The sequence below is a fragment of the Centroberyx affinis genome, unplaced genomic scaffold (assembly GCF_046629955.1).
Source record: "Centroberyx affinis isolate AG114_WGS23_722 - 3 ecotype Tasmania unplaced genomic scaffold, CSIRO-AGI_Caff_v1 ptg005502l_1, whole genome shotgun sequence".
In the NCBI taxonomy this organism is placed as follows: domain Eukaryota; kingdom Metazoa; phylum Chordata; class Actinopteri; order Beryciformes; family Berycidae; genus Centroberyx; species Centroberyx affinis.
Window position 1 is genome coordinate 118,358 of NW_027282760.1, and position 72,089 is coordinate 190,446.

The window sequence follows — 72,089 nt, forward strand, 5'->3', positions numbered from 1 at the left end:
GTCTTGGGTGTCAGTGGAAAGTTTAATGTCCCATGATGGTCTTTTCCACCCTGACAAGAGTAAAATGCTGCTTCAGTCAAAAACAAAATCCATATTGGTCGAACCCTAATTATTACCCTAATTAGGTGAATAAAGTTCTTGAGGTTATAGAGGAGTTCAGTTCTATGTGTCATGATCACATTTCATCTTGCAATATTGACAAATGACTTCATCAAACAGCAGCTCTCTGCAGCCAGAGGTTGACTGGCTGGTGATTATGAAGTAGTTCATTTCTAATGCTAATGTGCAGTATATGCTGATGACGCTCTTCTGTCTCTCTCTCTCTCTCTCCCTCGTCTCTCCGTATATCCAGTGTTGCTGTTGGGTATTTTCCTGTACACCCGCTGGCGGAGCTACAAGGGGCTGAAGGAGGGGGTCTACCACGTCTCGGCGCACCACGACGGCTGGGAGGACATCCGAGAGAACGTCCTCAACTACGACGAGGAGGGGGGAGGCGAGGAGGACCAGGTACAGTACACACACACACACACACACACACACACACACACACCATCACCTGTCATTAAAGGCAGTAACAAACATCAGATTTTGCACGTACGCTCATCGTTTCACTCAATGCCGTTGATTGGCCGAGCCGCCATGGCGCACACGCATTCATATACACACATACACACAAATACACATATTGTGACATGCTTCCTGACTCTCACACACACACACACACAGAAACACATTTACTAATAGAGGACTGGACTAGCACACATGCAAACACATTAACTACTAATAAGCTTCTTATTAACATGCATATTAGTAGTGTATTGGTTCATTATTAGTCAATACAAACCACTTATTAGCACCTTATTTTGCTTATTTTTTCGCTAAATAGCCTCCTACTTAGTGCTTATAGCAGTCAGTAAGGAAGTTGTTGCACATTAATTAGTCTGCTTTGCCCAATATGGGGCTTATAAGGTGCTAGTGTTACATATTATTGAGGAAAATTATTAAACAATTGAGAAAAAATCCATAATTAATAGTTAATACGTGTTCCCCAATCTAAAGTGTTACCAAGTGTTTTATTGAAATATCAAAATCAACCATTTTTATTCCTGTTCCAAAATGGGATGTCCATTATTAAACAAGTGTAACGCTTACTGCAGTCTGACAAAATATGTGCTTGCATGAAGGTAAAACTCAGTATGAGTTGATAGTTATGGAATTTTCTTACATATACAGCATCTTTACTTTTGAAATACTCAGCAATGAATGCCAGGTAGCCGTTTTTTGGGGGGTTTTTTCGGCCTAAAGTGGATACAATCAATTCAATTTGGAATGAAATCCTCCATAGTGTGTGGTTTGTGTGTGTGTGTGTGTGTGTGTGTGTGTTTGTTTGGGTGCATTTTAATTAGGCCCACGCAAAATACTTATCTCCCCTCTCCAACAGCCACTGTAACCCACAAGCGCTCAAGCGTAGAGAGGGGCCTTAAGAGCTCACATAATATCACGGCTTTGATCGAAACAAACACGAGCGTGCCTGATGGAGTGCCTCTACCTGATAACACACACACACGCACACACACGCACACACACACACACACACACACATAGAAATAGACGCGCATGAACACACAGTTGTCACACCTTGTTAATACCCCCAAAACCCTCAAGGTTCCGTCCGTGCAACTGCAGATCACGCGCAGCCATGCACATACAAACACACACACACACACACACACACACACAGTCATTATCCCCCATAATAATGCCATATAATACAGCAGATGCTCGCAGTAATATCTGATTCTCGAGAGCCTTGACAGAACGCTCTCCGGAGGAATAAAACGCCGCAACGCTCTCCACTCATCACATAATCAATTTTGCACGGCGACCTACACCTCCATATGTGTCTTTTCCTCCTCCTCCTCCTCTTCCTCCTCCTCCTCCTCCTACTCCATCCATGTGTTTTTGTTTCCGCCGCTGCCGTGGTTACGGTTTCGGTCTGAATCGCGTTAGCGCTGAAGTGATTGGCCGTTATACATAAAAATAACCGAGCGGACGTCCTTAAACCCCGCTGTGCCATTGCATATGAGAGAGACGGGCAGAGAGAGGGGGAGACGCCCTTCATCCTCCTCTTTGAATCGCACACCCACTCAAATCACCTCTCTTCTGAGCCGTGCACACACTCACACACACACACACACACACACAAACACACACACTCACACATTTCTGGTTACTTCTCTGAGACAGTAAATGGAGATAGATTGGAAGCTTAAACAGGCGGAACAGTGAAAGTAAATTTAATGGCGCGACTTGATCCTCTTTCTGCTCTCTTTCATTTTTCGGCTCGCTCTCTGTCGCCTTTCATTCTTCCCTTCCAGTCTCGTCTTTCTCGCCGCCTCTTGCTTTTCTGTCTGTTTGCTCCCCTAGAGCGTCTTTTCTGCTCTTTAACACTTTCTATACTTTTCCTCTGTTTCCTCTGTGTGTGTGTGTGTGTATTTTTGTGTGGGGATGCGGATGCATGTGTGTGTCCATATGCATGTGAATGTATGCCTGTGTGCTTGTGTTGAATGTTTGTGTCTGTGTGTGTGTATGTATGCATGTATATATTTGTGTGTGTGTGTGTGTGTGTGTGTGTGTGTGTGTGTGTGTGTGTGTGTCCAGAACGCCTACGACATGGCGGAGCTGCAGAAGTCTCTCCAGCCCAGCCCGGCCCAGTCGGTGCAGTACTGCCGCTCCAGAGCCCTGCACCACCCTCCGCCCCCCCACCTCCACCACCTCCACCACCACCATCACCACCTCCTGCACCAGGCGGCCCCGGCCCCGCCCCCGGCCCAGCCGCCGGACGCCCTCAGCCGCACTGCCAGCTCCACCACCCTGCCGCCGTCCGCCGCCTCCTCCTGCTCCACCGCCACCACCGGCGCCGCCAGCCTCCGCCGGGACGTCCCGCCCACCCGGCTGCCCGCGCAGGGTCAGGCGCGCCCGCCGCAGCTGCCGCGCCGCTCCCTGTCCTTCTCCAGTCAGGACCTGGCCCGCTACCTGTGCGAGATCATCCGCGACGCCGACCAGCACCCGGACACCGGGCCCTTCGACTCCCTGCAGGTCTTCTCCACCGAGGGCGGCGGCTCGCCCGCCGGCTCCCTCAGCTCCTTCAGCTCGGCGGGGCTGGAGGGGGGCAGCGGCGGCGAGGGCGGCGGAGGAGGAGGAGGCGGAGGAGGAGGAGGAGGCGGAGGAGGAGGAGGGGAGGGCAGGAGGGAGGAGACGCTCGGGGAGTGGGGGCCCCGCTTCGAGAAGCTGCGGGCGCTGTACGAGCGGGCCGAGGCCAGCGACCTCTGAGCCCCGGAAACTCTGAGAGCGCACGGACCGGAACCGGTCCGACGCAGAGACGGGACGCTATTAGCGGGACAGACTTGACCGATCAATTAGCAGCTGCTCGCCGGCGAACGAGACAGGAAAAACAACGGGCTGACAAAGAGAGAGAGAGAGACGCTCTGCTCTCTGTGTGTTTGCACCCCGCCCCTCGCCTTTGTTGACCGAGCGCTCGGCGCGGCGGGCGCTGTATTTACCGAGCGACGAGCCCCCGTCAGTCACCGCGGCGGCCCGACACGCAGACGAAAGCGGCCCTGAGGAAGGAGCCCGCTCCCTCTGCCGCGGACGACAACGTCGCGGGAACAGACATTATCAAACCTGTCAGTCAGGCTGGAGGCTTTCGGAGCGTCACTCACTTACCTGGGCCGCTCATCATGACGGAGCTTAGCTTCACTGTCAACAAATCAGTTACAGCCGCCGCCGCCGGAACCCCAAAAACTTCAACTGTTTCATAAGCCGCTCTGGATAAGTGTCAGCTAAATGCCTAAAATGTGAAATGCGATCATACTGGCCGGGCTTTGATCTACCTGAGCCAATCAAAGCCACTTGAGATTTTCGCTTTTATCCCGTTGTAAATAACACAGAAGGACTCGAGCCTATAGAATCCACACCGCGAGGTGGACTGAGACTGTGGGGAGGAGTGGGATTGTTCTGAGGAGCCCACACAACGCCGTCTCCCGGATCTTTCGCTATATAATGGACACACTCTGTTCTCTCTGCCTGGCTGTACACAGCTTATTTCAATGTTTATACAAAGGGGGGGAAAAAAGAAGCGCTTTGACCGTCATTGGGTTGCACTGGGTGAGGTTTTTTTTTTTTTTTTTCCTTCTTCTTCCTGTAACGCGTCCTTCGCAGCGTTCGCTAATCCCGCATCGGTCGGGCGTTTCAAGTTTCCGACACTCGCCCGGGTTTCGTTACGCCGCCGAGCTTTCTACCACTCCACACGCACCGCGCCCTCGTCCCCCGTTTGATTTCCTATTCTCCTCCGCTCCCCTCCGCCGCTCGTCTCCTCCGCACCCGGGGGAGGAGGGCGCCGCGCGGAGGAAGAAATTCAAACGGCTTTTTTTTTGTAACAAACGGAGCGGGAGCGGACGTGCGGAGGGAAATACTCGCTCTGTTGCTCTGTTCCACATCCACTCCTCTGCAGGCATACCAAACGCCGGCGACTGCGAGAGACTGTTTTAACAGACGGATCGCTTGGTAGAATACAAACTATGTCAAATGGCTTTCCAAGGTGACTAGTCGATGAATATGAGTGAAAAGAGGAGGGTGGAGGGGGTGAAAAAAAAATTAAAAAAAATACATATATCAATTTTCTGAGCTGTGCTGCCTGTGCCATAGGAGGCTCCACACACACGCACACCAACCCTTTATTTTCCCCCGCGGAACGATCGCGCACTCAGTGTGATAATTGTGGGAGAACGGAGCGACAGAAAATTGCAGGGAAATATTTTAATGCCGCAATTATTATCTAAGCTGTGTTATCTAAGCTGTGAATTGTCAGCACGGGGGCAAGTGTTCACTTGTCTGGCTTTCCTTGCCACTCAGCGAGGTTGATGGATCTTTTCTTTTCCCCGCCGCTCGGCAAAAATCACTTCCCGCTGCTCTGGAAGCGGTGAGAACAATTTGGCAGAAAAAAAAGGGAGAGAGGGAGGCGGGAGGAAAAAAAAAAAAAAAAGCCAAAACAAAACACAATGGGGGGAGAAAAAAAGCAGCAACAAAAAAGGGGATTGTGGATTCTGAAAAGCACCTGTGCTTTTCACCTCTGATGAGTGATAGATGATTACAGGGTAGAGGGTGAATCAGAGAGAGAGAGAGAGAGAGAGAGAGTAACCCAACTCAACTCGTGCCTGGCTCTGTGTTCCACCGGTGCATGGAGCTCAGTGGCTCCATGGGGAGCCTTAGAGAGGGGGGGGGGGGAGGGATGCTGCGAGCGATGGCTTTCTGGGGATACGGTTTGTTGCACAGCAAATGACAAAAATGTAAAGTCATGTGCCCCCAGCCCCACCTCCCCACCCTCCTTTCCCTGCCATCCTCCAAAAAAGGCCAGCCTGGCTTCTCCTGCATGTTCAGGAGGAGGAGGAGGAGGAGGAGGAGGAGGAGGAGGAGGAGGGGGGGGCTGCATTATGTCGGAAGAAGCAGCAGCCCCTCTCATCACGCTCCGTTTTTTTATATTCCGTTTTCCCTCTTCGCGCCGGCGGAGGCTTTTTCGGCGGAGAGCGGTTAAAGGGTAGGAGTGTGTGAAAACACATCAGGGCTCTAATCCTAATAGGAGCCGATGGCTCGCTGTCATGCCGGAAAAACCAAAGGATTGCGGGCACTTTCAAAAAAGTCGACAGAGGAAGTCGATTTCCCAGATTGCGGCTTTTCAGAAACATGGTAATTTTCTGAGAAAGGCAGAGGCGACAATGAAAAGTAAGATATTCGGCGGTCGGGGGGGGGGGGGGGGGGGTCGAGGGTGCAGGAGGCTGCGGGATGATGCCTGAAAGTAACAAAGTAACGCACAGGCATCATTAATAGACAATGGGGATTTCCTAGAGAGAGAGAGGATGCTTTTTTTATTCCTCCGTTAAAGAGAGGGGGGGGGGGGGGCCGGGGACTGAGTATGAAGACGCTTCACACGGCACGTTTCTGTCTGCGGAGCAGGAGGAGCGACGCACTTCTCACCGCCATTCATTTGTACCATAAAACAAAAAACGGCTTCTTCAGTGTTGTGTTATGGGTGCAGACATGTTGTGAACAATGTTGCGTTTTTACCTCATTTGTAAATACAGAGATGAATTAATTAAAAGTTGTCGCTTTTTTTTGTCAAGAAAAAGCACCATGGGTTCCAGATGTGCAGCAAAAAAAAGTGACCGTATCTTTTTTATCATTATCCTGATGATGAGCTTTGAACAGTTACGTGGGTGTTTTGTATTTGCTTTGATTTTTTCTTTTTCTTTTTTTTTTTCTCAATAAATTCATTTATTTGCACCGGCCGATTGTGCTGAATCACGACTGCGTTTGGAATTGAGAAACTTGAGAGTATACTTGAAAACGACATAATGAAATGAATGATGAAAGAATGTGGCCCCTCAGATGGATGAGAGAGAGAGTCAGGCAACAACATGCTTGGAAAAAAACACACAAAACAGACAAAGAAGAAGTTTTATTGATCATACTGACTTTATACAATGTTGTGTCAAAATGCTCATATCCAACTCCTGGCCTTGGCAATGATTTCAAAACAACAAGTACTCATACAGGCTTAAATATCCCACACACGTCCCTCCATCCAATATGCTTGTATTGATAAAGTTATCATTTGCTAGTTCCTATGTTTTCTTATGGTATGAAAAAAGTCCTGCTGTGGAATACTGAGCTGTACGACATGAGTTTACTGAAGAAAACAAGAGCGGCAGAGACAAATGGCAGAGAAAAACGACCAAAGGCACTAGCATACATAATATGATATTCCTCAGGTAAACAACACAATATGATTTCGACGGTGACGTTTCAGTACAGAAGTGAGCGGCGGCGACTATGTCCGGAATCTGCAATATTAGCGGCTGACCATATAGAGGTTTGTATGCAACATCGGCTCAAGTACCGAAATGATTTATGACTTGCATAAATGTGCATCCAGAGACGGTTAGTGATTTAGACCCCCTACTCAGGAGCGGCCTACGCACTGTTGGCCAATCAAATCGTACTTGGAGCCTCCTTTACAGAAAAGTCTCACAATCAATTCTGATTGCGGCGATGTGCGCCTGTATCGACATTACTCATCAAACAAGTTATTTATACCTCTTGAACTCCATTTGGAAAATAACCCAGCTCTATGTACCCAAGTTCAGACAAAGGTTTCCTCTTAGCAATGCCAGACTCAACCCTACACCACCGTCCTGTTGAGCATTCGGTCAGGAAAGGTTTATCTTTTGCTCCCCGCAGATGACTGTTGACTCGAGGCTTATGTTCACAAATAGGCTCTATTTATACAGCATTGGCTTTGATGGAAGGAGTTCACAGTGTGACTGTCGAGCCGCCTCGAGCGTGTTTGAATATGAGATGTGATCTTGTGTACGACGGGGATCTACTGCTGTGGCGCGCAAAGTAATTGCTGTTCGTTCTTTAAATAAAGCAGCAGCGTGTTTTCAAAAATGATCTTAGAATCAAACTTGAGATAGAATCTGAGTGTGTTTTCATACGAGGCCCCAGCACTAGACCCCAGCTTAACCCAAACCCCCAAAAACTGTTTGTAAATCCAAACCCTAACCCTAATTCAATTAATGCCCAAAACTGCTAAACCCAAAACCCAAATCTGTCTTGAAGCCTGACACCTAATGGTGAAAAGTAGGGTTCTGAACTGGCTGGCTGCTATTGGCTGGTCTTTGCGCCAGGTGATGTCACCACCTGTTGTACTCTATACAAGGTGACACCCACTGGCACCAAAGATCAGCCAATTCACCTGGCACCAAAGATCAGCCAATTACAGATGGCCAGTTCAAAGTTCAGTACCCAACTTTTCACCATTAGATGTCCAGGCTTCACCACAAATTTGGTTTGGGATTTAGTTACTCTTTAAGATAGAATCCAAACATATTTTTATACAAGGCCCCAGCACTAGACCTCAACCTAACCCCAACACCAAAAAACTGTCCAAAACCGCAGCTAGTGTTTTGTAAATCCAAACCCTAACCCAATTAATGCCCAAAACTGCTAAACCCCAAACCCAAATCTGTAGTGAAGACTGACACCTAAAGTAGGATTCTGAACTGGCCGTCTGCTATTGGCTGATCTTTGGTGTCAGGTGATGTCACCACCTGCTGTACTCTATAGACACCAGATGGCCAGTTCAAGTTCAGTACCCAACTTTTCACCATTAGATGTCAGATGTCAGGCTTCACCACAAATTTGCGTTTGGGATTTAGTTACTCTTTAAGATAGAATCTGAACATATTTTTATACAACGCCCCAGCACTAGACCTCAACCTAACCCAAACCCCCAAAAAACTTTGTAAATCCAAACCCTAACCCTAACCCAATTAATGCCCAAAACTGCTATTTTAACGAAGCATTGAGTTCATTGACTCTGGTTGAGTCCTGTCATGTTTGGCAATTAACGTCAAGCTTTACCCAGGATTTTCTTCCTCTTTTCCCCCTATCAATCCTCTTGTCCCATCCGTCCTCATGAAACCTAAGGGGGCTAAAAACGTAACTAATTATCCCCGGTCTGAACATGGTCTACATCGTAACCCTACGGGACCGTTTTACATCTGAGGCAATCTATCCATCTCTCTATGGAAATGTCCCAGCTAAGTTCAAGCGGTCACATTTACTTTATAAATGAGCCTTCAGTATAGTGTTGAGCTGAAGTATACATACGGGGGAAGCGTTCTTCATCTCCTTTTCATTAAGGAAACCAGACGCAGACGACGCGTCTCAAAATGAACTACTAATACCAATATGTATGGAAATTAACAATGCGGCAGGGAAAAAAAAATATATATATATATTACATTAGTACACTCTTATTAGGCAAACATAATGGAATCACTTCGCTCTCAAATAAAGCAATCAGACATCTCCTAAATTAAACATCCAATATGAAGCCGGGGAGAAAGAACAAGCGGTGCTATTCCGCGGTGATCCGGTGGGTTTGCATTACAATGAGGCCGCGGCACTTTGCTCGGCTCCGACTCGCAACTAACGAACAACAACGTTTCCGAAAGCGGCGCGGCTGTTTGTGCATGCGTGTGTGTGTGTGTGTGTGTGTGTGTGTGTGTGTGTGCGAGTGCGGATTATCAAAGACAGAGGTCCTCATTAACAAGTGTACCAATGTAGGCAGAACGAGACGAGGGGGGAAAAGATACAAGGTGAAGGTGTATGTGTGTGTGTGTGTGTGTGTGTGTGTGTGTGTGTGTGTGTGTGTGTGTGTGTGTGTGTGTGTGTGTGTGTGTGTGTGTGTGTGTGTCGTCCGTGCGTGTTTGTGTCGTCCGTGCGTAACGTCTCACTGTAGCACCGGCCAACCCATAATTACCGACACAGCTCCGGCTTTTCAATCACCCGCCTCTCCTCTATGCCTCCTCTCTTCCTCCTCCTGCGTTCCATTTGGTTAAAAAGGGAGAGAGAGAGAGAGAGAGGAAGAAGAAGGGGTGGAGATCGTCGCGAATCCGTGTTTTGATGCACTCGCGTCTCTCTTCTTCTGCTGTTTAAACATGAGCCGTTGCTGTCCTCCTCCTCCTCCTCCTCCTCCTCCTCCTCCTCTCTTTTCCAACCACAAAGCCGCGGTTTGATATGCAAGTGTTGGCCCTCTTTCTCTCTCTCTCTCTCTCGCAAAGTATTTTGGATTGTGGCGGGGAATCGTTGTCAGCCCGCTGCAATTTCCTTGCCACTTACATTATTCATGTGCGTGTTTGCGTGTGCGCTTGCATGCGTGTGTGTGTGTGTGTGTGTGTGTGTGTGTGTGTGTGCGAGGAAGGGTTGAGGCTGAGGATGATGAGAAATCGCAGAGCCGACAGCAGGAAAAACACGACGGCAATCACAACAACACTCTGTCACAAATATCACTTGGTAGCGGCTTTGACCCCGGTTTTACAGGAAAAAAAACACACATCGAACCCGCTCCACCCAGGCGAGGAATCGAATCTAATGAAATTATTTTTGATTTTCTTTTCGGGGGATATAAACGATAGCGTCTATCGCAGTGGAGCCAAATGTGCCGAACCTGGCCTGCTTGTAGTCCGGCCTGAGTGAAGCAAACTCACGGAATGTGGGATTTCCTCAAAGACGCCACAGCTAAAATACCTCCGGACATAAAAATTTACAAACGATTCAAAACTAGACTCTGTAGACCAGTGATTCTCAACCTTTTTCATATCAAGGACCCCTAATTCAGTCCACATTAGTGCCACGGACCCCCATTTGAACAGATTTTGTCTCTCGGACGCAAATCTGAGATTATTTTTATTGTTATAGATATGATTTAGTCCAGAATTCCATGACTCCATGATCTGTATTGTAGGCAAAGAGATAACAGTGAAACTATGATCAAAATAGTCATTCTTCTACATTCTCTAATTGTGTTAACTTCTTGTAAATGAAGTAATGTGGAAGTTTAACACTTCACCAATTTGCTGGGGACCCCCTGGAACCACCTCAAGGATCCCTGGTGGTCCCCGGACCCCACGTTGAGAGCCACTGCTGTAGACTACCCACTATCCATGGTCCACGGTCATTAAACCACCTGGAATCACAAAAATACGAAAGGTACTGGACAGACAGTCAAGTATTCTATTCATGTCATGAGACTACGGAAGCTACGGAAGACCAAAAATGCAAAAAATATGACAGTCGCCACTTAAAATGAAACCAAACTCTTAATTCTTGCTTGTGGTATCCTTGACTTAAAGGAACACACGCCATTTTTTGGCCTTCTCTCCAGATATTGGTCCTCACCACATCTGTCTACTCGCTCTGTGTCTCGGAGACAGGCTGCGGGACGTCCCAAAATTCAAATTTTGGATTTCCAACTCGTATAAACTACAACCGCTCTCTAAGGATAAAAAATGGCAAAGTGTTCCTTTAATATCCGACTCTGGTTAAGAGTCTAATAATACTAGTGGCTTGGGTTTGGAGATAAAACTGCAGACAGCAGAACTCCCATAGGTGCTTCCACACTCCAAGAACCGAAATCACATGCAGCCCCAAGCCTTGAACCACAGTTCATGGAGCTGAGTGTTAAAAAAATAATAGGCATGATCACAGCAGTTCACATAGAAGACAAGAGGAACAGAGTGAGAATTCAGTGTTTCCATCTCTGGAGGTTTCTCCTCTCTGGCCTCCGACTGTGTTTTGCGGTCGGAGCCCCCGGTCCCGCTAGCGGGTCGGGTCGGGGTCCGGCGAGCTCCTGGCGCTTTTCTTGCGTTTCTTCTTGAGCCGGTAGACGTGGAAGGTTTTGTTCTGGAAAGTCCTGGTGAACAGGGCGCTGTAGGCCGCCGCGTCCGTCTTGACGGCCTCGCAGAAGCGAGGGGAAGTGGCGGGAACGAGGTCGGGGTCGTTCTCTCCCGGCCCGTCCATGATCTGACGGGAAACAACGAGGACATCGTCATCGCCATCATCAACAGAGGAAGGGTAACACTAGTCTACACTCTTCAACGCGCTAATAAATAAATCATTACCACATTCATTTGGAGACATCAGTTTAACTGCCGTAAACAAGACGGTCACTGAATTGGTGGGAAATCAGCGGGATTGCTTTACGGCACAAAGGGATGATGGTTCTTTGGCTCCGCCCACTGAGGTTTAACTCAACCAATGAGATTATTTCTGCCTCCAGAGCAGCTCTGCCTCCAAGAAATGTTTGTATAATTAAACCTACAATCTGCTGTTAATTTGTAGACATTACCCACTGAGCAAAAGACGTGATTTCAACGTTGCGTCTATGCTTTAGCTCTCATCTAGCCCAGGATCATTACGGCTATGTATAGACCTATTTTAGACCAAGCGGTAAATACATTATTACAATGAATAAACAAATGTAAATCCAAGCTAAGACGTAGACATCTAATAAACTTTCACTTTTCAACCCCATTTAAACTTAATTTAGCCTAGACGGCTATGGGCCATTTAGACGTGTTTTAAATGTCTAATCAACATAAAATTGCTCAGTGGGTAATTCATGACGTTAACCTAGCAGGAGTAATGTTAGCTAACAGCAGGAACTTTCAACTTCAACTCCAGTTTGCTGGAACATAAATACAATATGGAACGCCATGCTTACATGACAGTACAGGGATTCCTTTCAACTTATCCCCAATAGGTTCCCTTCTCACTCACCTGGAGAGAACATCACACCAAACTCAAAAATTTCAGTTTTGTACCTTGCTTATTGGTAAACATACTCCATAAAATAAGACTCAAGACCTTTTCTGAATCTTTAGGGGCCACTCTTCAATTTGGCATGTATAAAACCCACTTATTTCAATACAATTTCAGCTTTTAGAATCCGCTCCCCTGTTATTTCCAGACTTTTGCACCAAAATAATACACAGTGGAGGGCGGCAGCGAGCCGCTTCTAAAACCACCTCTAAAAGTTGATATCATATTGAAATAAGAGATGCTTGGCGGGTTGGATGAATGCTGAATTGAAAGACTTGAAAAGGTGATGGATGATGTATAGACTTTTGCTGATAATGACATGGAGTTTGGCATAATGATCTCTGCACAGAGAGAAAAGCACGTACACTCAGTTCTAAGTAAGATCATAACACACATTGTTCTGACTCGCAGTAAATAATACAGAGAGACTTCAGCACTAAATTTTGTTTCATGTATTTTCAAGTAAAATAATTCTTCATTTGTGATGAGAGGCATACAACAGCAACAGTCAGAAATTATAACTATAGCCTCATATTAATTGGAGTCTGCTGACAGGTTTGAGTTGGAGTGTGAAAACGCAAAATGGGGTGAAAACAGGGAGTCCTGTACAGAGCGGCTGGGTTACTACACAGTATATGAATGGCTCAGTGTTGGGTCAGTGTTGGGTCTGGGTTTTTGTGCTTTTTTGTGCTTTAAGAATCCATCAAAACGCTCCAAATCAACTGAAAGAACTTCTTAAGAGCCAGACTTGGTCTTTGATTCTGATTTACTGATTTAGGGTTGTTTGAGTCATTACCCTTCCATATAGAACAAAGGAACCCTTGAAGAAAATATACAACGTATGCTAAACATACTCAAAATTCTTTCCCATTTGTTCATGAAAAAAAAAAAAATCTTAGGACCACCATCTCTTTCCATGAACTACACATAGCAGGTGAATCCAGGTGGAAACTCGGATTACTTTTCTGGTTTCAACTATTAAATCCACTTCAGTCATGGAGATGAAATGCAGCCGACAGGTTAAAGAGGGATTTTTAAGGATTTTTAAGCACTGAGACAAGGATTGCACAGAAGTGGGTGGAGGTGAATATCAAGAAGGCGGTCCTAATATTATACACACTCAATTTGCATTCATTTTATTTGAGTCAACCGTGCTTTTTTTTTTTATTCTCTTCATTAATAAGCCATTATCATTCATGGTAAAGCGTGAATTGTAAATAATAAAGCTTTGGGTCGCACGTGCGCACACACACACACATACACACACACACACAGGCACACCATTCCTTCACTAAAGCTGTCTGGATGTCAGATGTTATGCATGCTGTGTGGTGTTTACACAGTTACAAACACAGACACACACACACACACACACACACACACACGACCGACACGCTATTTCGCGTGTCTTACACCACATTGAGCCAGACAGACAGACTGAAGCGTGTCTTGCCTCCAGTAATCCAAATAGCCAACGCGCCATATCCAACATCAAAATCAGGAGACAGAGAGAGAGAAGTGGTGGAGGGAGGGGGGGGGGGGGGATTATGAAAGAGAGAGTGAGAGAAAGAGTGATGCGCAGATGAGAAGCGAGACTACTGATCTCGCTGGAGTCCCCAGTCTGGGAATTCTAAAGCCCAGAGACCGAGAGCTTTCGCACAGTCACAGAAGTCGGCAAAGGCCACCACACACACACACACACACACACACACACACACACACACACACACAGACACTATGAGTCATGAGTCAACACATGTCACCCACATGTCCGTTGGCCAGGTCCAGCAGGTCTCGGAGTCTGCAGCCTCGCCTGTGCCTCCGCTCGTAGCAGATGCTGTCTTCCAGGACGAGGTAGTCGGCCCCGGCGGCCCTCAGGATGCCGTGCACCTCCTCCGGGGACCGCTGAGCGTACACCTGGTACACCTGCACACACACACACACACACACACACACACACACACAGACAGAGACAGGGAAAGTCGATTTATGCAAGTTTATGTTGCTTTTTACCCGCTTGAATCACCAAAAGACATCCTCCAGCAATTACTAAGACAATTCTGTTATAAGGGGAAAACCTCTCTTCTGGAACTCCTTTATTGGCAAAAACATTCATTTTCTAAACAACACTGTTCATGCAAATGGTAATATACTCAATTATAACATGTTTACTAAAAAAAATGGGGTATATACATACGTACAATAGGGATCTAACAATTCATTCAGTTAATGGTTTGGTTTGATACACGATCCTGTGTTCGCTGCTTGATATCATCATGATATTTTGAGCAAACTCTAACAGTTATGACTGAAAAAATCCTTTTTTAATTCTGAGTGAGAACAAAAACACAAATGCAACAACAGTGTGGCTACAAGTTAAATTTATAACTTTTCAACACCTTTTTAATGGCAGTTTGTATTTAAATTTAAAACCAATTTCATCCCCATATAAGCCTGAAGAGTAAAAACAACAACAGTAAAGTATACAAAATATCTGCGAAGAGGTAGTGCAAACAGAAAGCTATGTTTTTAAGATGTCTTAAAACATATTTAAGACTCAAATACATTTAACCATGTAGCAGCAACTGGACTTTTTCATTGTGGTGGTGTTGTACATGGTGCAGTGTGTGTGAGGCTCTCTACTATCTACAGTACAGTCTTTGTCTTGTCAGTTACCTTGTTCACATTTTCCTCCTTAATTGGAAACCCAAAATGCTGCCACATAGCAGACTTAAAACCTGACAGAGTGTCCTCAGTTTCAGTCTGGCTGAGTCCCTCTTGTCTCCTACCTCGTCTACACAGTGGTGAATTCATCTGGACTCGCTGGAGGTATGATGACCCAAGCTAAAACTTTCCAACTTTGTAATCTCTAGTGTTCAAATCAATGCAGAAGAGAAGAAGAAGTCCATTCTGAATGTCATTTCTTAGATATTAGACTGCAGCTGAAATTGCAAAAATTCTTTCCAACTCACAAACCATGACATCCCTTATGTACAAGACCATAAACACACACAAATATAGTCTTTGCAACTCTAACCAGGAACAAAATGAACATTATAGTGTCAGAAACTTGTTTGGACTCCACATGTTTTTCAAAGCTGAGAAGGGAAGAGATATTTGATCATCCTATTCCATGGAAACAAATCTTTAACATGTTATATAAAGCATCTGAAAGTACACAGATCTGGTCGTTTTGGCTACAGAAAAGATGGTATACACTTGGAATACAGAAAATGTGCCTAGCTGCAGATTGTGCTATAAGGAGGAGGAGGAAATGATGCATTTAGTTTGTTACTGTCCTGTGGTGACTTCCTTCTGGCGAGCATGCTGGTTGTCGTTAAATAATATTATCCTATCCTTAAATTATTTAGCACTTCTGTGGGGAGATCTCAGCTCATAATGTCCTATTGAATACTACCATTATACTACTTGGGAAATCCTTTATTTACAAAACACAAAATCCATAACTTTTGCCATTAAGTTCCTTCTTAAACACTATTATATCTTGTGAAAAAATTATTGCCTCTAGTAAAGGTCAACAGAAAGCAAATGGAATTTATTCTGGGCTTTTTGTGTGTGTGTGTTATATTTCAATATGTGGTTATGGCAGAGGCGCATGCATTCACATGTTGAACTCGCATATGGATGCATGTAACTGTAATTTACCTTTATTCAGCCCATTTCTAAAGATATGTAGGCTACAGAAAAACAATAATTAGTGAATGGCAATATAAGAAGTGCATAAGAAGTACTATTACTATAAGAAAACACACTTAATGTGCACTAAAATCTTATGAATTAGTTTTTCATCTTGGTTGCTTTAGATACCCACTACATTTTTCAACAACTATTACGGTTTATTAATGAATTATGTCAACATAGTTCTAAAGTTGACTTCATGTTGTTGTTGTTTTTCTTTTTGTTTTTGTTGCTTCCCCATATGTTTTTGTCTTTTGTCCTGTAATGTCCTTGCCCCCACAACAACAAAAGTTTGTGTTGCTTTGAAGCTGCGGCAGACAACTTTGCACACTGGCAGCCCCAAATAGCAGCAAGTGTTCTAAGAACATCAATACCCATAAATCTTGTAAGTAAACTGCACACAGCTCGCTCATGTTTACCAACCGGCCGGTCTCTGATGCTTTATACCAAAGCAAACCGAAGAGACGAGAGAGGAACAGATCTAACGTTGGTGAGTCCAGCTTTCTCTGGACGGAGCCTCACTGCTGTTTACAGACAGATTGGATTTCACTCTTAAAGTAGCACCTGTAGCACTTGGAACCACCCAAATATGACAAATCAATCAATCAACAAACTAATTAAATGATATGATGATATCATGTCACCTATGAATCTTGTTGCTGGGACAGAGGGTTACCATTTGCACATTTCTGCATTTCTCCTTTACACAGAACAAATACTGGCTCAGGTCGGGATTTTCACTTTACCCTGAATAAATCCCGGTCCTGCTCCAGTTTTTTTACTAGGTCGAGAGGTGGGCCAGTGCCGGGGTAAGTAGCCCTCCTTTTTACTGGCATGTTATCTCCACATAGATTTTTTGTGTGTGTGTTTTTCTCTGTGTAAAGACGGCTTAAAGTTCAAAACAGGGCAAACAATGACCATAAAATTACTCCAAACAGCATAAGTGTATCAAGTGGGTCAAGTGTTCTGAAGCCAAACGACTGCACTGTGGGTCCAAAAGTCCAATATCTACCTCATTATCTCCTACATTTTCAGCACTTGTTCTACACTGGCAGCCTGCCACACAGCCACTACAGTCGCAAGCTGATGCTGACTTCATATGCTGCTGTAAATATCGGTAGAATGCACATGAACGGCCCAAAATGGTTAAATACAAATGGGGAAGTTGAATTTTATAAGATGTGACATTCTCACTCTTTGTTGAACATTTAGGTGTCACACATATACAACGACTTTTAGCTAATAAACTAAGACAAGTTGTATTAATGACTGCCAATCTCGGAAGTACGAGCTTACGAGGAGCACCTGAAGGCAGCAAGACTCTTCCGCCAGATCGCTGACACCCAACAGGCAATGCAAGAAATAAAGTTTCCTTTCTGTTGACTCGACTGTTAATAAAATGCATTTGTTGGATCGTTGCATTTGCTTTGTGTTGTTCATTGCTATTTAAATTTATTCTAGCCTATTTGAAACATGGGTCCGGTTAATGTTCTACTTGAATCCTGAATCCTGAAAAAAAAATGTCCAACGAAAACCCTGATCAGTGGATAGTCTTCTACCAAACTTCTACCTGGCTCCATGTGCAAGTGGGAAACAGAGAGAACTAGTTCTGTGTGCGGTGAAAGTGTGCATGAAATAAGAGCCAATTTTAACTTGTGTACTTTGCAACTTTTCAGTTTACTCTCAACTCCCCCGTGGAGCCTACAAATGGCTTTTTTGGAGATATTTTGACATACTCCGTTTGGACCACGAGAGGCCGAGCGACGGGAGCTCGCCGTTTCAACCGACAGCTGACTCCGGACCCAATATTATCTGTGGGTCCAAGCACTACAGGTATGTAAGAGACAAATTATATACAGGTCCAAAATCAGTTAACTTATCCTTTAACTCTCCATTTGACCATACTGACACTGGAATTTCATTTGGGCAAACGGGATGAATCTATGTCGTATGGGGTGGCACTTCAATTTTTCTTCTTTTACACCTTCATATGAACTACAGCTGTAGTTTTTCTGGACCGGACACTTTTTACTGTTTACATCTAGGCCAGCCAGTGCATTCAGCCGTGTGGATGAAGACTGATTCTATTCTTGGACTAGGCCCATTTTGCTATTGATACCCCCCCCCCCCACACACACACACACACACACACACACACACCACACCACACACACACACATAAGGACAAACTCTTCTACTGATGCTACCCAATTCATACTGGATGACTACAGCACGTGTATTAAATCTACAAGAGCAAACCGTGTTTGTCTACTAATAAATATTTTTTTAAGCGATTCCTTGCGAAGAATTGGACACATTAATAAGCGCCTTACAAATGTTTGAATATGCATTTGCACAACCTACCTCCTCAACCACACACACACACACGCACACACACACACACACACAGAGAGAGAGCCTAGAAGGTCTGTACCAGTGTCGTGGATCATTAGTGAGCTCCACACTAAGCTCCGGCCTCGCCAGCGGCTCAGCATGGCCAGCCTCCAGCTGGGAGGCAAAACAAGGGCTCTGCTACCCAAGAGACACACACACACACACACACACACACACACACACAGGATACTGAAACTGAAATTGCTGAAACTGATCCTGAAAACATAACTTTGTGAATCAATCTGATACAGACTCAACATTGGCACAGAACATTTTGACGAAATTGAAAATATTTCACACTTTTTCATATCACATCACTTTGCATTTAGAGCTTGTTTTAAGAAGCTTTTTCTTCCATTTGTGAGTGCGAGCTTCCCTTGCATCCACAGGTCAAGATCAGTACATAAACAATGAGCACGTTTACATGCGCACTGATACCCCGGTATCCAGAATAATCAGGTTATGGCAATAATTTGATTGATTCGTTTACATGCACTCTAGTAATGTGATAATGGGGAAAAGCCCGGTTTACATAGTTGGATTTCTCTCTTAAAGGAAGTGACGTAAAACTCAGCAGCAGGGCAGGAATTATACCACGGGCAAACGGCCCCAGAGTGTGGCCGTAATGCCTCTTCTAAAATGAACTATCCACACGGCCAGTTTGGCATGTCCTGTTTTCAACTGGCTGTTGTGCCCTTAAAAGAAAGTTGCGGATTCCCTCATTTAAAACTACATGCGACGCAGCAAATAAACAAACTCATGTTTCCCAGAGTCTCCGTCATCACGCTGGACATCAACAGTAACGCGAGATTTCTCCCACTCCCGCAAATATATGTGTAACGTTAACGTAAACATTAACAGCTAATTATTAATTAAACTGAGAGTGAGAGAGAGAAGCCATCGCTAACTGCTGAACTATTACTAACTGCTAAGCTAAGTAACTAACAGATCTGAAAAGCATGTAAACAACTGTGGGATTAGCGAGAAAGTCGCTAAGAGAAGGAGAGAGCTATGAGTGCTTGAGCATAACTAGTGTAAGTTTAAATGTACAGCAGGTAATTAGCCGCTGTAATGAAGAATACAGCAAATTAACCGGGTTGAGAGCAGCAAAAACGCTCTCAGTAGCAGTAGCCTGCATATGAGGCGTTTAGGGAACATCAGTAAATTGTAGCTACAGAAAATAACCTGGGTTACACTTATGTTATCGTGTGTTACTGAGCCATCTTACATATGTGCTGTATCACACTGCAGCACTTCATTTTTCTATTAGAATATTTATTTTGTTGAGGAAAAAGGACTGAAAAAAGGATTTTAATAACTGTTGGTTTTGGCCTTGATGCCCTACATTTTGTCCGCGATGCCCCAATAAATTTGTATTTATCAAAGGCCCATGTTACTCACAAAATGTTACTCAGTCTACCTTAATGGACACACACTGCATTCACTGCACTGCCTTCTGATCCCGTATTCATTCACACAATCGCTGCAGGTCATTGGCTCCCATCTAGAGCCAATCCCCCCGGTCTCTCACGCAGGATATTAGCGCGGAGCTGAATGAGACGGATGGGTAGGAGCAATATGGCTCGTAGCCCCGCTTTGCTATTTAATGGAGCTTTCACCAATCCCCCCCTTTTACTGCACAGGTACAACAGAGACGTCTCTATACAGGGAAGAAGGTGGAGTGTCTGGCAATAGAGCGATGGCTAGCTGGGACCATGGAAGGAGTTTCACTTTGTCCAAGCAAGAAAAACCATCAAGTAATGCGTTACCTCACTTGACATGGAAGGCTTTGTAGTAAAATAGTTCCATATTTAGCTCCTGGCACTAATTTTGTCGACTATTTTAGGGACTGGGACTTCGGTTCAAGACACGGTGGACTGTTTGATGCTGTTGTCACGTTGTTCCACTCCGACTGCTGCAGCCCCACTGTCACGAGCCAGACTGCTGCTCTGTCTATTCCAGTCCTCCTCCTCCTCCTCCTCCTCCTCCTCCTCCTCCTCCTCCTCCTTCTCCTTCTTCTTCTTCTTCTTCTTTTAACTATTCCAATCTGCGAGTTTACACCCTCTGGAGGCGACGGCGAGAGAGGAATTTCACCGTCGCGGAGCACATTTTAGGAGAGCGTCACAAAACATTTATACAATATTGAAATCAATGATTTCAGTAATTTGGTTGGCGTGACAACGCTGTGCCAGAGGCCGCTCCGGGCCGTGTGAAAAACTTCCTCCGTGCAGAGCGATGGTCAGACCTAATGACTCCCGCTCCCACTCAACTCCCACTGCGCTCTGTTCGTTTCCTCATGCTGCTTTGACAAACTCACATATGTGACTGTCAGCTCTCTTCTACAGCAGACACACACTGCTAATTGGCGTTAAATCTAGTATGACTGACCTGTGTAGCAGCCATTGTAACTGCGATTTATTTACTTCAAAGTCCTTTTTGTTGTGAAGTTGTGTTTCCTTTAGTTTGCCCACTGTATGTCCACCCCCCACTGTATGTGTTTGGGCGGTATAGTGTCGCCTATGGTACCTGTCTGGTCCTTTCTCGCAGCTCCCTGTCTTCGTAATGGGGGTGGTTGGTGAGGACTCTGCCTGTGGACAGCTTGATGCCGGCCAGAAGCTGCATGCTGCCTGCGAACACAGCCCGCTTGGGAGTCTTTGAGCTGAGGGGAAAAAAGACAGGGAGGGAGGGAGGGAGGGAGGGAGAGAGAGAGAGAGAGAGAGAAGGAACACTTTATTCAAAAGCCTGGGCAATGGAGGTCGAAAGCTGGAATATATGGATTCTTGAAATACGCTTGAAAAACAAGGCCAGCGCTTAAGTGTAGTAGGAATCTTGGGAGCACAAAACTCGCAGCGTGTCGACAAGAATGTTCCAGCGATGGCGTCCCTGCACGCCGCGTTCACAATGCTCATTTACTACTCGAGTGAAGTGAAGTAGGCGCACCTGCTTTGCATCGACTCACGACAAAAACAAAGCTGAACTTGTACATGCTGTGTTTGAGAGCTTAAAGCCTCGGTGAGGAGAAAGCAAGAAAAAAAAAAAAAAAAAAAAATCCACCAGTGCAAACACACTCTACATTTTGCGAAGTGAGACTGAAAAAAAAAAGTTTGGAAGGCATTAACTTGTTAGAAAAGTTTGATTGAGTTTTTTTTTTTTTTTTTTTTTCGGCACGGTTTATTTTCCCGTTTTGTCATTCAGCGCGCATACTTTTACTTTTTTTCCACAATAATTGGGACGCATCGACGCCGTTTGAATGTTTCTTTCTTTGACGCGAGGCTTCAAGGACAACGCGACGAGCCAAAAAAAAAAAAAAAAAAGTATAAAAAAAAAAAAAACCCATTCTCACTCTTCTACACAGACACGTTAAATCACAAAGAGGTGGGCGAAAGATGTGTGCGGCTGCAGCCCGGCGAACCTTGAGGGGGTTTCTGGGTGTTAACAAGGTGTGACGGCGTGTGTGTGTGTGTGTGTGTGTGTGTGTGTCGCTTATTAACCAATCCTGACCTTAGCTGGCCTCTATTAAGAAAAGGAGGCCCCTCCAGCTATGAAGACACACACACACACACACACGCTCACACACACCTCTAACCTGTGATGTCAGCCTCGGGGGCGTTTTTTTAATCTAAACTCGGAGGACGGCGCTATCGAACGCTTTGATTGGACGACGGCATTCGACACTCGGGTTTTCATATCCTACACCCGCAAAACAAAGTAGGGTCACACACACACACACACACACCAATATATCCACCAGTCAAGCCTCTCCACCCTTCAATATGATGGAGGCTCCTCCCTGGCCGCGGCCGGCAAATATATTTTTATTGGGTTTTTTTTGTTTTTTTTAGAGCAAACGGCTGATCGGAGGAATCGTTCCAGCGTGGGTGTGGGAGGATTTTACTCAACAGTCTGTGAAAACCTGCCTCATAGTGCTGCTGACCCTAAAAGAATTTCATTAGTCCGGGGTTTCAGTGGAGAGTTTTAGTGTCCCGGGATGGTTTAAATGCAGTTTCGGAGGCTTTTACACCCTGATAAGAATAGAATCAAAGGGGAAAACACTCAATATTTACACGTTTTTGGGCGTGAAAACAGTAACATTTACAGAGAAATGAGAAAATCAGCATGATATCGGAGGCTTCAACTCAAAAATAGCCTTCAAAACCCATATCAGTCAAACTACAGTCAAATACACCCACACTGTACCAGTATTATTAATGACAATCCCCTGCTCTTGTTATAGTTCAATTAGACAGGGAAACTGAGCGTGGGTACATGTGTGTGTGTGTCTGTGTGTGTGTGTGTGTGTGTGTGTGTGTGTGGGGGCGCACATGCATGCACACCTCAGTAATAAGGTGTTCCAGGGATCACTCAGCAGGGCGGCTGGACACAGAACATTAGCCGCTGGCATAATGATCGCTAGTCCCTCCAACCCCCAGCCTCACCCGTGTGTGTGTGTGTGTGTGTGTGTGTGTGTGGGCAAGCTTTGACTGTGTGTTCATGCATGTGCAAATATACGTATGTCCCGGTCGATGCACGCATGTACGCGCTCGTGTGCGGGACGTCTCGGCCTTCTGACCCGCAGCAGAAGTGGGTCATTTCCTCTCTCTCTCTCTCTCTCTCTCTCTCTCCCTCTCCCTCTCCCCCTCCCTCCCTCCCTCCCTCCCTCGGTGGAGGTGTGAGTTTAATCGCTCCCCGCATCCCGGCCAGCGTCTTCCGTCCCCCTCCAAGCTGATTTACATTTAATTTCACGTTTATATTCCGATATGTAAATGCCAGGAGGCACAGGCACGCGCCCCACTGACATTATAAAAATGGAATAATGGCATTAATAGTAGGGTATGGAGGGGCGAGGGGGGGGGGGGGACTCAAGATGGTGGCTTGATGCTGATATTGGCGTATCGGTCCTGTCTGTGTGTGTGTCTGTGTGTGCGTGTTGGTGGCATATAGGAGCAGTGAAATGCATTAGGACACCTGCTGGCCCACTTGTCATAATGCAAGAAACACATGACAGAAAGAAAAAGAGATACAGGCTTGAACACTTAGTAACATATGAATAATAAGTACCTATTGGAGGGCTTATAAGTGATTTAACACACCCTCTGGCAGCCATATTGGAGGCCACTTCAGCACTTCTTCAGCAACAATAGCTGTGAGCATCTGTTTTTGACTGGGAACTGATCATTCCTGATCCATCTGACTGATTTAGTGTTTAGATGTCAGCTAACCATAGTATCTGGTCAGCCAACATTGCACATTAGCTAAGGCAGTGGTTCTCAACGTGGGGTCCGGGGACCACCAGGGGTCCTTGAGGGCATTCCAGGGGGTCCCCAGCTTCATTATTTTGTCATTTTAGAATGATTATTTTGATCATAGTTGCACTGTTATCTCTCCACCTACAGTACAGATAGTCATGGAATTCTATACAAAATCATATCTGACAATAAAAAATATTCTCAGATTTGGGTCCAAGAGACAAAATCTCATCAAATGGGGGTCCATGGCCCTAATATGGACTAAATTAGGGGTCCTTGATATGAAAAAGGTTGAGAACCACTGAGCTAAGGTATCTAGTGAAGTGCAACTACGGGGTGGTACTTGAGTTTGTACAGAAGAGGCCTCAACCCAAAATGTGCCTATGTGCCCCATTGGCTGATATGTGTGTGGATGTATATGATTGGTTGTCTTTTATTTTTTTTTTACCTTTTAGAATTTTTTCTGCTACCCTATTTAAATGTTGTTTGTAATGTGTTTCATGATGACCCTGATGAAGGCCACAAGCCGAAACACATTGGTCCAACAGTAAAGTTGTTCTATATACTACAAGTGTTGCTGGAGTTTTGACCTTTTTAGACCTTTTTCCCTTCTCCGTGCACCTTGGAAGTAGGTGAAGTTGTGCCAGAAACCCCTACTCTGCTTCTGCAAAACACAACGCTCACAGTATAATCACAGTATGTTATCTTGAAAAAATTGTAAAAAAAACCCAAAAACATCTTTCTGTCTTAGTTTTGGATTCTTCTGGCTCTCGTGGAGCTTACACCTGCTTAGAAGGTAATGCGTCTCTGAGAAAAAATAGTTCCTATCCAAATAGAACACAACTATTGACAGAAAGCTTGTTTTTTTTTTTTTACCATTTGTACCACCTAAATTATCAGGGTCCTATGTTCCCAAGGTCCTGTGTTCCCAAGGTCCTATGTTCCCAGGGTCTTATGTTCCCCAGTTCAATATTCTGTTAACACACATTAACCCTCCTATTGTGTTCGGGTCAAATTTGACCCGTTTCAAGTAAAAATATTTCATAAATATTATCCAGTTTTTTTTATTGGAACAAGGCTTCAAAACAGCTATATAAACACAACAAAACCAATGGTTATCATTTTATTTGATTTTGAAGGTCTCTAACCCTAACCCTGGATGGCCGGTGCCTAACCTGGATAGCTCTGATAAAAAGCCCTTCTGTTCTTTGAAACAGTTGTGGTCAGGGCTCTGGGTAAATATCTACAAGCAACCAACCTAACCCCTAACCCTAGAACTGGGGAACATAGGAATGACTCTGTTTGTTCGGGTTAAAGCTGCACTAGGCAAGTCTTTTATGTGCAAATACACTGATCAGCTTACTGACATCACTTTACAAGATTACAAACAGTTACCTCTTGCTGCACCAACATGCAAAGTCGCCTCGCGCCGCTAACTGAGCCAAGACAGTTTACTGTGTCACAGTAAGTTCAACTTGGAAACAAATCTACCTTATCACACTATTCACTTTTACTGAGAACATTACTGAATTCACCTACAGCCACACCGCAACAATCTATTCTGTTTGTTATATATTTAGCCATTTCTACACACAGCTTATTTTCTGTTACTTTGTCCACCTCATCTGTACAAAGAGTTGAGGAAGACACACACACACACACACACACACACACACTCAGTATTGAAGGGAGTGGAGATGATGACAATGATTGATAAAGTGACAGAGTGAAAGTGATCGGGAGTGTTGGTTTAAATGTCACTGTGCAGCTCTATAGGTTTTCTCATAGCGTCTTCCCTGATTGAGGTGTGTAGTTCAATCAAGGATCTCTCTCTCTCTCTCTCTCTCTCTCTCTCTCTCTCTCTCTCTCGCGCTCTCTCTCTCTCTCTCTCACATACACGCAAAACGGCACTTTCCCCATTTAAGGCTGAGGCCAAATGCTGCTAATTTAGACAATTTAAAAGACGACGAGGAGCAGGCTGACAGGAAGACAATTAAGGGAGCGAGCGAGCTAGCGAGACACTAGATGTATAAAAAAAAAAAAAAAAGTTGACAACGCAGCTCAGCAGAGGGAGAAAAAAGATCTTTTGCTGAAGGATTGAAACAGAAATGAACACTGGCAAGACATTTCCCTAGGTGTAAAAAAAGAAAGGAAAAAGAAAAATTCATTTGTCTTAATTATGCAACAAAATAAATAACAAGGCGTCACGACAGAGTTCAGTGAGCATCAAAACAAAGTGTTAACCCCGCCAACAAAGCCGGGGAAATATAACTGCAAGTTACAAGACAATGTGTCCAATTATAAGAGCTGTCTTGGTTGATGGTCGAGCCTCAAAGAAAGAGAGAGAGAGAGAGAGATTGAGACAGGCAGACAAACAAAGAGTAAGAGAAACAAATCAAGTCGAGAAAACGAGAGAGATACAAAGGCAGAAAGACAAAGCATAAGAGAGACAAAACAAGTCTAAGAGAGAGATACAGAAATAGATGGAGAGAGAGAGAGAGAGAAAGAGAGAGAGAGACAGACAGATTAAGAGAGACAAATCAAGTCAGGAAAACAGAGCGAGAGAGAGACAAAGTCAGAAAGACAAAGCATAAGAGAGACAGAACAAGTCTAAGAGAGAGATACAGAAATAGATGGAGAGAGAGAGAGAGAGAAAGAGAGAGAGAGACAGACAGATTAAGAGACAAATCAAGTCAGGAAAACAGAGCGAGAGAGAGACAAAGTCAGAAAGACAAAGCATAAGAGAGACAGAGCAAGTCTAAGAGAGAGATACAGAAATAGATGGAGAGAGAGAGAGAGAGAAAGAGAGAGAGAGACAGACAGATTAAGAGAGACAAATCAAGTCAGGAAAACAGAGCGAGAGAGAGACAAAGTCAGAAAGACAAAGCATAAGAGAGACAGAACAAGTCTAAGAGAGAGATACAGAAATAGATGGAGAGAGAGAGAGAGAGAAAGAGAGAGAGAGACAGACAGATTAAGAGAGACAAATCAAGTCAGGAAAACAGAGCGAGAGAGAGAGACAAAGTCAGAAAGACAAAGCATAAGAGAGACAGAACAAGTCTAAGAGAGAGATACAGAAATAGATGGAGAGAGAGAGAGAAAGAGAGAGAGAGACAGACAGATTAAGAGACAAATCAAGTCAGGAAAACAGAGCAAGAGAGAGACAAAGTCAGAAAGACAAAGAATAAGAGAGACAAAACAAGTCTAAGAGAGAGAGACAGGCAGACAGAGTAAGAGAGACAAATCAAGTCAGGAAAACAGAGCGAGAGAGAGACAAAGACAGAAAGACAAAGCATAAGAGACACAGAACAAATCTAAGAGAGAGATACAGAAATAGATGGATGGAGAGAGAGAGATTGAGATAGACAGACAAAGAATAAGAGAGACAAAACAAGTCTAAGAGAGAGACAGAAATAGCGGGAGAGAGAGAGAGAGAGAGCAAGTGAGGTTAAAAAACAGACGGAGAGAGAGTAAGAGAGACAAATCAAGTCAGAGAGAGAGAAGTGAAAAAGACATGACAGAAACACAATAAGAAAGCAAGTCAAAGAAATGGGGAGAGAGAGAGAGAGAGAGACAGAAAGGGACAGAAAGAGAGAGGGAAAAAGAGACGGAGAAAGAATATTAGAATCACCAGTAGTCATCAATTATTTTATTGTAATAAATTACCTCAATTAATACCACACTGCTTTGGCAGCGGAGGCATGTTTCCCATCACGCCAATCAAGCCAATTTGAATTTGAAAGGAGAGCTGTGGGTGGAGGAGAGACACGGGAACAGACAGAAGGAGGGCGAGGACGGGGCGGCACACTGTGGGCCAGACAGAAATACTAGTTGCGACTTTAAAAACTGCACACTCACAACTATAACTCAGAGTTAGAGGCAGTAAAACGACCAGGCATTGCTATTGATTTATCGACCGGCCATTTAGAACAGAGTATCAGCCTACAGCCGAGCCACGGGGCCCCCACTGCTGCCGTGAAGTGGAGACTCTTGGGAGGTTTTTTTTTTTTTTTTTGGTACAGACAAATCTCTATTGGTCATTATCATATTAACCTAGACCTTAGTGTAGAACCTGGAGAATTGCGATAGTCCCTTCCTACACACACACACACTTCTGTATTACTACACTTGTGAGGGCCCTTCATTAACTACATTCATGCCATAACCGTTAACCCTAACCTTAACACATCACAGAGATACAGGCGGTGGAAAACAACAGAAACACCAAATAATATATGAATAATAAGGACTTATAGGTGATTTGATGCACCCTCTGGCGGCCATATTGGAGGTCTTCAGTGCTTTTCGGCAACAATAACAGTGAGCGGCAGATTGTGTTTCTAAATGTACAACTTGTCTGTTTCAACAGAACTGAATAGACATTGGTTCATTTCTGTACTGTTTTTGACTGGGGATAAAACTTCACAAACTTGACTTGACAAGTAACTATTAAACGAAATCCAAAAACGTCTTGTAATATATGACTGTGAATTAGAAATGTATCCAAAATCATGTATCATAACACGGACATACCTATCTAGATACTTATAAAGTTGAGAATGTCACCTTCCTGAAAAATGACTTTATCTTTCCTATTTCCTTTTGCACTGCGGCTCCAGAAATCACAAAAAAACATCTGTGCTGGTCCCTGCTGAGATTCCCAAAATCCATCCAAGTTCAGAGCAACTCAACTGGATTCCTTGAGTGATGTTTGGCCATTGAAAAGATTCGGTGCATTTGAAAAGGCACGCATCGGACGCTTCCAGTGCGTCTCTGTCTTAAACCTTACCCTAACCTAAACCTAATCCTAACCCAATCTAGCCCCTTGTAGAAGGAAGGATTGGCTAAAATATCCTCACTTTTCCTCATCTTATATCCTCGTGAGGACGTTCGAGCCTCATAAGAACGTCAGTACAGGAACACGCATGTAAAACATCCTGCGTGTTTATTTATGTGTTCGCTGTGATCTCAGCAGCGGCCCGTATCAAATCTTTTCCTCTGCACTCGCACATTCGCGCATATGCCCCATCCCTTTCAGCGAGAATTACCAGTGGAGGTATGAAGCCCCCGACAGCTCATGTAAATACGGCAGACGACCCAGAAACACTCTGTTCAGTATGCACGCACTTCTCTTTTCTCTGCCCCTCATTATGCCGCCGTTTCGGAAATCTCCCGTGATCTTTCCGAATAAACCGAGATCGCCTCGGCTGGCTATGGAGTCTGGCACAACCCCCCCCCCCCCCCCCCCCCACCCCCACTCCCCCCCCCACCCCCACTCCCCTTTAACGCTTTCATCTGGAATGTAATTAGCGCAGCAGCAAGAAGCTTAGCGCTCCGCCCCACTCTCAGCCCCAACCAAGGTAACTCTAGGCAGCCCCTAATCCTCATAGCCTAATGGGATTAGCCCCGGAGGGAAGGGAACCCGTGTCATCTTTATATACACACACACACTCTCTCTCTCTCACACACACACACACTCAAAATCCCAACCTCTCCTCTCTTGCTATCCATCCCTCTCTCTCCCTCTCTCTGCACCATCTCACTATATCTCTAATAGGATTAGACTGATATTGGCCTTTTATTAAAAATCAGGTCCTGGTCCAGTCAGTGTCGTCCACCTCTGATATGATGCATATGATGCAGTTTGTTTGATTACATATTTATCGCAGAATTGATAAGTACTACACTGGTTGTCTATGGGAAGACCTTAATCTTAACTGATTCTAATGTATGCATTAGTTTAGCAACATGGTCTAAATGCTGTTTCAGAGGTTTTTCCACTCTAAGGAGAATAAAATTCTGGGGAAACATTGAATACTACTTGCAATTTTTTGGATTTTGAAACTGTGACAGTGACAGAAAAAAGAAAAAAAAAAGTGACAGACACATACTGATGTGCAAACAGAAAAGCACACACACAGTGGCCACAGTGAGGAGCCACGCCAAATCATGGCTCCGTCTCACATCCCATCAGGCTGATGGTCTTGATAAAAAGCCCGGGCACGGAGGCCCCGAGGTGGGATAGAGCGCTGCCAACAGCTGGGGCCTCTCCAGCACACCCATGTCTTATTCATGGAGGCCCATCGGCTCTCATCAGTCATCAGCCAGACTCCCCCGCAAAACAAGCGCCAATACACATGTATACACACGCACAGACACACACCCACACACCCACACACCAATCAAGGGCATCAGGCGAAGGGAAACTTGATCTGTGGAAACAAGCTAATCAGATTTGCTTCGATTTGACATGCGCTCTGGGTGTGTGAGCGGTGCAGATGTGCGAGCGTGGGTGTGAGTGTATGTGTGAATGTGTGTGTGTGTGTGTGTGTGTGTGTCTGTGCATGTACCTGATCCAGGTCATGAGCTCCACCGTGTCTGGATCATAAAACTCTCGCAGTTCTGATACCTCCTCCATCAGCTTGGGCCAGAACTGGAGGGAGAGGGAGAGAGAGAGGGAGAGACAGAGAAAGAGAGAGAGAGAGAGAGTGAGAGAGAGGCGAATGGAGCCATTAGTGGTCGTTAGGGTTATAAAGCAAAATATCAAAGCAACTGATATATCTTAAATAACATCTAATTACTGAAGTGAAGATAACAGTGTGCATGACAAATAAACCATTTGGACTCTTCAAACAGCAACATAAATAAAAGCGAAACGATCATTTCCGCATCCCGTTATGATCCCATTGCCTGATCTCATTTTCCCCCGCAACTTCCATTTTCCACAACTGCCTTTTTTTTCACAGCGTTGCACGCGGCCTCGCACAAATTGGCTGGGCTCCGTAATGAGACCGACAATACAGTGATGAACATAAACCACCAAGCAAATGGCATACCTTGTAATACAGGCAACCAATCATCGCCAGTGGAACTGCATATCTGACAAGCCTTATCTGCAAAAATGGGAGAGAGAAAACAGCTATAATGAGATGAAAGGATATAATCATAGGGGTGAGAGACATAGACGGCGGAAGGGAGAGACAGACACGGACCCGAGAGGATGACAGACACTTTAGAGGAAGACAGATGGAGATAACAGACAGACAGAGCAGAATGCTTGGAGGTACCGTTTCTTATCTGATGCACGCTGCTGTCAAGTTATGACCACACTGACACCTAGTGGCCTCGGCAGCAAAGGTTTCACAGTCCAAAGTGGGGATTCAGACGCCCCCATTCAAATCACAGTGACAGCCCAAGTGTGTAAAGATGGTGGCGTCGTGGTTTGAGCGTCCAGTGTAACCAGTTTGGGCAGAGAGGAAGAGGAGGAGGAGGGGGGGGGGGGACGCTCTTATCCATCGAATCCCAATGAGACAGCAGGTAGAGTGAGAGATCAGTGTCTTGCTCAAAGACACTTCAGCAGGATGCATGGCTGCTGATAGACACGCATTGGTTGTCACTGGGATATAACCTATCACCCTCCGGTAACGGGACGGTCTCACTAAACGCTCGGCCGCCCTACTGCCTCGACTGGACGGGGAAAACTGAAAAGACAGTCGATCCAGCGAGCCGCCATCTTTACGCACCTGGTCCATTATTTGAAACGCATGCAGAAAACACAAAGGTAAGAGAAGCCGAGAGAAAACAACAAAAACCACAGGTAGCTGACACATTTCAAATGGCGTTAGTGACGCTTATTTACACATTATAGAGTAGATGAAGCCTTTAACAGAAGTCTAAGCAGTCACAAACTTAACTGTATGTGTGGAATCATAACATAACAAAGCTACAGAGTGCAGAGTGTTGTGTTGCTGGTACCAGATTTTTGCTGTTGCAGCGGAGAGTGTTGAGAACGAGAGTCCACAACTCCGGCCCGCACACGCCATAGGCCGCAACCGCACACATGTGACCTGTCCAGATGTATTTCATCCTGGTTAGAGAGAGAGAAAAGAGAGAGAGAGAGAGGGAGAGGGAGAGAGAGAGAAAAAAGTACTAATTTTTCAAAATGTTCCACCTGCTTAAGTTTCCACTCAATATAAATTGACTGTCTCAGTGAACTAACCTAAATGAATTTTCTGCTGATGGGTAAGTGATGGTGTGGTGTGTGTGTGTGTGTGTGTGTGTGTGTGTGTGGGGCTGAATATGCAGAAACCCACATCCTCCAATGTGGAGGCACTTAAACACACTCACTGATAAAAGGAAGGAAACAGTTTCTAGGTAAAAAATGTTGACCTTTTGTTTGGATGCTTTGGCTTTCAGATGTTTTTTCATGCCAGTAATGCATGTTGAATTGGAACAGAAACAGTGATAGAACCGAGTATTTATTGGAAGACTTACTGGAATGGTTACAGTGTGGTTAAACTTCACTCAGTGCTCTGAAACATAGCAGTACGATCAAAGTTCCCATCCACAGCACATTAATCAGAGTGCGGAACAAATGAAATGGCAAAATGCAAAAGATTAAGCAGACAGGAATAATCAGCAGAAAGAAACGAGAGAATAAAATGAGCAAGAAAAATGTTGACGAGCAGAGAGATGGAGTGATAAGAGAGAGAGAGAGAGAGAGAGAGAAGGCTGTGTCCCCTGCAGTCTGAAGAGATACCATCATTGTACGAGTGGCAGCCATGTGTGAATGTGTGTGTGTGTCTGTGTGAATGTGTGTGTGTCTGTGTGAATGTGGGTGTGTGTGTGTGTCTGTGTATGTGTGGGTGTGTGTGTGTGTGTGTGTTTGATGTGTGTACGTGTGCATGTGTGTACGTGTGCATAGTGAAGAAGAAATGCAGCCTTAAAGAAATAAATCTCAATGCTTTTTAATGCACAGGAGCAGCCTGACAGAAATGAATGCCTTTCGGCACTTTTGCCCTTTCGCTCTTCATCAGCATTTTAGAGAAAGTGCTGAAATGAAATGTGTCGCTTTTTGCACTACCTGACTCCTGCCGTGAATTAAAAGCATTCAAACTTTTTCTTTTTGTGAATGCAGTTACTGCTTTAATTTCTAACTGTAAAAGGAATGTACCATATATCACGCTGTTTCAGATTTCTCCCTGTTGCAAAGTTTTGGGATTTGAGCAATTCCAAATCCTGTGGTAATGTACTACAGACATTACCAAACATCACGTTATAATACCATACCACAAGCCTTATGGTACAGCACCACAGAATTTGGTTGTACTGTGATACCTAAATCAAATATCATAAGAATACCACAACAACATTTCCGAGTACCTCAAGGACATTTACCCAAGTAGCCTACCTCAGGAATACACACCCAAGTACCTCAGGAAAATGTACCCAAGTACCTTGGGAGAACGTACCCAAATACCTTAAGAAAATGTACCCATGTACCTCAGGAAAATGTACCCAAGTACCTCAGGAGAACGTACCCAAGTACCTTAGGAAAAATGTATCCAACTACCTCAGGAAAATGTACCCAAGTACCTCAGGAGAATGTATCCAAGTACCTCAGGAAAATGTACCCAAGTACCTCAGGAGAACGTACCCAAGTACCTCAGGAAAATGTATCCATGTACCTTGGGAGAACGTACCCAAATACCTTAAGAAAATGTACCCAAGTACCTCAGGAGAACGTACCCAAGTACCTTAAGAAAATGTATCCAAGTACCTCAGGAGAACGTACCCAAGTACCTCAGGAAAAATGTACCCAAGTACCTCAGGAGAACGTACCCAAATACCTTAAGAAAATGTATCCAAGTACCTCAGGAGAACGTACCCAAGTACCTCAGGAAAAATGTATCCAAGTACCTCAGGAGAACGTATCCAAGTACCTCAGGAAAAATGTATCCAAGTACCTCAGGAGAACGTACCCAAATACCTTAAGAAAATGTATCCAAGTACCTCAGGAGAACGTACCCAAGTACCTCAGGAAAAATGTATCCAAGTACCTTGGGAGAACGTACCCAAATACCTTAAGAAAATGTACCCAAGTACCTCAGGAGAACACACCCAAGTACCTTAAGAAAATGTATCCAAGTACCTCAGGAGAACGTACCCAAGTACCTCAGGAAAAATGCATCCAAGTACCTCAGGAGAACGTACCCAAATACCTTAAGAAAATGTATCCAAGTACCTCAGGAGAACGTACCCAAGTACCTCAGGAAAAATGTATCCAAGTACCTCAGGAGAACGTATCCAAGTACCTCAGGAGAACGTATCCAAGTACCTCAGGAGAATGTACCCAAGTACCTCAGGAAAATGTATCCAAGTACCCCAGGAGAACGTACCTAAGTACCTCAGGAAAATGTATCCAAGTACATCAGGACAGACTCCTTACAGTACTGCCAACAGACTGGTGAAGTCCTGGGCTCTGAAACCGCCACAAGTACCTACACTAGCGCTAGGATCAAATCTCCTGTATCTCCCCTACTCTATCACCTTTGCTACTTTCCCACTGTCTAAATTAATAACAAAAATGATGAAGGTGAGAACACTGCCCACTCTCCCTTAAAAAAAACACACATCATACGGTAAATTGTCCCAACAACACACACAAAACTCAGATAACCACAAGAAACAGGATCACTGTGAAGCACATAGTAACCAGACTATTGGCCATACTCAGGCTAAGATCTTACTCAAGTTAAGCTATTTGCATGAACCTTTGATACCCTGCGATTAAGTCTCCCTGTTGCTATGAATAAACCAGTTAACAGAAATATGCCCCCCCTCTCTTTGACTGAGCAATAGTAGGTTTCTTCTACTTCAGGGGAAAGGAATGGTGATCCTAAGAGTAATCTGTACGATTTTCTTGACACTCCTGACAAATAACCTGATGTTACAGGCAATTATACTTTCCACAATAATGAATCACGGGCGTCAAGGGTGCCAGGCTATAGTTGCAGCTGGAAATGCACTCAGCCCTGGAAATTTACTGATGATCCTAGCAGAGAATACCCAACAATTATGGATGAAAGCTGGGAGTCAGGACTGGCGGGAGAGGGTGGTTATGCTTCAGTTTACAGATGCAGCATGGGAAGAAAATTTTTGCCCAGGTCTAATTTGTCAAGTTGTGTGACATTGTAGAGCTTATAATGAAGCCTTGCATACCAACAGTGCTGCATACCACCTGGCATGGTGAGTGGCACTTGTCTTACAAAACCGGGACTTCTGTGGTACTAGTACAGGAACACTAGTTCATTAGTGCCACAGAAGCTCTGGTATTTTACCATAGGGATTTTTTGTAAGAGGTATGTGTGAGTGTTTGTGAGTGTGGTCTTTAAAAAAAAAAAAAGCAAACCAAATACTCTGATTAGGGCTGAACAATTTTGAAAAAATATCTAATTGTGATTATTTTGACTGATATTGCAATTGCGATACAATTTGCGATATTAGAGGGAATGATAATTTCATCAATCGCTATTCTCATTTTCATTGAAAAACGATTTTTGCGGGGATCTGTACCAAACAAAGATGTTTTCTTAAGTCTGTAGAATATGATGTGTAGGCCAGGACATCTCTGCAGCACCACAATATTTCATTTAAAATGGTATTTTGACACACATTTTGCCATTAACAAATATTGCGCCTTCTGCGATTTGAAAATTGCAGTAGGCCATATTGCGATTTCGATAAAATTTTGATTAATTGTTCAGCCCGGACTCTGATTGGACACCTGATCAAGTGGCCACTTGGCATGAACACAGAAAAGTGGTTCTTGCATTTTGTTTAAACCGAGATTTGTCATTTGGCGTCATGTATGCCTAAACATACATGATGCCAAATGACAAGGTGCTTTTGGAGGCCAGGAATGGCACCGGAAAGAATGAACGGAAGTGTTACGACCACAAATGTGTTCTAGGCATAAAAAAACATTCCATGTCCACGGACTCAAGTGGGTTTGAAAGTTAAAAAGCCTTTAACTGGCGAGCCTTCATCAGGGTATTAGACACACAATGGTTTTCAGACAGTTAATTATCAGATGTGCGTCTAATTGTGTGGAATTTTTATGTTCCAATATCATGTTTGTGATCACAAAATGTTCCTTTCTTCCTATCCTCCGAGCTGTGTTGCTAGGTGACGGTGGCTGCTGGGATGTTGCTAGCTAAGTGACTAAGGGGCCGTAGGATGGTGCTTGGTATGGAGGGCTGATCGAGGGTCAAGTGGACCATTCAAACACTTGGTGACGAGCGACCGAGATGCACTTTGATTTCAGCATCTGCTCACAAGCACACACAATCAAGCCGTCAAGTGGCAAAGTAGGTCTGAAGAGTCTGTTTATGAAATTGGGCCCATGTGACAGCTTGGGAGTGTGTGTGCATGCGAGTATCTGTGTGTGCGTGTGCCTGCATTTACGTGTGTGTGTGTGTGTGTGTGTGTGTGTGTGTGTGTGTGTGTGTGTGTGTGTGTGTGTGAGCTCACCTCATAGTGCTGAAAGCCAGGAGGCCGTAGAACAGCGTGTGCAACAGATTATAGGCCACATCTGGACGAAGAGCCATCGCTCGCCCCTCTCCTCCTCCTTTTCTCTCCTCCGCTGACCGCTTTCGGCCTGCTGAGAAACAAAAGGGAACGGAGAGATGGAAGGAAGCATGAATGCATAAAACATTGCAGCCAGACGGACGTGAAGAGAGGCAGAAGGGTAGGTGGGTGGCATTGGTATTATTCTGATTATTCAGATTTCAGTAGCTGTTCGCGCAGTCTCTCGAAAGGTTAGCGGGTGTATAATGCGAAATGGGCGGATGATGACAAATTATGTTTGCGCATGGGCCGACATGTAAAGATGCACACCCACGAGTGCTTCTGTCTGCAGGCACACACACACACACACACACACACACAAAAGAGGGCCTGAGGGCAAAGATGTACCTCTCACTATCTGGCCTCCCACCTGCATCAGACGGACACTCGCTTCGATTTGAATACAAATCCAATCTAACTCTGCCTTCTACGTGAGGTGGAGTGAATTGGATTAAATTAATTCCTGAATTGGCAAATAGCCCTTTGTTCCATGAGGTTAGTATTCCGGCACTCCGACGGCGAAGGGCGAGTCGGTATGCTAATGCGATTAGTTCGCTGTGGCCCTCACCTTGCGCCACAGGCATACAAAGCTATGAGAGGCAGCTGGTGGAATATGCTCTGTCTCGGAGCATGAATCAACGATGACTTAACTAAATCCACAGCGACGGAGGGGGGGGAGGGGGGGGACTGTCTGCCTGCCTGCTGACGGCCAGCCTGACTCGTACTCCCTCGCTGTCGGCCAAAACTCCTCCATTCATCTATGCTTCCACACCTCCTCCCATCTCACCAACTTACCCCACTGAGGATGCACCGGCACCCCTTCTTTACTGCCGAGTTTGAGGGATTCATGTTAAATTTTGGCTGCTACAAAGTACCGATCTGAAGAATAAACTCACTGGGCAAAACTTAGATTAAACGGAACTTTAATGATTCCTGTGGGGAAATTGGGTCATTTCAGCAGCAGAGAATTGGACACGGCAAAGAAAAATAGGATATAAATATGAATAGATCCATTGTTAAACATAATACAACCGATAATTTCAAGACTTCCCTCCCATCCTCCTTTGCTGCCATTCCTCCCCCCTCTTCCCGTCCTCCATACTACCTCAGGCTATGCAGAACCACCAGTGCCAGTAAGCACTACTAATTAGGCTCGGGTGATATCCAAAATTGAATATTGCGATGCTGACCCGCAAAAATATTGCAATATTCAATATTATCGTTGTTCGTTAAAAAATCTTAGTTTATTATTTTTGGCCTAAAGGCAATTAAAACTAGAAAACTGGAAAGGGAGTGTAGACTTTGACTTTTGATTTACCTTCCTCTACCTCCCCTCCCTCCTTCACCCCCTCCCACCCAGATCCTACCTCAGTGCCAGTATTCCCCCCCAGTGCCGCCAATCAGAAGATGTAGGGATGCGTTTTCTTTCCACCCTACCTTATGTTGGGCAATACCAGTGTTTTTTGCAGGTCACAATACTGTCTCCATATTTTACCAGGATATATGATTCAGTATTGTAAAAACAATATCCCAGAGATGGCTGTCGGCCATAGTGCCTTGTTTATATCATTGTAGAATGTTCAATTCCTGCTACATCATTCACAACAGAAATACTTTAAAATCCTGGATGTTTAGTGGATCAAGTCTCAAGGCATCACATAGAAATAAGGTTCACCGAACTTTACAATGTGAGAAGGAAATAGGTCAAGCAAGTTGAAATATGGGACTTCAAACGAGTAGTTTTACAACTCAAATAGCAAAACAGTCTGAAATGGTTGGGTATCGAGAACCAATGCTGACAACGTACTGGTTTCTGATTGGTTGGAACCAAACCATACCGGCAAATAACAGTAATAATCCATGGTAAATTATACAGTGATGCCATTAGCAAACACCTTGATACCTGCTTCAGGTCGAAAAGAAAAAAATCATATCTGAAGCCACAAATGTGTCAAAGGTAGTGATAACTAGTGATGGGTGGACAAGCATTATATAGGATCACTACCATACAGTCACACTCCATTACATCAGTGGAGTCGAGTACTGATAAGAGTATTGATAAGTATCGGCATCGATAAACAGTATCGATAATGGTATCAGTATCGATCCTAATGTCCTAACGATACCCAATAACTATTCCTCCAGGTTTCTGTCCAAAAAAAGGACAAGCAGGTTGACTTTTTCAGGATTAAGCTGTGTTAAATTGCTTCAGCACATACTGACGCAGTGGCTTTTGCAGAACTATTTTCCTGCGACTCTGAACTTCTGCATTTGATCGCTGTATTTCCATCCTTTGCTTATATGTTTTTTCATTGAAATCTTGCCCACAACTTCCATCCAAATCAGCTGGCTTAACGATATCAACTCGAACCAGAAGATCTGCCAAACAGCTGCAGTAGCATTTCTCTTTTTCATTTCCCCTCACCTTCCCTTCAGAGAGGCTGCTTCCAAGTTAGCTGGCACTTGCCTAACAGTGCAGTTTGCCTTCCAGCCTCAGCTACAAGTGGCACTGTCATTCACAAGTTAATAAATAACAAGCAAAATGTGGTATTTTAAAAGGAAACGGAACGCAAATAATATCCCAGTACGGAATGATACCCTGAACATTTTCAAATACCCAGGTATATGATAACATCACACCTGCCTCCCTGCCCACTCTTCCTCCCTCTATCTTTACCTCCTTCGCTCCTCGCACCACCTACCTCAGGTTCTGCAGGGCCACCGCTGCCAGCGTGCCGGTGAGCAGCAGCAGCGTGACGATGTAGGGGTACAGCAGCAGGGTGCCGGCCAGCCGCTCCAACGTGTCCAGAGGCAGCAGGCCGAAGGCCTCTTCACACAAATACAGACTGGCATCAAAATCCCTGCAGGAGGCGAGGAAAGAGGGAGCAAGAGGGAGAGAGGTGGAGAAAGGGGGGAGGTGGAACAAGAAGGAGGGAGGGAGGAAGAGAGAGAGAGGTAAATGAATGGAGGATCACAGGGCGGTCAAAGAGAGCAGTCACTAGCCAGGTTAAAGTGGAAAGTTCCGTGTTTTGTTTTCATTTGCCTCCATCTTTGGTGCCAAGCGCGCCATGCTGTCAAACCTGTCAATCAAAGAGTGTGGGCGGAGCTTGGATTTTCTGTTGATGCAGTCTGAGTTTCTCTTTTCTTTGTCTGTTCGCTGCTCATGCCAACTACCCAGTTCTTCTTCTTCTGTTTATTCCAAACAAACCAGAAACCTAAAACGCATCACTTCCTTTGCAGCAGAGGATTTTTCCCAGGAAAGAGCTATCAGACACCAGGTGTTTAGAACAGACAATGGAAAAGCTTTCATGAACTGGATATAGATTGAATCACTGTTGTGTTATAGCAATCAAAGATAGAGAGTAGCAAAACGGGCATATATTTACATGAAAATGTGGCTGATTACTACTTTAAGGATAAAGAGACAGAGACAAAGAGAGAGAACCAGATACGTCTACTATTGTACAGCAAATGTTTTCCAATCAAATAATGAATCATCTCAATATGTGGCATGCTTGTAAAAACCTGTTGTATGTGCGAGTTTTGAAAATGCACATTTTGTCCCGACAGAGTAACTGAACCGAGAATTGAAATATCGCAAAACACCACAGTCCACAAGCAGAAAATAAGTCGCACTGAGTCAGAGAAACAGAAACAGAGAGAGAGAGAGAGAGAGAGAGAGAGAGAGAGAGGCAGGGATAGCACATAGTGTAAGCATTGCATTTTCCAGAGCCTGCTGAATAATTGAAAGGCCAGTTGTGTGGCATTGGCTTGTGAGCCGTGTTATCTGCCACCCCGGAGCAGCTATCCAGTGGCTGAGCTGTTCGGCGCTCACAGTATCTGATCGATGGGAGGCCTGCTAGCATTACCCCGCCATCTATTATTCACACACACTAACACTCCAGGTGCTACAACACTGGCACTTAGTGAATAACACAGACAGGCTGGAGCGAGTCGAGAAGTGTGTACGCACGTGTGCAGTGGGGTAGTGGTGCTCTGTGTGTGTGTGTGTGTGTGTGTGTGTGTGTGTGTGTGTGTGTGTGTGTGTGTGTGTGTGTGTCCGTACCTCGTCGGCCCCAAGCCAAATTTAGACTTGATGAATTTAAAGATGTGCTCATCTGATCTGAGCTGAAGCGCTTTCTGTAAACACACACATGCACACACACACACACACACACACACACACACACACACACACACAGAACAATGAGAACAATGAGAACAATGCAGGAAACTCACATTTATGCACTTACAGAGTCTAAGACTGCATCTGCATTTGCTATACACACACACACACACACACACACACACACACACACACTGATAAGGTCATCTTGTCAGGCTAAAGATCAGCATGCTGAGATGTATAAATAAGTAAATAAACCAGGATGAGATCATATGGTAAGCTCAATAGTTTCAGAGAGGGGAAAGGGAGGAGGAGGAGGAGTAGGAGGAGGAGAAGAAGGGAAGGAGGGCAGAGGAAGAGAGGGGAAGGAGGGCAGAGGAAGGGGAGGATGAGGAGGAGGAGGGCGGAAGAAGGGGAGGAGAAGGAGGAGGATGAGAAGAAGAGAAGGAGGGCAGAGGAGGGGGAGGAAGAGAGGGGAAGGAAGGCAGAGAAAGGGGAGGAGGGGGAGGGCAGAGGAGGAGGAGGAGGAGGAGAAGGGAAGGAGGGTAGAGGAGGGGGAGGAAGAGAGGGGAAGGAGGGCAGAGGAAGGGGAGGACGAGGAGGAGGAGGGCGGAAGAAGGGGAGGAGAAGGAAAGGAGGGCAGAGAAGGGGGAGGAAGAGAGGAGAAGGAAGGCAGAGGAGGGAGGAGGAGAAGGAGGGAGGAGGAGGAGGGGGAGGAGGGGCAAGAGGAGGAGGGGGAGGCAGGGGTGAGGGGGAAGGAGGAGAGGAGAGGAAAAAAAGGGGAGGAGAGGAGAGGAGATGAGAGAGAAAAAGGGAGGAAAGGAGAGGAAAGAAAAAGGAAGGAGAGAAGAGAGAGGAGAGGAGGAGGAGGAGTACCTTGGCCAGGTAGTTGATGGTGACGGTGAGCAGGAGAACGAGGACAGTGTGGAGGAGCAGTTTGCCCAGGCGAACCACCAGACTCCCTGTCTTCAGGCCAGGCTGGACGAGCAGAGAGCAACAAGAGACGCGGATCAGATCGACGGACGAGATAGGTAATCGTCTCATCGTGTCTGGCTTTACCAGAGCGGCGTCAACACATCAAAAATACTGCCAATGCAATTTTACATTCAGAAACATCCAGAGAGCGAACACACACAGCTTCACCTGCACACACACTCTCTTTTCACTCTCTATCAATTCAATTATGTTAATGGCATAACGGTTTATCAGAAACAATATTGCCATTTTCGGGTTTACAAAATGCACGTTTCCTTATCTGGTACATAAATGCCAATATCTTTAATAATATAAAACAGTTCCAAAATTGAAAACGCAGATATGCCAATCAGGCATCTCTCTCTGCCTCCCCATTTCCCTGTTTCTCTGTAGCTCTCCATCTTTCTCTCCATCTCTCTCTCCATCTCTCTCTCTGCCTCCTTTCCACCTGGCATTAAAATGTTACCGTGATTTAGCTGGATTAGATTTACACCTGCCAGAGCATGTGTTTCCAGTATGCACACTGAAATTGTCAATGATTGCAGCACATGCCACTTACCCTCATGATTTATACTTCCTTTAAAATGGAGAGTTAACACCTCGCCTCGCTTGTTCCCCTTCTGCCAGTGCCCTAACAGTAGGGATGGGACGATATGCTTATCTCATGATATGAGTCGATACATGATATGGGCTTCGCAATTTGATACAGCCACGAAATGATGTAATAAATAAAAGTTCAATGACAGCAGTCTGACTGTGCAGAATTATCTTTATTTCTGAGACACAAAACTTTCTAGTGATGGCATTGGCTGCTAGAATGTAAACAATTTGCAAATGTCATTACAAAGTGCAAATAATATAATTTGGATGGAGAGCTTGTGAAATTGTGATGGTCAAGCGTCTCATGTGTGATTACTACAGCAGAATAAACTGTAGATAATACCACCATTCATTTTTCTGCCCCACGATACGTATTGTCACTTTTTTGTACTGCAGTATATTGAATTTCAATATATCGTCCCATCCCTACCTAATCAACAAGGGCACCGCAGACCTTGAGCTCTTTCAAGGCCTAAAAACCTTTTTTTTCAGGAAGGCTTTTCTGCTTAACTTTTGAATATTATTACTTTTTTCTGGGTTTTTTTTTTTTTTTTTAACTCTATAGCACTTTGAGATTCACTGTGAATGTAACGTGCAGTATAATAAAATGCATCATCATTATTATTAGTAGTAGTAGTAACAGCAGTAGTAGTAACAGCAGTAGTAGTAATAGCAGTAGTAGTAGTAGTAGAAGCAGTAGTAGTAGCAGTAGCAGTAGCAGTAGTAGTAGTATTAAGGGGGGGTCCTGTCTTACTGTATATATTCACTTATTATTACACCACACTTTAGGTTACAGTAGAGTTTTGTAGTGTTTTTCATGTAGGCTAGCCCACTCATATGATGGGGTGAGTGCGCCTGTTATGCTAACTACCACTCACTAACTGTCTACACAGTCTGACTGTGCTTTCACTCTCCCCTACATTTCAACTCTCAAACACTCACTTTCATTCTCTTTTATCTCTCACTCTAAGTCTCTAACACTCACTGGCATTCACTGTCATGCTATCTCTCTCTCTCTCTCTCTCTCTTTCCCACACACGCACACACACACACACACACCAACCTGGCAGTGTTTGATGAAGAGCGCAGCTACGATGAAGCTGAGGACCAGCGAGCCCAGTATCATGGAGTTACAGAACTGGAGGAGCCACACACTCAGCAGACCGCTCACTTGGACAAGGTACAGAGTGGTCACCTAGACACACACACACACACACACACACACACACACACACACACACACACACAAAGTGCATGTGAAACTTCAAAAGGATGGCTTGGTAATAAGGAATTCTATTACATTAAAATAACGATACACTTAATCATTGAATACACAAGCGTGGAGTTTAATTTAAAGTCCCCCGGTCAGTCTACATGAAGAATGAGAGCATGTGGTCTTTCATACCTGTGCAGCTGTTAAGAGGTCCACACAGTCCAGGGTGTAAATGATGAGAGCCTGGACCAGCAGGATGAACTGGTTGAACTGCCACGTTAGACAGAAGCAGAAGGTCGTCACAAACATCAACCACACCATCACCTTCTGAGGAGGGAAAGCACACACACACATACACACACACACACACACACACACACACACACACACACACACACAGGTTAGCTGGTGTGATGTGCAAAGAGGCGATAGATTATTGATTGGTTGTTCCGATGTTGGGTTTGTCAAGTCAAGGCCAATCAATGAGGTCAGGGTGGTCAGTAGCTTTGATTTTGGTTGTGTGTGTGTGTGTGTGTGTGTGTGTGTGTGTGTGTGTGTGTGTGTGGGTGTGTATGTGTGTGTCTGTACCTGCTGTATGGCGGTGAGGTGAGGCCTGAGGTAACACGTGATAGCTGCGACCTGCAGGGCCAGAAAGGGCAGAGACCAGTTCTCTCTGAGGGAGATGGTGAATTCCACACGAGTGGTATCTACCCTGGAGGGAGGGAGAGTGGATAGTCAATAAAAAAAACGGTAGAGGAAAAAAAAACAAACACAAACATTGGGATCCTTTCTGAGTGCAACTGTTTTTTTGAGTTTCAACACTCAAGGTGCTCTTCCAAAAACAAGAGCCGCCACGAAAGGAAAAAACGTGAGGTGCCCAGCAAGGCAAAAGCAACACGCAAAACACTGTGATCAGGTCTTTACACTATAAATTAAATTCATCACTCAATATTTCTCTTTTCATACCTTTATTTATCCAGGGAAAGTTAACGCTCTTTTTCAGCAATGTCCTGTTTCACATTCATACTGTTACACATATTCTCATATGGGAGCTGCCCAGTACAACCACAGTCCCCTACTGGCCACTGAGCAGCTCCAAATAGGAAGCATTTCACACTAAATGAAAGACTGGCAAACTGCTAGTCTAGGCAAACAAACTTGAAATCAAGTTAGGGATAGGGATTAACCATTTGATGACAAGGAGCATCACATAATATGCAGAGTGTCTCTGTTGGGTTTCACCTACAGAGCCTTGCACTGCTCCCATTACCATAAGATAAGACAGCAGCTTGCTTAATTCCTATTTGTATGTTCAACTCTCATTGGTTATGGCCAGTCTCTGTCAGAGATTTGTCATTGACTACCAGAGATATTCCAGTCTTGAAAGTTTGAAATGATCTTGGCAGAGACAGAGTCCTTAACAGCTCTAGGAGAGACTGAGTCCTTAACACCTCTACAAGAGAGAGACTGAGTCCTTTACCCCTCTACAAGAGACCGAGTCCTTTATCCCTCTACAAGAGACCGAGTCCTTTATCCCTCTACAAGAGACTGAGTCCTTTACCCCTCTACAAGAGACCGAGTCTTTTATCCCTCTACAAGAGACCGAGTCCTTTACCCCTCTACAAGAGACCGTGTTCCTTTATCCCTCTACAAGAGACCGAGTCCTTTACCCCTCTACAAGAGACCGAGTCCTTTATCCCTCTACAAGAGACCGAGTCCTTTACCCCTCTACAAGAGACCGAGTCCTTTACCCCTCTACAAGAGACCGAGTCCTTTACCCTTCTACAAGAGACCAAGTCCTTTAACCCTCTACAAGAGGCCGAGTCCTTTAACCCCTCACACTACAGGAAACTGAGTTCTTGACCCCTTTTATCCTACAAGAAACCGAGTCCTTTATCCTTTATCTACGAGAGACAAAGTCTTTAACACCTCTACACGAGACCGAATCTTTAACACCTCTACAAGAGAGCCAGTCCTTTACCTATCTACTAAAACAAATTCTTTACCCTTCTCACAGTACAAGATTAACCACACCAACAGTCGGCGCCAGCTCCCCTATATCAGTTCAATCTTGAAATCCAGTCAGGACATCAACATCGGGCCTAAAAATTGGCTCAAAGTCATGTGCTGAGAACCCACTGTAAAATGGGCCTACTTCCTTGAAAAGTCCTTACTTCTTGGTTTCAAAATACACACTCACATACACCGCCCCCCCCCTCGCTCTCTCATGTTCACACACACACACACACACATTACCCACCTGTTGAGTATGTACCAGATCCCGGTGAGCGCACCAGCCAGCCAGGAACCAGACAGGAGCCATGCTGTGAGGTACAAAGCGATCACATACACCGCTTGGAGCGAGAACACCGTGTAGATGTAGAAATACACTGGCTCCAGATACGCCTGGACCACACACACGCACACGCAGACACACACACACACACACACACACACACACACACACACACACATCTGTAAACTATTAGCTCATAAGGCGCTGTGAATGAACAGTCCTAGCCGTGGTTACAGTGACGGCAGCTGACTGCGGCACTCAGGGACACTGTGACATTTCAAAGTTCGGTCTGATATTTCACTTCCCGACATTCTTGTCACAGCGAGATCGCTAACAATGCTAAGTAGCTGTTTCTCAGTTAATTGATGTGCCAATACAGAAACCTTTTCCTCCGATGTGACAGGTACAAGTGTGCCGAGAGATGTCAACTAAAAAGACCAAAATGTAAAATGCCACAGCAACTCTTTAAGCAAGCGGCTGACAGATTCCCACCATGATTAGTATTCAGAGCGCCGACTTGGTGCTCGGTGAAACTGTCATTTAGCGGTGCACAATATTGACAAAAGCAAAAAAACATTATTTTTCATAATATTGGAGCGTGAGATTACTTTTCCTTTTCAGTTTCTGCACAGAACCAGAACAACTTGTTTCGAAAGGCCGCCTGAAACTCCTTTCCCTCTGTCACAAAACGTAATAATTTGGAAATTGTGGGAGTCATTACGATAAGCTTTTTTGTTGTTATTTTTTATGTGAGGCTACTGTCAATAGCTGACTGGGTGCTGTGTGTCACCTCTATGGGTAGCAGTCTGTAGAGAACACTGAGGAAGACCTCTTGGTAGATATTCATTCGCTGCAGGAGGTTAATGGTCCTCTTGGATTCTGTCAAGTTGTCGTGGATCAACTCGGAGAGTCCTGGGAACACACACACACACACACACACACTTCTTCTTAGTGATATGATTTGATTCATAATTGGCTACGTGACAACCACCGGAGAACAGCTGTGAATGCTTCTCAAAATGTAGTTAATTTACACAATGCGGTGATATTTAAAGAACAATATTAGTGTTTTTGACATGGCTGTCCTGTCTTTTTTTTTCCATGGATAAGAGATAATTCCAGACTCTTCTGCATGGTTTTAATTACTTGCTGAAAATACTGTACCCATTTTGTACTGAGAAGTCACTGCCATAGTCTGCCACAGTGTGGTTTAAAATGACCTTAAGAGACGTGTCCCTTTTTTTTTTTTTTTTTTTCCAGAATGTCACGCCACTAATACAGCATCTAAACAGGAGGATGAGGAGGTTCTTCCAAAGAGGCTGTTAATTATGGCTTATTATGCCATGTTGAAAACGCTGGTACCGTCCTCATATGAGCTCATGCAAAGCGACTGGGGGGGGTCATTATTCCGAGTCGGGCTTTGGGTGCAGTATCGTTACAATGCGCTCGGTCTGATGTGAAACAAACGGTGACATCAGAACCGCAGCAGAGAGCTGAGTCAGCGCCGCAGGCTGGGCCGTGTCATCCTCATCACCGCTGTGTTCTTCATCCCAGTGAGGCCATGGAACCTCCCACTGCCCCCCACTACTATCATTCTTTCTCTTCCTCGCTTGTGTTTGTTTTCTTATGTTTCTTCCTCCCTTCTGGTCTTTCTGCCTTCCCTCTCCTTTCTTTCGTCCACCCTTGCTCCCTTCCTCCTCTCTTCCATCTTTGATTTCTTCCTCCTTTCTTCCATCTCCCCTTCCTTTCTGCTTTCCTTCCTTTGGTCCTCCCTTCCTGTCATTCTGCCTTCCGCCTCTCTTCCACCCCCTTCCTTCCCTACTTTCTTACTTCCTTTCCCCTCCTTCTTTCCCTCTATTATTTCCTCATTCTTTTCTTCCTTTCTTCCATTTTGCATTTTCCATTTTCCCCTCCTTCTTTCCCTCTATTATTTCCTCATTCTTTTCTTCCTTTCTTCCATTTTGCCTCACTTCCATCCTTCCTTTCTTTCCTTCTACCCTCCTTTCCATCCTTTCTCCTTCCTTTCTTTCCCTCTTTCCTCTCTTCTTTCCTTCCTTTCTTCCATTTTCTTCCTATCTTTCTTCCTTACTTTCTTGTATTCTTCCATTGTCCTTTCCTTCCATTTGTTCTTTTATTTATTTCCTCCTTGCTTCCTTCGTTCGTCTTTCTTCCTTCCATCCTTGCTTCATCCTCCTTTCTTTCCTTTTCTCCCTTCCCCGCTTCTTTCCTTCTCTTTCCTTCCTTCCTTATGCCCTTTCATTGTTCCTCCTTCCTTTCCTTCCTTCTTTCCTTCCATCCTTGCTTTTTCCTTCCTTTCTTGCATTTTCTTCCTTTCTGCTTTCCTTCCTTCCCTACTTTCTTCCTTCCTTCCTGTCGTTCTGCCTTCCGCCTCTCTTCCACTCCTTTCCTTTCTTCTTTCCTTCCTTCCCTACTTTCTTACTTACTTCCCCTCCTTCTTTCCCTCTATTATTTCCTTTATTTCCTTCTCCTTTTCGTCCTTTCTTCCATTTTGCCTCACTTCCATCCTTCCTTTCTTTCCTTCTACACTCCTTTCCTTCCTTTCCGCTTCTTTACTTCCTTCCTTCCATCCCTTCATCCTTTCTCCTTCCTCCTTCTTTCCCTCCATCCTTGCTTTTTTCCTTCCTTTCTTCCATTTTCTTCCTATTTTTCTTCCTTACTTTCTTGTATTTTTCCATTGTCCTTTCCTTCCATTTGTTCTTTTATTTATTTCCTCCTCCCTTCCTTCCATCCTTGCTTCCATCCTCCTTTCTTTCCTTTCCTCCCTTCCCCGCTTCTTTCCTTCTCTTTCCTTCCTTCCTTATGCCCTTTCATTCTTCCTCCTTCCTTTCCTTCCTTCTTTCCCTCCATCCTTGCCTTTTTCCTTCCTTTCTTCCATTTCCTTCCTTCCACTGTTCCTTCCTTTCCTGCAGTTCTTTCTTTCTTCCTTACTTTCTTCCTCCCTCCCTCCCTCCCTCCCTCCCTCAAATAGTTTCCTTAATGTGTTTTAAAACAAGTGTGACAGAAGAAAGAGTGGACAGACAGAGAGGTCAGCCGGTCTCTGCACCGATTGCTCCACCGCTCAGCAACTTGCCTCAGTGGAAAATTAGACCTATTTTCAACCAGGGGGTTTTGCATGATGAAGGGAACAAAATAATTAGACTAATTTCCCACAGACCAGACGATGCGTCACGAGTGTAATTGTGATGAAGTGTCTGCTGGGGACAAAGAAACATGTTCTTTTCTCCCTGTGAGAGTGGGCAGTGACAGCCATCAGGCCATTTAGAGCTTAGATGTTCCAACCTGTCTCTTCTTGTTACTGGAGAGGATTTTTGCTGGATTGGTCGATTTTGAGATACAAGACTTTGCTTTTATAACTACTGCAGTTTCACAAAATGACAAAAAATCATCATCAAATGCACCTATGAATAGTTAATTGTATGGTGTATTTGATAGTTATGAATAGTTCCCTATATGCAAAAGCACTTAACTTGTAGATATGGCCACCACATTCGACATGCTGCAGGTATTTTAAACATTTTTTACAAATCCCTCTGCAAATGATCAACTACTTAGAATGAAATATGAAAATGCACTGACTTTTTCCACTGAGAAAAAGAGGTGTAAACTGATATGCAAATATGCATATTTTAATTTGAATATCAAAACAATAGGATTCAAACAACAAACAAAAGTTGTTTTTTTTCCCCTAATAGCAATGCACCTTCTGAAAGTCGGGAGTTGATTCATTCATCATATAATGGCATGTGTGCGAGGGTTTTAGAAGGCGCACACCAATATTTTTGGATTAAAGCTGCTGATAGTAGTTGTTATTATAGTATTAGAATTATAGTATTTTTATCTTATCCTAAATTTGACTATTTTGATGGCAAAAATTCCTCGGAATTTTATTGTTGTCAGGGTGGAAAAGCCGCTTTTAGACCATCATGGGACACTAAAACTGTTTCTACTTCTGTGGAATCCAGTCAAAATGTCCTGTCAGAATCAATTCATGTTAAGGTCTTCCCATAGACAACCAGTTTACTATCAATTATACAATGAATATGTAATCAATCTAATGGTATCATAACCATCATATCAGAGGTGGACAACACTGATTGGCCAAAAGATATATCATAATAATGCGTACCTTCCTGTATGGACGGGGCCTGCAACATTTGTTTGTAGTAGGAGTAGTACAGTCCACACTCCGTCCGAAAGGAGATCTCACGCTCAACTTCCTGAAATGGAAAGCAAATATGGGAAGACATTTATGTGAAACCCAGACATTCTGTTCTCTATAATATGGAAAACAGATATCTTGGCAAGACATGACAGAAATACAGGAATAAAAGCAGAAGCAGCGGGAGGAGCAGCTAAGACATTGGTAATCCTCTACAGTAACAATAAGACAGGTACACAGTGTGTGTGTGTGTGTGTGTGTGTGTGTGTGTGTGTGTGTGTGTGTCTTCCCAAGAGATTTCCTGTTGGCCATGCATGATTACTGTTCCACTGAGGAGTATAACAGAGAGCAAAGAGTGAACAAGCAGCGGGATATCGTAAAATAAATATTCAATCTTTCATATTCCGTTTTTTTCTTCGTTTTTTAAAGAAATCTCATTAAGCAAATACCCTGAAATGTATACAAATGCAGTCGCGTGAAAGAGCAAATCCACCCTGAAGCAACATGCACACACACACCAACTACATAAAATATTGACTTGCAGCCGTTTTTGCACAATCTACGTCCGACTAAAGCCTTACAAATCCCTTCTGTAGCCTGTAGCTCCTCCCCTTCAGCTACATCTCACCTTCACGACTAAAGTAGATTTAATGGATGAAATCACAAAGGGATCACATGAATAAGTCTCTCCCAAAGAGAGAAAATATACAGCTCTCCTTTAAGGATGTCCTTAGGAGGAAATTTGAAAAAAAACTCCACTGACAGTGAATGAGAGACTGGCATTGTGAGCGCAGTCTGTACAATCCAATCCAAGGTACTCTAAATATGGTAGTTAAGCAAGAAGCAGGCTTTTAAAAGGAATATTGATGGTATGAAAACCCTCGACAATTGAATGAGTCTTTCCAACCCAACCATAAAAGCTTCTAACCTTTGAGCAAGGCATTTAATTCTCAATTTAGACCATGTTTAAAAAAACATTAAAGATAATGGTGAGTGGCCATAAGGCGAATGAAAAGCGGTCACTTTAGAAAAGGCATTGTGCCTGGTTTCTTTTGAGGCAGAGTGAAGTGCTTTCTAAAGTTGAGAAAAGATCATTTTATAGGACGGCTTTTTTTTGTGAGCAGACCAATCACAACGAAGAAGAGGCGGGGATTCATGGTATCCAGGCAGCTGGCAGTTTACGACAACAACAACCAGGATGAACAGGGGGGAAAGTAGCGGTAGAAAAGTTGGTAGTAGTTGTTACTCTGATCATAAAGAGTCAGCATGGGAGCAGTCAATCAATCAGTAGTGTGAGTATGCCCTTAGTCAACATGGCTGGGTAATAGGGATGGGACGATTCAAAATTCAGTATATCGCGATACAAAAATGTGACCTAATAGTGAAAAGTAGGGTACTGAACTGGCCATCTGCTATTGGCTGGTCTTTGTGCCAGGTAATGTCACCACCTGTTGTACTCTATAGAAGGTGACATCACCTGGCATAAAGACCAGCCAATAGCAGATGGCCAGTTCAGGACCCTACTTTTCACCATTAGATGTCAGGCTTCACCACAGATTTGGGTGGGGTTTAGTTGCTCTAGATTGTGGTTTATAGTGGGCAGTTGATGGGTGTGAGCATTTCTGTTTGTACCATCGGAACCCCTGCAACTCATACTTCAGGCTGTTACTGTGAAAAAGAATGTGTCCCTAGTTGAAATGCCTAGTTAATTAAGGCTGCAAAATTGCAAATAAAAAAACAACAACATCCTGTCACCAAACTATTCCCTACCGTGAGTTGAGAGAACCACAGCAGATTCTCATGTATGGAGTTCACACACCAGGCCTGAGCCAGCGCCAGCAACACAGCCAATACCAGCCCTGCTGCCATGGAAACGCACCGTCGCCTAGGCCACCGGGGCAGAATGTCTGAACCGGAACAATTACCGGATCCTCCCGGCGGAGAAAGCTCCCCTGACCCCCCGGCCTGTGTGGCATTAGACCCCGCTGCCCCCCGCGCGGCGTTACTGCAGCTCCCTCCGGCCGGGGCGGCCCCTGAAAGGCCCCGGTTATGCTCTAGCTTGCTCGGCTTGACTCTCTGACGAAGCTCCATCGCCCGGCAAGAGGGAGATTATCAATAAGTTGTTGTATCCTTTGATGAGCTGAATCCAAGGAGATAAACACCATGTTCCTGGGTCATGGCGCAGCCCTGATCTAAATCCATTACAGCAATAGATGTAAATGTGATGTATTTTCCTTTCTTGAAGTGAATCCAAATGAATTAGCTTTTTAATCACTCCTAGTTCCTCGCCAAAGGAAATATGCAACAGCTTTCTCCCAAGGAATCGGCAGTTAGTTTCCTTCCCATTCCTTCTTTTGCCTGAGGCAAAACAAGCCTTGGCTTTTTAACAAGAACTCTGATAAGATAGCTAATCCTCAGTTTAAATCAAGGTCAAAGAAAACAGGGCTAATTAACAAGTGCTCATCACCCCGAAAGCTAGTTCACTTCTGAGAAAGCACCAATCCTTTTGTCCACTTCTTTTTCTGTTGTCGTTTCCTCTCTCTGGGTCTCCAGATAATTCCCATCTCTCTCTGATGTGGTGCTTGAAGAATCCGAGCTCGAGACCGGCTTTCTGCTTTTGTCTTCCGGAGCCCGAACACGGACCGCTGACCTCTGCCTCCCCTGAACACCAACAGAGACGTGGAAAACAAAAGAACGCGATCGCGGCTGTTTTACAAAGGCCTCCTGACTAGAGAGAGAGAAAACCAGCGTAAAGTTGCGAGGACCGAGCTCCAGCAAGTCTGCGGACAACAGGATGGGCTGTAGATAACTGCAGCAGCCAGAGGGAGGGAGGGAAAGGAAAGGAAAGAGACGACTAATGGTGACCTCTTGTCTATAAAAACACACACGCACAGGAAGAGAAAAAGAAGGGATGGGGGTGGAGGGGTGGGTGGGTGGGTGGTGGAGGGAGGGGGTGGAGGGGGGGGGAGCGGTTGGAATATCATTCGGAAAACGCGGGGAACATTTGTCAGAGGGTTTATGGAGCCGAAGCCCGGGAGCGCGCGTCTGAAATAAACTCTGTAAGCCGACGTGGACATGACTTCACACCTGATGAATTTAAGAGGCCGGATGAACCCAGCTGTCCACGCTGCAAAAACACAAGGAGAGGGTTGGTGGTAATGGGGCATGCAAGAGTGTGTGTGTGTGTGTGTGTGTGTGTGTGTGTGAGAGAGACAGAGAGAGAGAGAGAGAGAGAGAGAGACTGTAGGAGTGAATACGTGAGAGGCATGGCAACGATTCTACGGCTTCCAGACCCCTCTACCCTCCGCATTCTCTCGACGTCACCCCGACACATGAGTGAGGGAACCACATGTGCGATTATTAAAAGCAGCTCCTGTTCTGTAAAGCAACAGCTTTCCCCACGGACCTTCCCAGACAGAAACACCTCACACTTCCATATCATCAGTCACGCGAGGTCAGGTCAGGGACCGGCAGGACTCGCGAAATGACTTTCCGGCATGTTTCACGCCACTTTCCATCCTACTGACCTGGAGGCACTTAAGAGAGCGTGTGCGCGGATGTGAGACAAGAGAGAGGACGAGTGAAAGCGAGAGAGAGAGAGAGAAAGAGAGAGAGAGAGGGATGAGGGATTTCAAAAAAGGAAAGTAATTAAATGTATCATCTCGACCGGTTGAAAGAACAACAGCAGCGAGTTTGCCATTTGCTGCAAGGGTTCAAACAGCGTGTGTGTGTGAGTGTGTGTCATTTGGCTGTACAATGTGCCGTGTGCTGCCATGGACTCTGAAGAGAGAGACTGTGATAGCATTAACAGAAGGAAAGACTTCATAGACACACACACACACGCACACACACGCACACACACACACACACACACATGCGCGGCAATGTGCGATGATGTCAGCTACCAAACAGTGTGTTCAAGAGCCCGCTTTCTCATGTGGGAACATTTCAGGGGAGCGTTCACCGAGCCTGTTAAGTGACCCGCATTTATTATGAATGAAAGCATCTGTCTGCCTCCTCCACACGTACACACTCACTCTATCTCTCTCTCACACACACACACACACACACACACACACACATACGCACACTGCAGACACAAAGTAGAAAGCGGCATAGGATTACAAGCTGCGTCCGCACGGATTCTACTCAATTAGCTGGGTGTGCTGCTTTGATTGTCTCCCTATGACACACGCTCGCAAATTACCCTGCGTAGATTGCCTCCGTGTGGGTCGAGGCGTGTTGTGCATTTGCGCGGGCGCCAGGCGAAGCACCTGGCACCGCAAATTACCGCCAACAGATGAGACAAATTCTGGGTCTTCCATTTCGGAGGGCCTGCCCACATATCTGAGCTGTATTTGTTTTCTGTTCCTCTGTTCTCTTCTGTTCTATCCCAACACAAGAAAGAGAGTTCTTTTGGTTAGGGTAGCGGTTCTATAGAGCTGTAATGACGCAAAGAGCTCTCTGATTTGTTAAAGCTGCACCGGGCAAGATTTTGTTATGAGGTTGTTATGAGTCTAAATCACAAAGTGGTGAAGAGTCTCATCCCCACTAATCGATACCCTGTAGATTCACCCTATTGTCCCATATTAAATTGTGGTGTTGCATATGATCACTGGTGGGAAATCTTCTCCACCCATAGGAAGTGATGAGTCAAAACTTAAGAGTGAAATCCAAATTGTCTTCTAAACAGCAGTGAGCAACGTTTGATCTTTTCCTCTCTCATCTCTTTGGTTTCCTTTGATATAAAGCATCACAGACTGGCCGGCTGGTAAACAGGAGCGTGCTGTGTGCAGTTTACTGACATCACCTTAGAGGATTTCTGGGTATCGAAGTCCAATTTTTCATGCGGTTACCTCTTGCTGCCATTTGGAGACGCCAATGCGCGAAGTTAGCTAGTGCAGCTTTAAAATTTTTAAAAATGGTAAAGCTGGTGGAATGACATGATGGTTCTTAAATGAAGTTCCTATTATACTCCTGCTTTGAAACAATTCATACATTCCAGAGGTGTGTCAACTTTACTCGAGTCCCAAGTCAAGTCAAGTGCTTGTCATTAATGTCAAGTCTCACGTCAAGTCTCAAATCTAAATGTAGAACACCAAGTCAGAACAAATCAGGATCTTTTGCCAAGACTTTAAGAACCTTTTCATGTCATCATAGTACAAGTCAAAGTCAAGTCCCAAGTCACCAGAACCCAAGTCAAGTCAAGTCTCAAGTCTTCTCTTCATGCATCAAGGCAAGTCTCAAGCAATTCAGATCATCTGACACAAGTCCCCACCTCTGATACATTCTAAAAGTGTTCTTTATAGCTCCAAAAAAGGTTCTGCTATGGTGCAAGCCTAGAAAACAATTTTCTGGTACATATTGGAGCCGTTTCTGTTAAAGGAATAGTTCACCCAAAAATGAAAATTCTGTCATCATCTCCTCCCCCTCATGTCATTTGAAACACAGGTGAAGTTTGTCCATATAACACACAGGGAGGCTGCAACACAACTCCATAGCAGCCTTCTCCAAAACAGCTGAAGTCAGTGGGGACCAGTTCTTCAGAGTTCCAAAAAGACCTACAGTATATTTACACCATAACTTAGTGCAAATCTTAACTACAGCTGATTGATTTGCAACAAATAATGGTGTATAGGTCTTTCTATTCACAGTGTGATTGTTTGGCTGGTTTTGTTTTGGAACAAAGTTGTTTTGGAGAAGGCTGCTACCAAGTTGTGCTGGCAACCTCCCTGTGTGTTATATGGACTAACACATTTCACCTGTGTTTCATTTGGAATGAGGGTGAGTAGATGATGACAGAATTTTCATTTTTGGGTGAACTATTCCTTTAAGAGTGTAGACACAGGCCAGACTAAACCAGGCCGAACCTGCGCTGACTGTCTCTCTCTCTTTACCAGGTCATACATCTACTATAAAAAGGCGACTATTACCACTAAATGCAACAACGCTGGCAACAACGTTGAGTCACAGTTTTGCCCCAGTTTTGACCCTGACTGAGTGCTCTGTTATGCCACGTCAAGCAGCTATAAATCCGTGGTGTTTAATAACCTGACCTTAAATAGAGTGTAGGTGAAGCCCTAGTAGGGAGATTTGAAAATGACATCATATCTGGCAGTGCACAATGTTCTGCTGCTGTACAAGACTGGAACAGGACAGAGGATTCTGTAACAACTGGTTGCCCTGGTGCTTTAGGACTTAATGGGGCTCATTTAACAGGCCTGGCAACGTATGGAAAAACAATCATCCCATTGCAGGATGAAGTGTTTATGATGTGTTTGCAGACCGCTCTAGAAAGAAAACTGGACAGGGGGATGTGGGAGCTTGGCAGTGATGCTGGAGTAACATTTCCTCTTGAGATAACAAGCAGAAAATGGCCAAAAAAAAAAAGTGTCTCGATGGATTAATCGTTGTATAATGAACAACTTGGGAGAGATTTTCCATGTGTAAATACCCACATCTGCAATCTTGATGAATCGTACAAGCCGATGCCAAATCCTTAGATAACCTCCATATAAAAGCGTCAGACACATCATCCTGGCCATCTCTGCTCCCTTCTCAGCAAGAGCCCCATAAAAGTGTTTGGGTCCATGTGTTTTAAACATTCCCACATCCCCTCCTGGTCTGGCACAAGCTGAGAAGCAACGCTTGGTGATGAATAGCCGAATGACAAATACAGCCAGTGGTTATGTTTATAGTTTTTACAAACCTTTTAGACATTTACATGTGCACATGCTAACAATGCTCAGTGGATATATTTTTACATGGGGTTTTTCCATACACTTAAGTGTCAATACAAAATACCGTAGCCGCATAGCTTGTCACTGAATTCCCAAAGTGTAACTTGAGGTGGGAATGTGATCAACTTGGTTGCTTGGTCGCCCAGTTCTGATATTTTGTGGGTGGTCAGGATATTCCCAACAGGAAGTTTGAGCTGGTCACATGCAGTTATGAAGGAAAACAAAATCTTAGAGAACAGATTCTTGAATCCTAAAGCAAAGCATGAAACCATTCACATACAGGCATGTAGCTATGACCTTTGGAAAACTATTTTTCGTTGCTTGCAGCAACCTTGTTGGTTGCAGCTCCAATTAAGTTTAATAATGGCTAGCTATCCTGCCAGTAAACACAAACTCTCAGTATTTCACTGAGAAGTGTTAAATACCAGAACAAATCCTCCTCTATTATGGTTATGGCATGTGTTTTATGGAAATGTGTCACTGCAGTATATAGGAGTCCAAAAAATAATCGGCTGTTGAGAGCTAAGTTGGTCAACCATCATCATTGGCTGGGTTTCTTTTGGTTGCTCGGCTCTATAGATAATTAGTCAACATTAGCCGTCATTCATTTGGTTGTAGAAGATGAACAGACTTCCAGTGACCAGTTTCTCACATTGCCAGTTAAAATCCTCCTCACTGTTTTACCACCTAAGTTTTTCCAAAATTCCAAAAAGAACTACCTGACCTGGACATTTTGACAGTGAATCCCCCTCACCTTGATGTTGGAGAACCACAGGTCGTTCTCATGGAGCGTTGCCACATAGATGCAGCACAGCAGGCCTAGACCAACAGACACCGACCAGCCGACCGATGTCCAGATTATTGCCCGCCATGACCAATCACCTGCAGGAACATTAACCACTCAGTCAGTTGTTGCTGTCATGTGAAAATGTAATAACTTTGAAAATCTCCAACGTCATATGTTTGATGGTTTCCATTTTCTTCCTAGAAATGAATGCTTGCGTCAAGTCTCTACATGTTAAGGTAACTTCATGAACCTAACACCTGTGAACATTCAAAACACCTTCTGTACTTTCACATACACATGGGTATCAACTGGAGAAGAATGGAAACATTTTTAAGAGATTTGTTCAATGGATAGCACTGAAATACGGTTACTAATATTATGTTAATGACATGAATTTATTTCAATAACAGAATTTCCCCCAATTGTACACTCCGATAAATACTATTCATGTATTCTGTGAGGTCAGATAAATTCACTAAAGCACTTACATACATTGTAAATACTGTATTCATGTTAACTATTCGTAATTTGCCTGTAAAGCTATGCTAAGCTAACGTTGGTGCGCTAGCTAGCTAGGCCAAAGCCTTTTCACACGATTCAACAGTTATTAATGTGATTAAAACAACTGTTAAGTACGTTTTTGCCAGTAACCTACTTCTGGCATTATTTAGACTATGCATTTTATTTACTATTTATTCATTTAAAGACTACAAGTCATTAGCAAGCAGCATATTATTCATAGATTCACAACTGTTGTTAATCTAACCAGCGCATCAGCAACTATTAGCTACTGTGCTGAACATGTGCCCAGACTGAGAAATGCTGTGTAATCAAAAGCTCTGGCCAAGAAAATGAATAGCATAAGGACAATACATTTAAAGAGACTTGTAGTGACCAGCAGGCCTTTCAAAAACTGGTGACTTCAGTCACACAAAATGGAACCACTTGGGATGAAGTTCATCTCTTTCTGCCCAACACACTCACTTGTGTGCTTGTTTAAGATTTAGCTCCTTATATCAAATACAAACGCAGAGGTGTGTATTATCCTCCACTCATGACATCACTACACTACCAGTACTGAAATGGTAGTACACACATTCGAAAACTGTATGATTTGATTTTCCTTATAATATAGCATTATTCCGGTTCGATACACGAACCCTGTTCTTATTTTCATCGCTTGACTTTTGGGCCAAAGACATTCAGGGAGGAGAGGAGAGAAGAAGAAGACAGGAGTAATGAAGATGAGGAAGATGGAGGTGGTCACAGGTGTAAGAAGATTAAAAAAACAGGGAAACATGTTCTATGCTTGTATTAGTGGTAAAAACCAAAGTTCTTAGGGATTCAGTGTCGTGTTCAGGGGACTCTTCAGTAGGGTGGGTGCTTTCCAACCTGGGTCCCCCGGTTGAAGGACCACCCTGGGGTGCCCCACAGTCGTGCACTGAAGGGGACCGGGTTCAGTGGGCTGGAGGATGACTCACTCACCATGCAGGATCTTCTCTGAATGATGATCAGTGCAACAGTTGGACTTTTGGGGCTGAAAGTCGGGGCCGAGTGGGGCCTCTTTCCCTTTGCTGCCCTTCCTCTGGCGCAGGGCCGTCATGTTGCAACGCTGCAACTAGAGGAGGGGGGGGGGGGGGGGGGGGGTGTGTTACACTCATGTCAGGCACATATGACTAACCTATGTGCACACAAAGCTACACACACAAACACAAGCTGTATAGCATCTGGCTGCACATACAGAGACACATATGCACACACACTTCAAATCTCCCTCACTCACACACACACACACACACACATACTGTTTCCCAGCTATATCATCATGCTGGATCATTGCTGCCTTGTCAAGTTTATCCCATTCATTCCTCTTTATAATAAATTGTTATTTGGAGTCAACAACACACACACACACACAATGCCAAAGGAGTGCAAATAAACGCCGAAGCACGCAACACACACACACACACACACACACACAGACACACACAGCGTAGGCCTATGCACGATGAGAGCTAACCCCAAACAATAACTGGCACCATGCATTATCTGTTTTCCTTCATTGTCTGCAGCATTTCATTCATTCATTCAGTGATGGACGGATGGACGGACAGGCCTGCTTTGCAGCGGCATTTCCTAGTCGCGTCGCAGCCGGAATGACATGAAACCTCAGATCCCATAAATCCGGTAATCTCGGCCGCCTCTACCGACACCGTCAACACCGAGACCACTGGCAACTACAGTCATCCTGCGAGAATTTCGGACGGATGCTACGCAAAACATCACCGCAGATCTACAAGTCCCTAATGTGATATTACGAGGAATATTATAGTGATGTCGTAGGAGGTGCAGAATACCATAAAGTACGATAAGGTCAGTGTAACTCACTATTGAGTAGCACGGACACACTACAAGCCCCTATAGTACATGTTATGATAAGGAACAGCCTATCAAATGGATTTTTGCGTTAATGCGCGCGCCCGTTGTGAACGACAGATTTTCTCTTTCTGTCTTTACTGCAACAAAGACGGATTTGACTACAGTCTACGGTACATTTTTAAGCCTCACCCTCCTCTACCGCGGCTTGTAGGATGGTCCGCCGGTCCTCCTCCTCTCTCTCTCTCTCTCTCTCTTTCTCTCTTTCTCTCTGTCTCTCTATCTCCCTCACGCTTTCCTTTCCTCTCCTCTTTTTTTCCTCCCGTTTACAAACACCGTCACTCAGCTGCGTAAAGGTAGACAGAGTTAACTAGGACAATACCGGAAAAAAGAGATTCTGCCTTCAAAATAAAAGCAAAGAAGGAACCGGAACTCTAGTTAAAGTTGTCATGACCATTGCATTTATGATGTTGAGAGGTTAGCAGGCTAACCAACTAGCTTACCTAGATAGCTATAGGCTAGTATGAGCTAGTTTGAATTTGGAAGGTTGGAGTGGTGTGACTGGATGGCAATGGAAATGACAAAAGTTTCATTGAAAAATATAACATTAGCCTACATGTAGGCCTACCCTTAAGCATTATTATACAGTCACCAAGGCATTTAGGAATGTTACATTTAACAAAAGAGGCTTTGCTGCATTCAAAATGTGTACGAATGATGCATGAGCAATATATTTCTGATCAGACTTTTATTGATTAATAATGCATTTTTGCAATCTGAGCTGACAAAAGAGTTCTTTCATGGCCCCATTAGAAGGAAATACCTTCTACCAAGATTAGAACTAGGTATATTACATTTTCTTTATTACCAAACACCAAGGAAATTAATTTTAAGATGAATAAAAGATTTAATATACTTACTTGTCAAGATGAGATTGAAACTGTAGAACATCTGTTTTATGGATGTGAGTTTTCTGATTCCTTTTGGCTTGCTCTACAGTGTTGGCTTGTCTCCAAGTATAGCACAGTACCTGGATTCAGTTAAAGATGGAGTTTTCATGTTCAACAAAAAAATGTGAAATCCTCTGTAACAATCTAATCCAGGTAAACACTTCAGTCACAAATGTAGGTTTTTCAAAACTTTATAGCCTTTAGGAATAAGGTGTGCAATTTCATTACCAGTCTAAAGTTTATAAAAAAAAAAAAAAGCAAAAATCCCTTTATATGTGTTTATATGACACATGGGATGTTTTTTTTTTAGAACAAACCCCTGATATATTGTGAATTGGTGGATGTTTTTATTATTTTTCCCTATCCTCTTTTTGTGCTTCATTTGTTTTTTTTTCAGTATTTGCTACTCACTTGTTAAAAAATATTGGTATCAATTCTATTTATTTGATTTTGGGGGGAAAGAAATGGAAGGCCAGCAAGGCCAACTAGCTACACTAAATAACACTATTTTGCCAGTTCCTACTTGCTATTGTGATTAATTGCAGCTGGCAGAAGCAGCTGGCAGACTAGTGACTAAAACATAAGTAGCCTATTGTCTATTTTTAGTGACTAGTGCCTTTTAATGGGCTGAATAGTTACTAGTCACTAAACAAGACTAGGTCAAAACCATGTATATGGTTGGACCGTGTATTAGTATGCCACGGCCGACCAATGGTGTAACTGTAGACTGTTAATAGCTATACAGAAGGATAGTCCATACATCCATACTGATCTCCGTTCCAGCGCGTCCCGTCTCCTCTCTCCTCTCCGCTGTCCTCTCCACCGCCCCCACGGCTCCCATTGACCCTCCCGATCCGAGCCCCGGTCGCTCTGGTACCCATCGGTGCCGAAAACGCCGTTCGCCGGACCGGGAACAAATTGGCACCCGGCTATCGGCACTGGCCGGCACCGTGCCCCCAGGAAAATTTCTACGATAGAAAAGGAAAAAAAACATAATTAAGGAAAAATAACCACAAAAAAAACGAAAAAGAGCTTAGAGAGAAACAGGCATGAAAAGATCAAACTACATGCAAGATACAGTTAAAAGAGAAAACGTTGCAGCATTAAAACAGAATAAACAGCTCATTTGAGAAAAAAGAAAGTTAAGTTTTCCTAAACATTTAAGAAGGATGTTAGATGCTGCTAATATTCGCAGCATGTAATGTAGCCTTTCTTATGTGCTTATTTGTGCTCATTAAGCTTTATTAAAAGTACAGTTTGCTTTCAACGTACCTCCTACTGTTTCTTACATATTTTACATATTGTAATGATGTAGTGCAGGTTAACCTCTAGTAGAATGAAGAGTATTTTCTACATCCATTAGCACAGTATAAACTTTGCAATGTTACAAAACATACACCTAGGGCTATTTAACATTATTCATCAACATTTTTTTCATTTTAGCTTAATAAAGCTGTTAAGACAAAAGCGCAAACAAAACAAAGAGTAAATTACAAATTGATTAATTGACAGGAGATAGTAACGTCTGACGTCGTCAAGGCCACAGTGATACCACAAAGTGCTGTCCCATTCCCCCTACACCATTTCGAGCCTCATGACTTCTCGCACTCAGGCTCTACAGCTGCGCACACAGGTGACGTCAATTAAGTCTGTGAGGGCTCAGGGCCCAGTCCTTAGGGGGGGCATTGGGATTGGGCCTATGTCTGCCTCCAGAGCAGCTCTGCCTCTGAGAAATGTCTCCACTGAAACTTCACTCTGCTTGACAAAAACAAAGCAAAAATAGAATAATTAACGCCAGCCTATAGGGTGTCAAAAAAGTCTGGAAAAGTTTGGAAACACATTAGAGAGGCCAATGGATTTTGCAGGTGGAAGAGATGAAAAGTCATGTTTGGAAAAGTCATAGAGGGACATTTTGAAAAGCTAAGATGCTGTGTTTCTTTGTAAAATTCAAAGTAGCCACCAATAGCACATATATATATATTTCATTTTCATTTAATTTAATTTTCATCATTCAGTTTCCTCTTTCAATATATTCTTCGTTTTCACTTCTGTCCTTGCAACACACCTGCGTCAATAAGGGTTTTATTTTGAAAGTCACAACCAGAAGTCTTACTGTTTATTGCTGCTGACTTGACACTAGTGAGTGGGTTGGATGCAACTGGAAACAATGTGGCCCCATAAAACACTAGTGGCAGGATGTGCTGCTGCTCTGCAGCATCATGAAGATGGAGGGCTGCACAGAGCAAACACGTGAATCCCCATAGACTATACATTGTCTCTTCTATGGTATAAATTCTATGGTGTTTTCATTGTTTATTAAGCTTGCAATAGCTGAGAAACAAGAGGGAAACATTTCCTTATCAGAAACAGCTGTAGTAATCCCATAATACATTTTCAGGATAGTACATAAATATGACAGCAAAATGTTACTAAATATTCCCAATAGGAATATTATAGTGATAAATATTATAGTGACACAATGGGAGATCAAATAAAAACACACCATGAATTAGACTATGATAGAGACACTAAAAACTCAATACTGAGACAGTTTAAATCTCTATAGGAATACTATAGTGATACCATATGCCAGTGGTTCCCAACGTGGGGTCTGGGGACCACCAGGCGTCCTTGACGAGGTTCGAGGGAGTCCCCAGCAAACTGATGAATTGTTAAACTTCAGCATTTACAAGAAGTTAACACACTTAGAGAATGTAGAAGAATGACTGTTTTGATCATAGTTTCACTGTTATCTCTCTACCTACAATACAGATAGTTATGGAATTCTGGACAAAATCATGTCTAACAATAAAAATGTTCTCAGATTTGGGTCAAAGAGACAAAATCTCATCAAATGGGGGTCAGTGGGCTGAATGTGGACTAAATCAGGAGTCCTTGATATGAAAAATCATATGAAGAATCACTGAATTAGACTATGATAGGGATGTAGTGAGACAGTTTAAGTCCCTATAGGAATACTATAGTGATACCATAGGAGATATAGGAGGTTAAAAAAATCCTACACATTATAAACTCATTGAGTATGATGTAATTCCCTATCCGAATGTTATAGGAACATTACAGTGATACCATAGGAGATTCAAGAATACCATTAAGGACACTATAAACATATTACATTACATGATTAAGTCCCTATAGGAATATTATAGGAATGTCACACCAACAGACTGATGTACTGTGGCCTATTGGCTGCTGACACTTCCCCCTAAATCCAATCCATCTGCTCGCCATTCTCATTTATCCCATCTTAAAACATTAGCTTGCGTATCTGATTTGAGTCTTAGCTTTTATATTTCTTTGTAAAAAAAAAAAAAAAAAAAAAACACAACTTGATGCAATAGTAAGTAATAGCAGCAGAACATGGATGAATTATAGATTAAGAGAAGTCAGTGTCCACAGCCATCTGAGAGAACAGCGGTTATTGGCATAAGAATCCACCATGCAGACAGGTCAGGAAAATCCAATGCCTGGAGTGGATGATAATGTGCTTTTAATACAAGCACACACACACACACACACACACACACACACACACACACACATTCCGTTTGATCGTTCAGTCTCATTAGCTACTTGCCACCGCACAGCCATCTCCATATTCAGAAATGACCTCTCTATTATCCAAACCCACCATGTCATTTTTTTTTTTTTTTTAATTCAGAACTTCTCTTATTGGTGTGATGGCTGAATGAATGAATGATATCAAAAAATAAATAAGCCGTTGCCTTGTATGAATGCAAACTGCGCCGGATTTTGGCGTGCGCCCCTGAGAGAACAAACAGGACAAGTGGGAGATCGCTCGGGGCATTCAGATGGAAAAGAGAGAGAGAGTGTGTGTGTGTGTGTGTGTGTGTGTGTGTGCGAGGGCCCCACATGAAAGGCCCCGAAGATTATCAAAGAGATTTAAGAAAATAAATTGGCAGGACTCCCTGTCGGAGAGAGAGGGATTATTGGAGAAGAAAAGCGTGAATGTTTAATGGTGATCCTTCCCTGGCCGTTTTTCTTTGCTTTTCTTCGATGGCCCGCCTTGTTTATCTCTTGGATTGTCTCTTCGTGGGCGCGCGCACACACACACACACACACACACACACACACACACACATACACATTTCAAATCTCCCCCTCCCTTCATTTCTCCAGCTCATGTCATCCCAGGCAAGGACGGAGCGAGGGAGAGAGAGCGAGGGAGAGAGCGCGCGCCATTAAAGATAACCCTCGTCTCTCCCAGTGCGCCCAATTGGATTCCTTAAGCCCGGCGCGCGGGGGGGGGGATCGAAGCTCCTCTTCCCTTTTTTAACTCGCCGGAACACAAAACAAGGTTTGTGGAGCAAGAGAAAGTCGGGAATGAACCGTTACGCAAGTTGAAAAAAAAGCGGGGCCCCGTGGGGTCGTGAGAGTCCCTCGAATCGATCGTCTCCTCAACAGTATCTCTCTCTCTCTCCCTCCTTTAGTTTCTTTGCCTCATTTCAAATTTTTTTTTTTTTCAATTTCACGGTGGCCCCCTTAAAAGGTTTAGGTAGAAAACTTGATCTTGTAAAGGAATGAATGCGCTCGGATGATTTTTTTTCTCCCCCGTTTCCGTGTAAAGCGAAGGGATTACAGAAGCAGACTTTTTTTTTTCTTTTCAACGGCGAGGGAGCGTGCACGTGAGCGGGTGATACTCGCTTTGCTTATCGCCACGCGGCCGGACCTTGAGTCATTGTGCCTGGTGCTAACTTATTAAAACGGCATGAATACAAAGATTTCTCTTTGCTTTGAATACAGTGGGGAGGATATATATACTACCTCAATTGATTTCTAACTTATTGCCAGGCAGGCCCATGAAAGCTCTGCTTTAACTGCACTTGAATGCCTATGTGTCCAACGGATTTAATTAAGCACAAACCTTGTAAAACAGCCTTGCGTAACAGTGAAACGAAACGAGGTGTACTTCGGCTTACTTTTCGAAGTTTTCAAGTAAACAGCAAGGCCTTGTCAACACACAAAACCCAAAACCAGACTCCCTGAAAAACCTCTTCGGTCCTGTCTGAAAGGAAAAAGCATAGAATGAGAAACCTGATTCACATTCCGAATTATAACATACAGCTAGTATACAGTGCTTATACAAGATGAAGGGTTATGGGGGAGTATTACGACACTGCAGCTGACTCCTGCGTGGTTGGAGCACATTACTTATGCCGACGTATCACAGGGCTTTTATCTATCCAATTCGTTTCTACGCGAGGAAGGCTGGGAGCGATGGGCTGCAGGATACAGCCTTGAGATAACCCCCATTACCATTCAGCCCGACCCTTTCACAGCCGTACACAGCTTCCTAGGGTTAATAAAAAAAAAAAAACACAATGCACTCTGCCCGAGGCGAAGCAGTCTATATACCACACTCTTAACACTCGTTTTCTTCCTCTAAGGGTGGGATGTTGTCGGTAAATGTGGAAGAAAATAGGTTGTCTAAAATTAAGAATCGCCGGTTCTCATCCCGGAACATCTCAGGGAACGCAGGACTAGAACTGCCTCAAATCCAGTTAGAGTGATGCATGAAGAGAAGTCTTGACATTAGACTTGACTTGGGTTCTGGTGACTTGGGACTTGACTCTGACTTGTACTTTGATGACTTGAAAAGGTTTCTAAAGTCTTGACTTGAGATCTTGTGTTTGTGTAAATGACTTAGATTGAAGGTGATGAGATTTGTTCCAGCAGACGACTGAATTTAAATTCTGTTTTCTGAATTTGTATGGAATGATTGAATTTATTGAAGTTGAAACTGATTCTAGAAATCAAACTCACGATGCTCTTACCAAGTTTTTTATCCTATTAAAACCATATTGCATTGAAAAGTCCTAGGTGGAAGCACAGGTAACGGCTACCTGCTGGGCATTGCTGCCTGTCGCACCTCGGCACCTGCAGGGTCATCAGCCGGGAGCCACCCTTCATTGATGTTTCGCTCCATTAATCCTGGAACGTCTCACGGTGGTGGAGCAACGGCAGGGACGTCTCCCTACCGCCCCCCTGCAGCTGACCCTAGGACCCTTGCCTTCCCCACGCCTTGTCCTTCTTTCTTAGCCGAAGCCAGAAGCTCGCCCTGTTCTGCCTCCTCGGCCAGCTCCCTGAGTGCCTTCTTCAGTTTGGGTCCGGTCACTCCCACACTCCTCAGGAAGCGCTGGGTGGATGTTCTGACGAAACCTCTACAGCCGACTTCCACAGGGTAGGTGACAGCTGCTTCTCTGCACTCAGCTGTCAGCTCCGAGTACTTGTCCTTTTTCCTCTCGATGGCTGCCTCCATCCCTCCCTCCCACGGGACGATGAGCTCTGCCTTCCTCGTCCGACGAAGTGGATCAGCCGCTGTGGCGTTGATGGGCGGTCTCTGGTCGCTTCCGGTCTGCGTGCCTCCAGGACCTCAGGCAGCGTCCGCAGGACCCGGTCGTGGCGCCATCCGTACCGACCCTGAGCCAGTGCTGTTTTGCAACTGGTCAGGATGTGCTGCGGGCTTTTGGGTTCAGGGCATCGCAGAGTTGGCAGTTGTCATCCGAGCCGTACCACAGGTGCAGGTTGCTGGGGCTTGGGAGAGTGTCATAAGTGGACCTAATGAGGAAGCTCAGTCTGGCTTGAGGTACCTTCCACATGTCAGTCCAGTTTATGGCCCTCTTGACTACTCACTCCCAGGTTGTCCAGCTTCCTTGCTGCCACTGGCTGGGCGCTCTGATCTTATTAGATATTTAGTTTTCTTTAAGATATTAAATTGATGCTGGACTCTTGATTTGTTCTGACTTGAGTTAGTTACTTGGGTGACTGGCTGTTCTACATTTACACTTGAGACTTGACATTAATAACATGGACTCAACTTGGACTTGACATGGTAATATACATTTAGCCTTGGGTCTTGACTTTAGACTTGAGGCCGACTTGGGACTCGAGCAAAGTTGACTTGGTCACACCTCTGGAAAAGGATACAGTGGCCATAAAGTGCAGACTTTCACTGTATCTCAGCTTTAATTTGAGGGAATTGTCTATATTGGCAGGACAGGTGGAGAACTACAGCTCTGTTTTTCTTTTTTGTGTGTGCATGCATCCATCTCCTCTCTTCAGGGTGCCAAAATGTTAAGACAGATTCAGATTTCTTTTTCAAAACATTTTTTTTTTCTACTTCCCAGTCAAACATTTTGACTTCTACCGTTTCAAAAGCCCTCTCTCGTCTCATAAACATCACCAGACAAAGTACAGCCGCTCCTTTTATTTCTCAGTCTTTATTACCAAAAATACAGTGGCAAAGTAGTGACATAATACTGCCTATGATGTTCCAAAAATAAATAAAACATAAAGCAAGCATCACACTGCTGTCTGAGACAATTCCACGTTGAACTTCAGTTACAAAATCGAATATGAAAAAGAAATGCACTGATCGGCACAGAGAGACGCCGCACATTCTCTAGCTCCTTTGGTTTAAATGCAACGCCGCTCAATGTGCTTCGTTAAGCTTAAAACGGTCAGTTCCCTCAAATAGACTGTAAGTAAATAGAAAAAAAAACACCAAAAACATGACCTAAAACTCCACTTTTTCTCATTTTTTGCCTTAGTGTTTGTTTTATTGTACAAGATCATTAAAAAATAGATTTGTTTTTCATCTTAAAAAAAGTCAGTTTTGCCATTCTACAGTATTCAATTACAGTATGTACATCATGAAAATACAGTACCAAGTGTTTGAGCTCATCACCGGGTAAGATGCAATATAATGGAAGGCAAGGGCTGTTTTCAGGTTCTGCTTTTTTCCCCCCTCCCAAAACAGTAATTGTAGTATGAAACAAAAAAGCAGAAAACATACTGAGGCGTTCCATATATGATAACCAGCGTTGCCACAATAACCGACTTTTTGCGACTTCGATACGGCTGTAAAAGACCGTTTTTCAACACTGAATTTTAGAAATGTTTGCTCTGTGGAAACTGGAGGAGACAGCTGCAGTCTGGCTCTTGACAGCGGACCACAGCAACTTGAAAGCATGACAAACAGCGTCAAGCAGTCCAGCACATCTTGAACTGGATCCCAGTCCACTTAAAAACTGATGCCGGGAGCAAAATATGGAACTATTGTGCTTACTGAGCTGACAGACACACAGCAATGTATCAAAGCCCCTGTGCAAAGTTCTGTGACATTGCTTGATGTGTTTTGTTGGCTATGGTATCGTAGCAATAAAGAGTTTTTAGACATCTTAGTATTGGTACGGAAGTCAAAATTCTGGTATTGTGACAACACTGATACCTTGAACCAAAAGGCACGATGAACTATGACTGGTTACAAAACAATGACAGTTCTTCCCTTGACAATCACAGGCTAATAGATTCAAATAAGCTTTCAAATAACTTAATATGGCACTCATTTATGGTTGCTTTGTATGGGGTAAAACTGAATTGGCTGATGCGCAGGACACTACATAGGGAAAATGAGAGAATTTTTTATCAATTTACCAACCAGTGTGTTCATTTAAAACAGTGATTCTCAACCTGTTTCATATCAAGGACCTCTAGTTTAGTCCACATTAGAGCCACTGACCCCCATTTGATGAGATTTTGTCTCTCTGACCCGAATCTGAGAATATTTTTATTGTTAGATATGATTTTGTCCAGAATTCCACCATGACCATCTGTAGAGACATAAGAGTGAAACTATGATCAAAACAGTCACTCTTCTACATTCTCAAATTGTGTTAACTTCTTGTAAATTAAATAATGCTGAAGTTTAACAATTCATAAATTTGCTGGGGACCCCCTGGAACCCCCTCAAGGACCCCTGGTGGTCCCCGGACCCCAAGGTGAGAACCACTGATTTAAAACATTGTCATTTGTATTCTCTTTGCCAAACGCTTGCCAGCTTGCTTGGGGCGAATTTCCAGGAAAAGACACAAACAGAGTGGACAGAACATAATGACCACAACTTGATTGATTTCAGCTACTAAATCCACATCAGTCATAAAAGGGGAGATGGAGATGAAAGGCGATTTTTAAGGCAGAGGAGACAAGGACTGTGCAAAACGGGGCACAGATGAATACTAGACTCTGAGAGGAATCCAGGGAGCAGATTTAATTAGTGCTAGACTACACTACCATCTGAGAAGGACACAATACAGTGAGTCATGGCTGTTTCCACCCACATCACTGGCATGAAGGAACACCTTGACATTTTGAAGTTTCATACTGGAAGAAGAACAGCATGACATCTCGTCTACAACTTGGAAGCATTCACGCGTTTAGCTTTTTTTTTTTTGGAAATGGCCACATCCAAAATCATCATGAGTTTAAGATCACTACTTTTTGTAAGTGGAGCTGATTGCATTAATGGAAATATGACTGATCATTTAGATGTTTTATTATTTTGGACTGTTTGGCAGCTTGTATTTATGGTAAATCCGACATGACGTGAACGCAGCATTGTGTTCTTTTTCTCGTGACACACATCATGTAAAGTATTCACAAGCATCCATCCTGAAAATGACTTTGCAACATTTACACCATGGGTACTGCTGGTGGCAAGTTAATGCTGCATTTTCATCATATGCACCTATTCGGTGCATACAAAATGCCAAAATTCAACATAATAGCTTTCATGTCATAAAAACTACTTGGGAACTCAGGGTTAAGCAATGGAACCCGATTTCTACGACCTCATGAATTCTGAACTTCACCAAAAAGGAAAAGTGTGGGGAATGATCTTCTAATTTTAAGTAAAACAAAAGATCATATGAGTCATTTTGTGATCACGACTCTCAAAATGCCACTGCAGGACACAACTTGTTGGATTTTTTGTTTCTGGTTGACATTGCAGTGTTTGGTTTGTGGTAAAACATGAAGTCAAATGTCTCTTGCAGAGCGCATGAGTGAAAAAGCTAATCAGCTAATCAAGGAGTAGGTTTGGGGGGATATCCAAAATTTAATATCACGATACTGTCCCGCCAAAATATTGCGATATACAATATTATATTATTTTTTGGGGGGTATTTTATTTTATTTCCACCAAATTTCATCACATTTCTAGGCTATAATAATAATTACCTCCGCCAAGGAGGTTATGTTTTCGGTGCCGTCTGTTTGTTTGTTTGTCTGTTAGCAGGATTACGGAAAAACTACTGGCCCGATTTTCATGAAACTTCGTGGAAGGGTGTAGCATGGGCCAAGGAAGAACCCATTAAAGTTTGGAGCGGATCTGGATCTGACTCACGAACAAGCAATAATAGCACAAACCTTGGCGGAGGTCTGTGCTCTCCGAGTGCCCTTCTAGTTATTATTATTAACAACCTAGAAATCTTACTATTCAAGCACTGGAGGAAACAATGGCCATTTGTTGTATTTGATATTCACGAAATATCGCGATAATTCGATAATATTGAATATTGGCCCAAGCCTAATAAGGAGCAACTAAAGTCTAAAGAAAACTATTATTATGCTGATAGCTTCAAATGAGTTTGAACGTTACTTCAAACCATCACAGATGTTCTAACAGTCACTCCCATATGATGTGAATGCAGCACAAGCAGTACTCATTGGTTTTCAGTGAGGAAAGCCAGCGATCCGTTTTTTGTATACTGAACAAAATAAAATTCTAAATGTCAATGTATTTAAAGTAGGAAAACAGGCCGGCAGCTTGTAAAACTAAAATCAAAGCCTGCTTGTGAGGCAGTATTCATTATCAGAGTCGAATACTTAGGAGCTGCCAGAGTAAAAGAAGGCCTTCATATAATTGGGGGAAGCAGCCTGTCACCATAGTCATTTTGGGGGGTGGGGGGGGGGGGTTCTGGTCGGTCGACTCTTTAATTATCGCCGCTCATTTAAATGCATGTTATGTTAATCAGACAGGAGGGACACTGAAGTCCCAGTTTTATTTTATTTTTTTTCAAACACGGACCCTGTCACCGTCTTCCCTGACACCGCCACTTTGAATTCTAAACGAAAAGACAGACAATAATAATCTGCTACGATAATGAGAATTCCAGCCCGGGTAACAGGTCTTTGAGATGGAGATTTAATTTTGTTTGATACACTGCGCTACACACACACACACACACACACACACACACACTTCCAACCTGTTAGTTGGGAGGGAAGAGGGGGGCGGGAGCATGAATTATGGATATCCCATTTAATCTTAATTTCCTCTGTCTGTGTAGATGTAGTGTGGATGTAAAACCAGTTAAGGGGCATGCAGATGACTTAACGCAATATATGTGCTGCATGACAAGTGCATTGGCTGGGGTGAGAGACCGACACGGAGAACAGCATTACGAAGAACAACGCCTGTTCTTTTCTGCATTTAATTTTTCTTTATTACGTAAAATGTGATCTTGATGGGGTTTTTTTTTTGGCGAGGGCAGCCTCAAAACTAGCTGAAACAGTTAATGTATTGTTCGGTTCTCTGGTTAGCAACATGAAAACAGCTGCAAAAGTTCTGTCGCTTGTTAGCCTGAATGAATGGCACAGTTAGTTTGACAGGAATTATAGAAATCATGGGACTTGTTACGGTTGCTCCTACGATCCCCTTTTCCACCGGACGTCCTGGGTGATCGGACTGTATCGGGATAGAGCAAAAACCCACAGTAGCAACAAAGTGTGAATCCAATGCATCTCTAATGCACATGTAACAACCATGGAAACAGTTGGCAAACAAGAAGGTCATGCAAATCAAACAGGAGGCAGGCAGGTCAGACAGAAACATGCTTCTGAAAAAAGGACAGTCAGGTTAGAAAGAAGTCAGAAACAAGACGAGGTATTAACCATCAGTTTTAAAGGATGTAAATGTTACGAGAGGAAGTGACATTCACGGTAATGTGTGTTTTGGCGAAGGAAAGAGAAATCCAGTTTCAGTATGTGCAC

The 72,089-nt window shown here is 44.0% G+C and overlaps 1 protein-coding gene across 1 annotated transcript; it reads right to left on the reverse strand.

The window, feature by feature from the left end:
- Positions 1–11,010: 11,010 nt before the first annotated feature.
- On the reverse strand, positions 11,011–59,581 carry dpy19l3 (dpy-19 like C-mannosyltransferase 3). The gene is given in 19 exon segments (XM_071546855.1): positions 11,011–11,427; positions 13,993–14,151; positions 20,845–20,977; positions 29,915–29,997; positions 30,401–30,457; positions 31,320–31,431; positions 35,877–35,995; positions 38,671–38,833; positions 40,039–40,112; positions 40,975–41,076; positions 42,737–42,868; positions 43,079–43,213; positions 43,475–43,598; positions 45,147–45,292; positions 45,973–46,094; positions 49,330–49,420; positions 56,857–56,984; positions 58,375–58,507; positions 59,458–59,581. Coding segments are annotated over 18 exon segments (2,202 nt in total). The 5' UTR covers positions 58,493–58,507; positions 59,458–59,581; the 3' UTR covers positions 11,011–11,223.
- Positions 59,582–72,089: the final 12,508 nt, after the last annotated feature.